The sequence below is a fragment of the Anser brachyrhynchus genome, assembly GCF_964034855.1.
Source record: "Anser brachyrhynchus genome assembly, chromosome: 15".
In the NCBI taxonomy this organism is placed as follows: Eukaryota; Metazoa; Chordata; class Aves; order Anseriformes; family Anatidae; genus Anser; species Anser brachyrhynchus.
Genome location: NC_137733.1, coordinates 17,503,071 through 17,572,000, shown reverse-complemented (window position 1 = coordinate 17,572,000; position 68,930 = coordinate 17,503,071). Strand labels below are relative to the sequence as shown.

At 54.7% G+C, this 68,930-nt stretch overlaps 3 protein-coding genes and 2 long non-coding RNA genes across 7 annotated transcripts in view; 2 read left to right on the top strand and 3 right to left on the bottom strand.

Annotated features, from left to right (window-relative positions):
- Positions 1-10,976: 10,976 nt before the first annotated feature.
- Positions 10,977-38,925, bottom strand: USP31 (ubiquitin specific peptidase 31). Its single transcript, XM_080556907.1, has 16 exons — positions 38,272-38,925; positions 29,624-29,761; positions 29,054-29,142; positions 27,835-27,927; positions 26,527-26,662; positions 25,842-25,986; positions 24,875-25,058; positions 24,608-24,719; positions 24,016-24,110; positions 23,442-23,519; positions 22,809-22,938; positions 21,382-21,501; positions 20,998-21,223; positions 20,015-20,173; positions 19,105-19,257; positions 10,977-18,535 (listed from the first exon to the last, which is right to left on the bottom strand). The coding sequence occupies exons 1-16, from the start codon at positions 38,863-38,865 to the stop codon at positions 16,995-16,997; spliced, it is 3,993 nt and encodes a 1,330-aa protein (XP_080413033.1). The 5' UTR covers positions 38,866-38,925; the 3' UTR covers positions 10,977-16,994.
- Positions 38,926-39,485: 560 nt separating this feature from the next.
- On the top strand, positions 39,486-51,647 carry SCNN1G (sodium channel epithelial 1 subunit gamma). Its single transcript, XM_080556911.1, has 13 exons — positions 39,486-39,629; positions 40,045-40,369; positions 41,234-41,528; positions 41,966-42,159; positions 43,201-43,304; positions 43,763-43,926; positions 46,539-46,637; positions 47,811-47,928; positions 48,367-48,445; positions 48,524-48,581; positions 48,850-48,908; positions 49,109-49,184; positions 49,544-51,647. The coding sequence occupies exons 1-13, from the start codon at positions 39,599-39,601 to the stop codon at positions 49,931-49,933; spliced, it is 1,992 nt and encodes a 663-aa protein (XP_080413037.1). The 5' UTR covers positions 39,486-39,598; the 3' UTR covers positions 49,934-51,647.
- LOC308178376 lies at positions 43,933-61,341 on the bottom strand. Of its 3 annotated transcripts, none has more exons than XR_013939710.1 (3): positions 52,552-61,341; positions 45,583-46,226; positions 43,933-44,491 (listed from the first exon to the last, which is right to left on the bottom strand). It is a non-coding gene; the product is annotated as an uncharacterized lncRNA (long non-coding RNA). The 3 variants fall into 3 exon arrangements; XR_013939711.1 differs by having other exon boundaries at positions 45,583-46,064; XR_013939712.1 differs by lacking the exon at positions 52,552-61,341 and having other exon boundaries at positions 45,583-45,823; positions 45,908-46,532.
- Positions 61,342-64,454: 3,113 nt separating this feature from the next.
- Positions 64,455-68,930, bottom strand: part of LOC308178374 — an 11,168-nt gene continuing 6,692 nt past the window's right edge. Inside the window, exons 2-3 of the long non-coding RNA XR_013939704.1 lie at positions 68,392-68,624; positions 64,455-66,648 (exon numbers count right to left, since the gene is read on the bottom strand). This is a non-coding gene — a long non-coding RNA (uncharacterized lncRNA). The remainder of the gene's footprint in view (positions 66,649-68,391; positions 68,625-68,930) is intronic.
- SCNN1B (sodium channel epithelial 1 subunit beta) overlaps positions 66,198-68,930 on the top strand; it is an 11,404-nt gene continuing 8,671 nt past the window's right edge. The window contains exons 1-3 of the mRNA XM_080556910.1: positions 66,198-66,510; positions 67,404-67,833; positions 68,514-68,707. Coding sequence (XP_080413036.1) covers positions 66,200-66,510; positions 67,404-67,833; positions 68,514-68,707 — 935 coding nt within the window. The 5' untranslated portion in view covers positions 66,198-66,199. The remainder of the gene's footprint in view (positions 66,511-67,403; positions 67,834-68,513; positions 68,708-68,930) is intronic.

Below are 68,930 nucleotides of genomic sequence, written 5' to 3'. Positions count from 1 at the left end.
CCCAGAAGGTGGTGCCAGCTGCTCCCTTGTCTCTTCAAATGATGCCGAAACAGGTCTGGGTCAGCACACAGCTGCCTGTGGGGTGGGGCAGGTGCAGCCACATCACGAGCGATCATGAGCACGACCTGCACCACAGGTGAGCATGAGCACGACCTGCACCACAGGTGAGCATGAGCACGACCTGCATCCCAGGTGAGCATGAGCACGACCTGCATCCCAGGTGAGCATGAGCACGACCTGCACCACAGGTGAGCATGAGCACGACCTGCACCACAGGTGAGCATGAGCACGACCTGCATCCCAGGCCCGGCGGCACAGGGCTCTGCCCCTCCAGCAAGACTCTCACCACAGAGCAGCAGGAGCAGCAACACCTGGGAGAGGTGTGTGGGGGGGTGGAATTAATCCCTGGGGGAAACGGAAAGTCCTAGTGTGCACAGATCTGTGATCTCCAGCAGGAAGCCTCGCCATCGCTGTGATGATTGCTTCAGTAATGAGCACTCCCGGCAGCAGCAGGGCTCTGCACAGCAGCTGGTGAAGGTGACGGTCATGCAGCAGAGGTCCCTGTAGGCCACCAAGTGCCATGTCAGCATCTGCCCCTCCCCGGGCTGGTACGGAAATGGCCTCTTGCCTTCTGCCCTCCTGATAGAGAAATGCAGCTCAATTAGAGCCCCTCGTGCTGTAAAAACATTGGAACATTAAATGTATTAGATAAAACTGCTTCTGCTATTAAAGCAGATCACGTCCTGGAAACCTACGCAGTAAGCTGTGCAATTTCACCCTGCGATATGACTGGATTAAGTAGTCCCCACAAAAGCCTCTTATTGTACAAAAAAGACCATTAGCAACCTATGCAATCAATAAAAAACACAGTCCCGTTGCTGTAAAACAAGAGAATTAGCCACAGAGCCGGCAGTAGCACCAGCTAGGCTTGGGCCCCACTTCACAAACTCACAGGGGAAGGGCTCGGCTGACACCAGCGGGGTTGTTACAGCCCCGCCGCAGCCCTGCGGGGCCAGCACACAGCAGCACGAGGTGGTCCACGTGCACCCGCGTCGCGCCAGGGCAGGGCAGGAGCGGGGCGAGCCGGAGCCCCGGCAGCGATCCCTCATCGCCCCGCTCCCGGGAGCGGTGCAGCTTTCTTCGCTGCAGGCTGGGCTGGGAGCTGTTACAGCCCTCACACGTGTCGGTGCCATCGCCCCGTGAGGCCGCGCTCGCCTGGAGGCCGAATGGTTCTCCCGGGAGCCCAGGGCTGGGTCTGCAGCAGGACGGCGCGGCGTTAGCACGCGGCGGAGCTGTCCCGGCAGGGGCTCTGCCAGGTCACTGCGGGTGCCTGGGCTGCCCCGTCAGGACCCAGCACGAGTGTGGGGAGCCACTGCGAGTCCCTGCTGTTTTCTGTTATCTTCCAAAGACATCGGTTCTTTTTTTCAGTGGATCAGTGCCAGGCAGAGCTGGGTGAAATGCATCAAAGCAAACCTCGCCAAAAAACATTCGGTGAGCACAGGAAGTGGTGTGGTGGCACAGACACTGTTCTGGTGAGCAGCTGCCCCCCTTCCCTCCTCTCTGCCACGCGGCTGAGTGCCCGAGCCGAGGCCCCGCACCCGGGAGCTGCCCTGGGGAAGCCGCAGAGCCCGGCTAGGGCTGCAGCCAGCACGAGACAGGGTGCTCCGGGCAGAACTGCTCCACTGGTGGTCAAGATTATCGGTAACTGGGATTAAAAGACCAAGTAAGAAAAGAATGGAATTGGAAATGGGCTTTCTGTAGTGAGGAGCGCTGCTCTTGCTGCTGTCCGAGGGCTGGCTGGGGCCTGGGGCACTGATGCCCACACTCGGTTCCATCCCTGGCAGGGGACACAGGACGAGGAGAGCCCCAGCTGACTGTGTGCAGAGCCCCAGATGCTGGTAACAAGTATTTAAGTATTAAACAACACCTTAAAGAAAACATGAGGCCAAGAGCTGAATCGTCACAGAAAATAATGTGCTGTGAAGAAGGGAATGAAAGGACAACTGGGAGAGTAGCTCTTCACGGGAGATGTGGCTCGGAGCAGCGATCGTGGAAACTCCCATTCTCTAGAAAGCACAAACCCACCGGGCTCCACCAGTGTTTGCACAGCAGTAATTTAATAGAAATCAATCATGCAAAACAGACACAGTATGAGTTTGGAGATTCATTTCCATATATTACACTATTCTTTGTTGTATTCCCGTCCTTCGTCTGAATGTCAGAGGCAGCTGGAGCCAGCGCTGGGCTGGCAGAACTGGCCGGTGCCTGAGCTGGCTGAGCCCCGGCAAGCAGGGGAGGTGCCACAGAGCCCAGAGCCTCAGAGGAGAGCCTGCGCTGCAGCAGGAAAAATCCCCCTGCAGCCACCCCGCATCCCTGGCCCTGCTGCCACGTAAAAGCTGCGCACCGGGTCACCCTGTCCTGGTTGCATTCACTTCCCCGTGTCTCTCTCGGCCCCTCTCAGCCCCCTCCTGCAGCAGGGGCAGCAGCCGCTCCCCCGGGGCCAGGCGCTGCACCACGCGGATGCAGAGGACGGCCCATGCCAGAGCAGCGCAATGCCGAGCTGTGCAAACCACCCGGCGGCTGGCTCCGGGTGTCCCTCACCCTGGCGTCAGGCCCGGGCAGCAGCACCTCGCCAGCCTCTGCCTTGCAGCAGGACCCTGCCGAACCCGCACGCAGGGTACGGGCAGTTGGGCCGCAAGCTGGCAGCTCCTGTTGCTCACAAAATGCTCAGCAGCGTACGGCAGCAGCAGGGAGGGTTCTGTCACTTGCGAGCAGCCGACGGGACCTCACGCAGCTCCTCGGCACCCACCGCACCTCCGCTCGGCAGCCCCGCGCAACCTCTGCTAATTGCTGTTCACGCACCCTAACAGCGCGCTCAAAGGAGGCAGCCGGAAAGGCGGTGGTCCAACATGAAAAACAGCCTCGGTAGTTTGATGTAATATTTATACGGTGCCTCGTCTCAGCACTTGATGTGGAGCGTGCGGCAGGCTGTCTCCTGATGTGCAGGTGGGGAAAACGCCTCCCCCGTCCCCAGCCCTGCGGTGGGTGCAGAGCCGGCGTCCCCGGCCCCATGGCACACCCGGCCCAGCCCTGGGGTGCTGCAGTCCCCAGAGCCCTGACAGCTCCCTCCGCTCCCCGGCCTCTGCTTGTGCAGTGCCTTAAAACCAGGCCGAGCCTCAGCTGACAATTTACGGCTCCTCCCGGGAGCCCTATTATATTACAGAGGCAGACGGTACGGTTAGGGCAGCTTCTCCCGGGAGTGCCCTGCGCTTTATGGAAACATGATTCAAAAATACTATCACTTCAGGGAAAAGGGAAATATATCTGGAAGAAACTTTATGGGACAAATTTCTAACAGGTTTAACATTTACCCAGTTTCATATTTTCTTTAGCCCTATTGGGAGAGCTTAATTTCCTGTGAAATTCAGGTTGCAAATGAGTTTGGCTGTTCAGCCAACCAGGAAAGTGGCTCAAATAAGTGATTTCATTCCAATTGATCAAGAATGCCAGCCTGCTAGGAACATCAAGCACTGAAGTCCTGATGGTCTGGTAAATGCTTGGGTTAATTCTGATTAAAATATTTAAAACCTTGCCGAGTACACAAGTATCCATACAAAACCAGCACGGAAAGGAAAACATTTACTAGCTGCTCAGGACAGGAGGTGTTTGCTTTGCTGACAGTTTCCCTAATTTAATTATCATCCTTTCAGCAAGTTCTTATCGCCATTTCCCAGGAGGTAAGCTTCTTTGGAAGATGTTTGTAGGGGCTCTGTTTTAGGTGCCTCCGATGTAATTCTGGTTCGCTGTCACTCGAATGCAGGACGGGGGAGCTGCACCGCTGGCCGGGAACGCGAGCAGGGGTCAGCCCGCCTGGGCAGGGGTCAGCCCGCTGGGCCACGTCTCCTCTGCGGTGCCTGGGCTGGGCTGCCAACCCTTTGGGGGCTGCAAACCTCGGGGCAGACCCGCAGCACGCGGGGCAGCGAGGCACTCCAGGTACAGCTGCTCGGGGCCGCGCAGCACGGGGCTGCCTCCTGGTGTGGCTGCATGCAGTGACACAGCGCAGGCCCAAGCTGCACTTGCCCTCGCGGCCAGCACCCAGCGCCGGGGCAATGGCTGCATGTGCTTCCCGCCCGCCCCGAGCTGCCTCTCGCAAGCCAGCTTGTGGCGCAGTGCGCAGGGCATCACCCTGCTAATTACACCTGCCAACAGCAATTCACGGCCCCGCAGCAAACACATGCAAATTCATGAGCGAGAAGGAAAAGTCCCCTGGATTTTTAAAACATTCGCTAACAGCAAGTGAGGGCAATACATTATTTAAAGGCTTCTAAGGAAAGAAAATAATTTCAGCTTAGTTAGCTTTTTAGGGCAGTGTGAGGAGGGAGCAGGGAGCTGAGCTGCGAGCAGCGGGGAGCTCACCCTGGGCACCGGGGGCTGCGGGGCGAGGGCAAGGCACTGGGGCTGGTGCGGCACCCCGGGCAGCGCAGGGCGCCCGGCACAGGCTGCAGCAGCTCCGGCCACAGCCAGCAGAGGACGAGGGGACACAGCACCAGGCGCGTGGCATCCCCAGGGCCGCCTCCACCCAGGAGTGCCGGGAGCGCTGCCACGTGTGCTGTGCCAGGCATAAGAGAGCCACCGTGATGGACGATGCCGAGGCTTAATGGGCACTGCGGTACAGGAGCGCGCTGACGAATGAGGTGTCACCGGGTTTAATCCAGAGTCATTAGCCATGCTGAAGACTTGCATATCATTTGTTAAACTAATGGATTGCTGGAGGTCATTTAGTAATAAGAAAGGAAGAGAAGGGTTATTAGTTTCTATCAGACATTAATTGGCCAGAATCGATTACTTATTTGGCATTTGCAGTGTATTAGGGGTGCTTCCCCCCCCAGGAGCCCCCGGCAGGCAGAGAAGGGCAGCCGGCATCGCCGGGGCGGGCGCCTGCACGGCGGCTCCCACAGCAGGTCTCCTGCCTCGGGCTGTGGGGCAGCCCCATCCCGGGGAGCCCCAGGCATGGCAGGAGCCCACCAAGCCCAGTGGCCCTCCGAGGGCACCGCTGCCAGGAGCACACCGGCCAGGAGAGGCTGGGGGGCTGCAGGCGCCGGCTGTGCCCCAGCGCAGAGCACGGCCGCAGGGGCAGCGTGTTCGTTCTCCCCCGTCCAACGGCCATGCTCCATCGCGCAGGGAAAGGCAGAAATGATTCTGGAGCGGCTCAGGTGATGCCACATTTATCTAACAAGCTTCCAAATGAAAACTAGCATTTGGACTTATTGCATTCTGGCTTAAAATTTGATTACATTTTTCTACAGCTGTAAATCTGCCTTCCTTTCTGCAACATTATTATTAAAGCCAGTATTGAATTGGTGGTGTGATACGTAAAATTTCAATCCTGGCTTTGACATTCCAGGAAGTTAAAAACCAATTACAGTGTGTGCTTTGCCTCGGGACAGAATGAATCATTGAACACAGCCACTTCACCAAGAGAAATTAAAGGTTGAAGCAGCAACACAGGGAAGGTATTAAGCTAAAAATCAAAGGTCAATTAAAGTAAAACTGTGACTATTTTATTTTAATATTTTGCTTACATTTTCATTCCTTTCTGGTGAACAAGGAGGCAAAATAAACCTGCACTTTTATTTATTTGCTGGGTGATAAATCTGCACCGAAGTTGGTCTCAGTAGCTAAGGGGAAACATTCAGGGATAAAACTCCCAGCCAGTAACCAGCACTAACCTCGCCCTAACAGAGCCCCCAGAACGACTTGTGAGCCCCCATCCCGCCCGTGTGAGCGTCGGCGCTGGGCTGCGAGGGCCCTGCCTGGGGACTCGGCGCTGCTGCTCCGCGGGCAGGGGCTGCAGAGCGAGGGGCGCGTGCGGGGCTGTGCAGCACGGGGACATCCCGCTGCCACCGTCACCCCGAGCCCACCAGGCCCCTCTCGCCCTGGCCTGTCCCGGTGCTCAGCAGCCCCACAGAGCAGCGCCAGGCCCCTTGGGCCGCGCTGCGCCACAGGAGGCCAGGCTGCGGTGTCACAGTTTGCAGAGTGTGGGAGAGGGCACAACAGCCCGCGCCGGGCTGTGCAGAGCTGCGCGTCCCGCACCGGGCCTGCTGTGGAGCCGGGAGGGCGCAGCACGCCTGGGCAGAGCCAGGTGCTGTGGCACTGGCACCGTGAGCTGCTGTGGCTCCGCGGGAGCAGGGGGACACCCACGGACCGTGACGAGCTGTGAGGAGCCCAGCCTGGGCGCGGGGCCGATGCGCAACAGGCGGCATCAGCCTCTCGCTTTCAGCTCGGCTTTTAATTGGGCACCAAAAGTGAATTTCCAGCCCAGAAGCCCCTGCCCGCTGTTTTCCAAAGAGAGGTGGCAGCAACGCCAGCTCCTCGGCCGCGGCCCTGCCAACGGGTGGCCGAGCAGGGGGCACACAAGGTGCTGGGGCCCGGGTGCCAGCGCTGGGCCGCTTGTAGCCAGCAGAGCCAAGGGGACCCGAGCTGCAGCGACAGCTTGGGCCATGGGCACCTCCCAGTGGCAACGAGGCACGCGTGTGCACACGCACTTGGAGCACACACACAGCCACTGCACACGCGTGCACGCATCCTGCGTCCCGGCCCGTTCCCCCAGCTCAGCATCGCCCCGCTGTCAGCGCTGCTGAGCGCAGCGGCACCGAACGCTGCCAGGGCGTGGAAGCCGCCGCTCGTCTGCCGGCACTTCGTGGGGCACAGTCAGTGGGCAGCAGCAGCCTGGGCCCCGTGCTGCCCCTCGGGAGCGGAGTGCCTCAGCCTGGGGACCCCCAGCGCCTGCCCGCTGCCACCCCCTGGCCAGGCATCCCCCCCAGGGCTCGCTGGCACCCGGCCGCTCCGGCAGCCCCCGCGGCGCAAACGGCCCCATTGTATGAGTTGCTCCATAAATAAATAAGCAAGCAGACTTCTCCCAAACTACTTGGAGCACAAACAGCCCTGGAGAGATGATATCAGAGACCATAAACTAATCTAGCAGCAGCCAGTGAATCAGCACCGCCCTCAGCTCTTAACCAAGCACTAAATAAGCTCTGGCTCAATATGCCGGTGCCTCCAAAGGCAGCACGAGAAGGGGCAGGAGCAGTGCCGGCACGACATAATGCCCAAACACGGGAGATATTTACCGACGTCATTACAGGAGAGAATGAAAATGCAGGTTATCTCCTGAACTGTGGCAGAAGCTGTTGACCCCTCCCGTTAAACAAAAGATAAGTTGTACTTTCCGTTTTCTGTTAGCAATATGTCATCGGCAGATGCCTTTTACTTGGGGACTTTAATAGATAATCCATACCCTTGAAGTGGAGTATATCATCTGCTCATTACCAATGATAAATCAGTTGCAAAATATTAAAATGCTTAAAGACTGTCATACGGTCTTCATGAATTGCTTTGCAACACACACACTTCTGCCTATTAAAGGGGAAAATGTATTCATCGTGGATCCAGGCAGAGCTATCAAATTCTGCTTTATTTACAGTCTGGAGTACAAAGCTATCAGAGACTCACAGCAGTGGAGAAAGAACCACCTTCCTGCCCTGCCATTACCAGCCTTTCTAGATAATCTGACCTCAGCTATGGAAACTCATTAAGGTCGTTAGGAAACACACCAGTTCTCCAGGGAGCCAGCTTCTTGTAGATTAAAAAAGGGAGCGAAAGAGCATGCGAGTGCTGCTAACTGTGCACTTTATTCACATCTATACAAGTGCGCTAACCTCAGGGAAAGAATAATCTAATATATTCTCAGACAATTTAAACTCATTTCAATAAAAAAAGAATTAGATGGAAGCAAATGGCAGGGAGAGCAGATGTTACGGTATTTGTGACACCCAGAAGAACAAGCTGATAGCGCTGTATTACACTGGGACAGCGCTTTCAGCCCTCAGACGTGCGCTGGGAGGGAAGGAACGGGAAGAGGTGGGATGAGGGGACGGGACGGGATGTGCCGGGGAGAGCTGGCCGGGAGCCGGGCGGGCAGCACAGAGGCACGAGCGTGCTGTGGGCAGTGGGACCGGGCTCCAGGCTGGGAACAGCCAGAGGCACAGCAGGATCCCGGGTCCCATGGGGCTGGGGCTGGCACTGCTCCACCTGGGCCACCCACCCCTCTGGGCTGCTAGCTACCCACGGGAATGAGCATGGGAGACACACGCCAGGGGTTCCTGCAAACGCACCGGCTTGTTTGGTAAATACCAGTGTTGTTATAAATATTCTATAAGCCCAAGAACTGCAGTGCATTAAAAAATGATAAGGTCCCCGCTTCTCAAGCAGCCACTGCTCCATGCTGGTGCCCTGGAAGAGGTATTTAAAATAGGATGTCAGCTAGGGCTGACAGAGGCATTTGTCGTGGGGCTGATGAATAGTTTGAGAAATATTCAATACCTTTAGGAAGGATCAATTCATCACAGGTTGGCTCAGGCTGAGTGGAAACACACAGCCATCCACATTGCATTCGTTTATTAAGAAATTCATGTCATTATGTTAGACATGCGCTTTCTTATTATTTTTTTCACTGGATGAATCTAACGTGGAAAAGGGACCGTGCGATGGGGAGATAAATTGCTCCAGCAGCCAACGACGTGTTCCATGCCCCATTTAAACGTCTCCAGGACAGCGAGGCAGGGCCAGGTTCAGCACGGCTAGGAGGGCTGGGGAGGGCCTCCAATTAGCACTTGCGCCCCAAGAACGGCTGAAGGATTTGCCCTGCGGCAGCGGCCCGTCTCCGCTCTCGGAAGCTCCCCATCAGGCCGGGGAGCTGAGCTGCAGCCACGTGGAGCCGCCAGCGGCCGGAGCCGGCAGGCCCGAGGCCCCCGCACGCCGCGGGGCACTGCGAGAGCGGTGGGAGCCCCCGGGGAAGGAAACGTGATGGGCGGCCTCGGGCTGCAGCAGCAGCGCGCGGTGCTGCGCGGCTGGGTCCCGGCGTGGGGCAGGACGCCGGCAGCCGGTGGCTCCGGGGATGCGGCGCAGGCGGGACGAGCCCCTGGTCACCAGCGCCAGGCTCCTGGCCAGCCTCGTGCCAAGGCTGCTGCCACCACCCCTCTGGGACCAGCAGCAGGGGCCCCTGCACAGGCAGCGGGACGGGGCCACCGCTGCGTCGGCCCCTGGAGGTGCAGCAAGGCCCAGAGCCATGGCCCAACGTGTCCCGCGGCACAGCACCACGCCATGGGCAGAGGCGAGCAGGAGGGCACTGCAGCTCCCAAACCTTATCGGTCCCATCTCTGTGTACGACAAAAACCAGCATATGGACTTCTCCCTGGCAGAAGAAAGAATGATTTTATCAGCAATGCAATTCTACAAGCCCTACGGATGCCCCGATTAACCATCAATAACCAGCCACGAACGTCCACGAGCCAGCCAAGGTTTCAGTAGCTCTCTCGATGCTTCCTATCAGCCTCACAGCTTTCAATTAGGTACATGTGTATTTATGAAATATTATGACAATTGAAAGCCTTTTAAGTGTTACAGTAAAAATCCCTATGTGCAAAACGACTGGGGTATCAGCACGGCCTTAACTGCTAAATCCATGCGGTAATCAGGTTAGGCTGCCAGCGAGAGGCTGGTGTCAGCGGTTTTTATTAAAAGCTGTGTTTTTGCTGTAAGAGGCACTGGGTTTATGTTACCATAAATTGTCAACAGTTGGTCAGATCCCCACAGAGAAAGGATCGATACCCAGCAGAGGGGAAAAAGTGCTGAGAAAGGAAAAGCGATACTCTAATTAGAACAAAATTTAGGGGTCCAGAGGTACTGATGACAGTGCCTAATACGTTATAATTTATTGACGGCCTCCAAAGATTAGGTTTTGTTCTGGCTCTCAGCAGCAGCTGGGTGTTAACGAAACACGGCAAACCCCAGGCCCCCGTCCCACGGCAGGGGCAGCCGCCCGCACGCTCCCCACCATGCCCCAGTGCCCCGCAGCCGGCACTGCCGGCAGCCCTCGCCGTGTCACAGCCCAGCACAGCGCGGCACGGCACAGCTCTGCACCCAGCAAGTGTTTTTTGGCCCCTCCGGTTTGCACAGGGACAGCAGGTAGGGCTGCAGGGAGAGCTGAGAGCGCTGTGGGCCGGGCACCAAGCTCAGGGCACAGCACTAAGCCCCGGCACCTCCGGGCACCAGAAACCTTCGCCTCCCCCCGCAGGGCCCCAGAGCTGGTTTAGCACAGCCATAGCCCCGGCCGAGGAGCCGAACACCTGGGGGCCCGTGCCCCACACCAGGACCGAGCCTCCCCTGCTGCCCTAGATTTAATAACCGCTCGAGTCCTAACCTGCCCTTGCTTCATCTCAGTGCACAAAGCACCTGCCATTGGATTCCTCATAAACAAGAAGGCAATAAAATTTAATCATTCGAAGATCAAAGTCCTCAAGTGTTTTCCAATTGTCCTCTCACCACCCTCCCAGCTAGATTAAGGGAACTGCAGTGGGCCCGCTATTTAATAAGTGGCTATAAAAACCCGTCTGGATTGGAGAAATATTGGCAAATATAATAAACAAAAATATATTAACTCTAATTCTGCAGAGCCTTTGGCTATATTAATCTCTCTTTAATGTAATCACCTATAAATAAGTGATGACCCTATGATTTAATATGACATCTGTCATCCCCATTTCCATACAAGATACGAAGTAATTATGCTCTCTAATAAGTAATAAAAGTCCAGGTCTCACCGTGCCCTGTGAGTGCCCAGCGTAACGCGAGGTCCCTCCACGCGACACCTGCAGCCGCCGCAGGGCCCTGTGCCGCGCCAGCTCACGTGGTGGGGCCGGGCACGCGGCTCCGAGCGCACGGCTCCCTTCTGCAGCCTCCTGCCGGGGCCGCGGTGCCGCCAGCCCCCGCTGCGGGTCAGAGCCGCGCGCTGGGAGCAGGCCTGGCACCGCCGTACCCCAAGCAGGGCGATGCAGCTCCGCGCCGAGCGCCCGGTGCCGCTGCGGGGATGTGGGCGGCGATGCTGACCTGAAAAAAGGCTCACTCAGCCGGGATGCCTAGTAATAAATTTATTGTATTTTATTACATATTCCCCTTTTTCCACTGAATTCCAATTCCTCATATTCAAACTCTTCTTTCTGAAAGAAAATGATTTTTAACATAAAAATATAAATTCTGCGTATTAAAAGTGCATACACCTTGAATAATAAAACATACAAATAAATAATAAAAGGCATTGACACAGTCTCATGCACTTGTCCTCAAATAATTTAAAATTTATGGTACAATGTTCAATCCCAAGTAAAGACAGCCTGCTCTCCAGATTACTGTACAGTTCAAAAACATTAAAATACAGAAGAGAATATCAAAGGTGTGGGCAAGCCCCACGTCCCAGTATCGGCGTACAGTGATGTGACATGCAGTTTTCAGAACTGTAGATATTCCAGTGTAAAATCTGACATTGTGTCCAGAAGAGAAACTACGTTTGTAACAGGACTTAAAATTCAATTTTAACCAATGGTGAGGCACAGTTGGTGAGCAAATCTGTACAAATTAATACTTGGAAGGCCACAAGAAAATAATGTAGCCACTTGTAGCCTGTATTCCCTTGTGTCACCCTACCCAAGGCAATGTAGCACCTAAAAATGTTTTCTTATTGCACTGCACAAATGCCATACAAACCTAACGCTAACTTTCTTGCAGCGTGTTTGTGCTGCAGGGCCTAGAGCAAAACAGTTTGTGTTTACACTTAGTTTTAATCTGTGTCTTTTAAAAAACACTATTTGCAGATAAATTGAGTGCTATCGCCTTTAAAAAAATAGAAGACTTCCTAAACCTTTAAACCTAATATAGATATCATACAAGTCTTCACATACCTTTATTTTTACAAAATAAAGCTCCTAATAGTAAATGCTTCGTGGTGCTTTTATTAAGGAAACCGCATAGTACTTTCATCTCACCACAGATTAAAACTAAATTTCAGTTCCCTCCACAGATAACATTAGATACCGCCAAATTATTTTGGATCAGAAGGCAATGACGAAGATAGAAAGAAAGATGACAGCAAAACCGTTCGGAATGTCACTTCCCAACCCTCCCTAGGCAGCTGAGCGGGAGCCCCGGGCACGGCTCGGGGCAGCACGGACCTGGGGGGGCTCGCCCGGGGCCCCCACGCCTGCGGCCGCGGCACAGAGACCTGCGGGGGTTTGGCCCTGCCCGGGGGGGCGGCTGCTGGAGGCTGCCCCCTGAGCACCGCCACAAGCCCCCAGTGAGCACTCGCCACGGGCACAGCCTCTTCTCGCAGCGCAGAGCGTGTCAGTACAGGTACACAAAGGGGCAGGCTACATACGGAACACTGATCGGGTTTTTCCTGTTTCTTTTTTTTTAAAAAAAAAAGAAAGAAAACAATACAATACAGAAAAACAGTTTGTTCTCATTTCAACATTTCAAATTCCCTTGACGTTATGCTACACTCCAGCCTTGTCAGTAATCCCAAATTCTGCAAAGAAAAGAATCAAAGATGTGCAAATAAAGCAGGAAACCAGGTACATGCTCCTATGTGCTGACACATAGCTGCACCAAGAAACAGAAGTACAGAGTCAAAGCAGTGCTCCGGCACCGAGGGAGCAGCTCTTGATACTGAAAGCACGGTCTATGGTTTGTATTAGATGCTTGCATAGTTAATAAGTGCATGCATTTGAGTACAGCAAGAGAACCGCCATGCAAAACTGCCTTTATTTCTTAGAAAAAATGGTTGATCATGCTCAAGTTTCAGCTTTGGAAAGCAAACAACTGCAGCTAAGAAGGATGAGGGCACTTGCAGTAAGTGTACTGTAATTAAGCTGCTAATTTTCTATCCTAAGCATTTTTTATTTTTTTTTTTTTAGCCATATCTGGTAAGTTGGAAAGGGTTACAATTTATACATCCAAAGTGAGACACGAGTTACTGAGAACTGCAGGCACCAAGTCGTCTATCAAACGTGATTAATACAAATAAAAGGTGCCTCTGCAATACACATCATTGAAAATGTGCTTATAAGTTGTACACTACTAAACACTATCCAAAAGACAAAGCCCAAAAAGGGTAAAAATAATTTCTGTAGGTGACCCCAGCAGGAATCTAGCACTGGAATGGGGGCGCTGCTCTCCTGGGCCCTGAGGGCTGGCCCCAGGCACAAGCCTCGGACCAGGGGCGTGATGAGGGGCACGGGCGGACCCGTGCAGGTGAATTCCACCCGACCTTGGCTAGAAGCACATCACGAAGCCTTCCAGGGGACTTCAAGCCCGCTTTCCCTCGGGTCCCGCGTGGCTGCTTGAGCGGGGACAGCGCGAGGCTGCCCTGCTGAGCGGGGCTTCGTGCCTCCAAGGCTGCCCTGCAAGCACCGTGCAGCCAGGTCAGGGGCTGGGGGCACGGGGCCGCGAGCCCCTGGGCGCCACCTGCCCCCGGGGCCGCAGGAGGTGGCAGGAGCCCACCTCCTCCACGGGCAGCAGGGCCGCTGCAGCCGAGCCCGGCTTTCAGGAAAGGGGTGGCCGGCTACTAGAGGCTGCCACGGAGCAGGCACAAGCCTGCGCCGTTCTACGGCCCCCTCGCGAAGGCTGTGCTGGCTGCAGGCCTGGGAGGATCCCTCCCTAGAGCACCCCTCGTGCAGGGCCACATCCACATCGGGACAGCATGGTGTACACAGACCGGAATTCCTCGGCAGGAAAGGGCTAAGAAACAAGTCCGCTTAAAGCGAGGGGAGAAGACTGATGTTTTTCCTCAAATCACTTTAAATAAGGCCTGCAGGAGCCCACATTCAGTTTTAGGAAGATTTACTCTACACCGCTGGTGAAGCCAGGGTTTTAACAGCGATCAGACCTGGATTTATGCCCATCACGAACACTGCTGTTCCTGGGCCTGCATCCTTTAGCCCTCCCCTATGCAAAGAAGTTCACAGACTGCTGGAAATCTGAGACCAGAAAGCAGAGGATGCGGAGTGGCAGCACGCAGCTACTTTCCAAACTGCTTTGTTACAGAATCGACACAGCCATGGGAGCAGGGACTGCAGTTTGCAGGTCCTTATAGGCATGCTTTCCACATGTTGCCCGACGTGTCTTATATTCAACAACAGCGCACCCTTGCAAATCAAAGCGTTTTGCTTGAGGACACCCAAGGTCAAGCCCTCCTGAGCCAGGAAACACGCCATGTGCTGGCAGCCCACCAGAGAAGAGCAGCACCTCTCATTCACTCTGCGACACCAGCTTAACGGGAAGAAAAGGGCGCTGCCGGGATCAGCTCCTCAGCCCACCCCATGCCTATCCATGGAGCAAGGCGTCTGTGCACCAGAGCTTCTGTTTTTCAGAGGGACAGGTAGAAAACCAAATTGGCAGCGTACACAGGGTGGACAGTGCTGGAGCTGGCAGCAGTTTCCATCAGAAATTACCGTAAGCACGAAGAGGAAGGGCTAGATAACTTATCTTGGGAATGCAGAGCTTTGACTGCTTTTAACCTCAGCTACGGGAACGCTTGGCACCAAGACCTCTCGTTCCCATTTTATCCTAACGGCAGCTCTAATGACCACTCTCATGCCCCAAATACAAACATACTGAACTGGCATTCAGCTGAAACGCCAGCTTGGACATGGCTTCAAGTTTCCTTCAGTACAGACATGCAATACATTAGCAAAAAACACCTCAGAAACCATACACCATCTTCCAGTTTGAACTTTTCCAGTGAATGATGGATGACATGAAAAGAAAGTGTCATTTGATAAAAATAGCCTTTCACAAACGTCCCATGGTGAAATGCACAGAAAACTCGGTTCTGTCTATTAAAATGATATCAAACCAAGTTAGCAACAGCTACCGGAATTACATTCTTGCTAGAAGAGTTGTTACAAGAGAAGAGTCAACACAGTGCAAGATCTTAATGCGGATCAAATCTTAAACAAGTACTTCAACATCGGCATTTCAGGGAGAAATTTAAGTACCAAAATGTGAAGCAAGTCTCCTGTGCTCTGCTGGATATAACAACAAATAATCCGAGAATAACCCAAGTTATACATTTAAGAAGCAAGCAATACCACCTTTGTTTCTTGTTGCTGCATTAAACGAGAAGGTGACAACAAAGCATGGGAGAAGAAACAGATCAAGAAAATGGTCACCTTCGGGCTTAAAAATATAGTCCAGGGCACAGAGTCCAACACGTTGTAAAAACATGCAGGCCACTGGCATTGCCTCTGGGACGCAGGAAGGCAGGTACTGCTGGGCTCAACCAGGAGAGGCCAAGGGCTGTGCTGCAGCCACAGAGCTCTGCAGCACCCCGGGTCAGCTCCGCACCTGCCGCCTGCGCACCAGGGCAGCAGCTGCCCCGAGACACACAACTCTCCAAAGCCCGCTGCAGAAGCAGTGAGCTGAGAACAAACCCAGGGAGCAGCAACGTGCCCGAGCAGCCTGGGGCAAGGCTTCTTACAGGGTCACCAGCACGGCAGCTAAGAGCGGAGGTGGAACAGGCTTGCTGCAAGCAACTGCTCGTCTGAGGGCACTGCTACGGTGATGGAGAGACGTACGAGCAGGGCTGTCTGCAGGCTGAGCCCGGAGGAGCTTCACCAGACGAGACTGGGTGGCAGGCAAAGACCTCACCAAAAGACAAGCGTGCACAGCACACTGCCCAGCTGCTGCATGCCATGAGCTGCACGACAGGCTGCTGCTGTACAGAAAGGATAAGCAGAGCATTAATAAAAAACTCATGAAATTAAAAAAAAAGATTACACCACGAGTATACAAAAGGACTTGAGGAATCCACCTTCAGAGATGAATCCTAAAGAGCTTGAGGAATCTCCCCTTGGAGAAGGGCATGTAAACAAGGACGCCGCTAGATGTAGTGCTTTAGCCCTAACAGAGACCAACAGCCAGACGAGGACGGGACCGCTGCGGTAAGAGACGCACGGCGGGCAGACCGCGGGGAACGCGAGGAGCACGCCGGGGAGGAGCAGGGCAGCAGTCCCGGCACGGCCCTGGGGTGCAGCCCCTCCAACCCTCGCGAGGAGGCTCGCTCAGAGAAGGCAGAGAAGACAGGACGACACGTGGCTTAGCTAAGTACTACGCCTATAAGTAACGGATGCTAAATCCACACCACTACAGTTAAGCATCTGAGCACATCAGAAAACGCTGCTGCTGAGGAGTTTGGGCAGGGGTCCTACCAGCACTGCTGCCACGCAGGCGCACACACAGCCATCTCCTAGGGCACCGCACCAACAAGCTGCCTCGCGCTTTCACAGGAACGGGCTGGCAACCAGCTGCTGCTTAGTGACTTCTTTTGTTGCTGAGTACAGTATTCCAGAAGAGAGAAAGCAATTTAAGAGAACAGGCTAGAGGTCGCCTTAGGTATGGAAAGAGGAAAACTCTTCACAGACAGAGCAACAAAAAATGCAGATAACATTTTATGGAAAAATCTTTCCGCTGTTGGAATGCAAATATGAAATCTATTACAAAGACACGCGTACACACAGACACACGGGTACCTTTCTGTCCATCCACTAATGCTAGTCCCTCCTATACTGGCTGAGTATATACCTGAGAAACAACATTAGTGTTGAGATATTGCCCTTAAGAAAGCTTGAAAATGGAAGGGAGTAGGGAGAGCGGGTCGAAAGAGCGCGTAAGCAGCGGGAGGCTCTCCTGTCCAGTTTCCTTCGCATCCTCCACAGCTCAGAACAAGGCCAGTGCAGACACAGCCTGCTCAGAACGAGACCAAAGGAACATCAGTTCACAGCTCTACGAAGCACGCTAGTGTCAGTACAACTGGGTTTCAGACTTCAGACCTGGAGTCTGAAGAAAGTTGTTGCATTTTCTATGAAGAGACTCCTGCACAAGTGCTATGGGACAGCTGCGTTCGGGTTCAACAATGACTCCAGATAGACTACTTGCATCGGTGCTGGCTGCCTGTGGCTATTTGGTTTGATGGCAGAATCAAAAGGCGCTTTAACAACTCGCAGTTAACTTCTCCTCAAAACATACATTAGGCACATGAACAAAAAACAAGAGCTCAGAATAAATTAGCTTCTCAGCAGAAAAGACACCTGGATTGCAGCATTTCACTGAGGTTCCAGAGAAGGCCGTACGGACACCTGCATGCTGGAAGGTAACTTTTTCAGTGGCTTGTCAGCAGCCTGCTTGCCACTGGAAGGAGGAGACTGGGCTCCGGGATCTAGCTGGGAAGACTTGGACTTGCGACTGGAGAGCAGAGAATGTTTGTTGGCTGGGGCATCTTTTGGGACGAGCTTTTCTTTTGCAGTAACATTGGCATTGGTTTGAGAGGCTGGTGGGACACCACCTTTCTCAGACTTGTCCTCCAGCACGTTTTTGCTGACCGACTTGGAACTGCCACCCGCTGCCTTTTTTGAGAGCATCGTGGTCTTTCCCAGGTCTGCTGACCTCCGGGTCTCCTTCTGCCTTAAGGCCGACTTGAAGAAGGACAATCCCTTCTCTTCTGATTTGCTGTCCCTCTTCAAACCAGAACGCATACCAACATTTGGAGACCGCAGGTTGGCCATGGAGGAACTCCTCACGTGCTTGCTGTCTACTGCCCTGCTGTCACTCCTAGAGTGGCTTATCCGCGGGGAGCTTGTTCGTGAACTGCTGGTAACGCTCGTTTTGTCCGAGCCCAGGCTTATCTTAGAGCCCTCCCTGCTGAGGCTTCGGTCTGAAGTCCGGCTCTTCCCAGCGGAAGAGCCCTTAGTCAATGAGCCTGATGTGGCTTTCTTGGCAGCTGTGGAGGAGGGAGAAGAACCTGACTTTTGCTTCTGTTGAGCTGATGGGATAGCCACCTCAACGGGCTTGGTGCTATGGTCCTTCCTAGCCTGAGTGGGAGCAGGAGACCCATGTCGCCCACTGGCCCTGGAGGAGTCAGTCTTACTCCTAGACCGCGAAACCTTCTGGGAACCCTTTGGGGGAGGAGAAGAGCGAGAGACTTTGGTCTCTTGGGTAGATAAGACTGTCCTTCCCTTCCTCAAGCTTTTGTCTGTTTCAGAAGCTCCCTTGGAGCTGTGAGCCTTCTTAGGGGTTCCATCTGCCTTCTCTGGAGCCAGTCCCGTCCCACTGGGGGCTTTCACCTCCTTGACTGGAGAGCTGTCCACAGAATCACTCTGATCAACAAAGGCAATTTGATTGTTGTTATCAAAAGGGTCCAAAGCAGGGTGATTCTTGTCTGGCTGCACAGAGCTTTTGCCAAGCCCATCTGAAAGGTCTGAGCTAGATGTCCTTACAACAGACTCTTCCCTGAACGCCCCTTCCATGACAGCCAGGGGGGCTCTGCGAGCCGCCCTGTGCTCTCGGCGGCTGCCATCGCAGGGTTCCAAGTAGCTGCTAGAAAGATTCCTCAAGCTGCCAAAGCAAGAGGTGGAGACTTTATCATCAGCAGCCTCCCCAATCTTCTCCAGGGTGGAAGCAGAGGTGTGTACAGGGGAATCTCCAGAGAAGCGCGATGGGGAGTTGGAGCGTAACTGCAGCTTTGCAGAGAGCGACCACGAGGGCCTGACACCGTTCTCACTCACTGCCAGTGGGCTGGTGACAGAAGATCGAGACGACAAGCTCTGACGCTGGACACTTCTCACAAAGGGCCGAGTTGAAAATCCTCCTAGAGAGAAAGCAACATCATCAGTATGAACGCCAAGCCTGCAGACAGTTTATGCCACCCATCCACAGATGCCATTGCCCTACAAGAGTCAGATGGTTCGCCTGCACCACAGGCACAATTCCTTGCATAAAAGTGAACAAGGAATTCAACAAAAAGTTTGCCTATCTTCTCAGCCCCATGGTGGGAGTTCCATGGGAAGAGATACAGCAGCGCAGCAGACAATTAGTACCTATACCAAGCAGTAGGAATACGTCAGCCTCCCTGAAAAGGTGCTGCAGTGAAACCCAGAGAAATAAAAACACAAAATACTTGACTGAGAGGTCTAGTAGATGGTATTTTCTTTCTTTGAAAGGCTCCATAAGGTTCCTGCCCATCATTTCACACCAGAGAAAAGCCCACCTGTGCTCCTACTGACACAGTGCCTGCCTCCCCCAGCTGCTAGAGAAACTGCCCATCCTAACTACTTAATTTACAGCTGTCCTGGTAGGGATCTTGTAACTGACAAGTTAGTGCCTGAGAAAATATTTTTTGACCCAGTTCCCCCCATGCACTGCATCGTTAATACACACCATCATCCTCACTCCTCTCCCCGGTCAGCTCCACCGATTCAGAGAGCGAAGCCAGAGACGTGCGCCGTGACGATGCTGCTGAAGCAATGCTGGGCTGCTTGCTACCAGGAAGACGGCTGACCCAGTGCTCGCAGAGCGAGGAGCTTGTGGAGCCTGCAAGGAATCAGGCAGAGACCTCAGACCAGCAGCACAAAGCTGCAGAACACATGATGCTCTGGGAAGGCCACAGAGCCAGGTAAGTACTGCACCAGCTTCAACAGACACTGAGTCTGGGGCTGTCTCACATAGCCACAGCATCCAGATAATGTAGAAATAAACCTCTATGTTGTAGAAATAAGCTTCTATACGTAGTTAGGGTCATAGGCAATAGAGACAATCACACCTGTCCCAGTATGCTGTGAATCAAAAGAATCAGTGCCTCAGTGCAACAGCACAGAGGTGGAAGACAGTCCTTGAGCTGCCACAAACACACCCTGCAAACCCTTTTATTTACAAAGACAAGTCATCGAGCCTGTACCTGCTCACAGCTCATCCCAGACTCACAACCAACATGTTCAGCTGCTGGCCGCTTACCTGAGACCAACTGCACTGGCAGGGGGAATGAACCAGCCCTACGGCTACGTCCTGGCTTTGGCAAGGGCAGCTCTGAACACGTGGCGCTGGAGGGGGCTCCCCCATCTCCACGGTTTCTTTGCCACAACTAGTCTGGGGTACATAAGGATGGGCAGCAGAAGCAGAATAGGTGGGAAGTTTCCCATGGTCTCCCCTGTGTAGCAGAGGACTCTGAGACAAGCTCACCGTGTGTTCTGGGACAGAGAGCTGGGGTGTAAGCAGAGGGGGGCAGAAAATTCTTCAGTTCCATGCAGGACAAGAACTACAGCCACTCCCTGACAAAGCCAACAAGGCTTACCTGCCACAGAGCTGTTAGCAGACCATGATGGGATTGCTGTGCGTCTCTGGTAGAAAAGAATATATGCTGTCTGCTTGCAGACTTCATTTTCAGAAAGCTGCTGAACATCGCTGTCATCAAAGCAGTACCACTGGCCATCAACCGAGTTTTTGCAATATGCTGAGAGAAACATTACCATTAGACTTTCCTCACTCCTACTATCAAGGTTCCTGTATGATAACCTGAACATGACTTTATCTGCTACGATAAACTCAGAGGAGAATGAAAGGAACAGATTTATTCACGCAACACATCCTCTTCCAGTCTGACTGGCAAGAAGGAAACCCGAGACAACCAGAACACAATGAACAGCTCACAGCTCAGGATTTTCTTTGTTCAGCATTGCTGCTCAGAACAGAACACTATTTGGGGTGGCCCCATTCACTCCACGTTCTGCTATTCGTGGAGGGTCTGCCTCCACCAGTGAGTCTCCTCCTGATGGAGTCCCCACAGGACAATGTAGCCCAGAGGTGTGCATCAGAGGGCAAAGCCAGACGCACATTTTCTGGGCTGAGTGAAAATGAACAGATACTAAGAACCACCAAACAACTTAGCTTACCTCTGGCTGCTCTGGGAGCTGCCAAAACAAATAGGAATTCAAAACCCGTGCTCTACACACAAGCAAGGTGCAAATATTTCTCACGTATAACAGACTCTGGCAACTACAGTGGTGAAAGAGCATTTTTGAAACACAAAAGGCTGGTGACATTACACTCAAGGTAAAAAACGGAGAAAGGAACATACAGTAGGACATTTGGGGTCAATACGCATTGTTTCATTTCTCAGAGTCATAAAAGTTCCCTGTCCAATATTACATAGCGAGCCCTTCTGAACTGAGTTGGGTCCTTTTGTTAAGAGCGAGGAAAAAACTACAGACAGAATAGGGATTAGAACTGTTTTCTTTCTGAAAGGATCTAACGGACGTAATATTGCAGAATACGTGCCTGTATAGTGTCCCCCTTGCATGGTGCCATGATGATTGCAGACTGCGTACAGGTCATAGATGTAGTCCTCAGGATCCCTCCCAAGACCATAAGGTCGCCTCCAGGGTGACCAGTGAGATGGCAGACTCCAGCTGCTCTGACTGCGTTTTACCACATGAGGAGTCATGTCCAAGCCACTCAGGGGGAATTTAACCATGTTTTGGAGTTTCATCCTTCGGTCTCCTTCCTGTGTAAATGGAGGATAGCATGAGCCGCAGCGGCAGCGAGGTCACCGCGCTTGGGAGAACTAAAACCCAGTAGAGATGCGTCAGACAGAACAGCTGCTGCTGAAGAGACGCTCTCATCAGGTCGCTCCCTGTCCAGCATCCCCACAGACATTCTTACCTGTCTAAACCTTTTGAGATGTATGATGAGAACATCAGGTAAGGTCCAGAGGCTCAGTGTGATGCTACCCTGCTGCAGCTGCTTGCAGTGTGGGCATCGCCATGCATCATCTGGGGCAAGCTACAAGGAAGAGGCAGGAGCGGGTATTAGTTTCCTGGTTCCAAGGCAGCTCTTCACCACCACTGCTCTGCTGCCCACGGCGCAGTGCAGGCACTGACACACGCACCTCATCTACCTCCAGCATTCACCAAGCTCATTAGAAACACAGGGCTCCCAGTGATGCCTTCCAAAACAGCAAACAAGGCAAGAGAAGGGTGCCTCACGGCAGAGGCACCTCCCACTGCAAGACAGAATTTAGCTAGTGCTGCTGTGAGGAGAAACTATTTCCATCTTTCAAACCCCCAGCCCCTTAGAAATGAAAAAAAAAGGAAAAAGCCAGCAGGCTTGGCAGCCTGAGTAAAAGTATCCTTACAAGAACACCAGCAGCAAAGAAGGAATCTGAACAGAAGGACTACAGATATACTTCAAGTTTCGTCTCCGACACCTCTTTCTCCCCATGTCCCGGTAGCACAGAGTTACAAACGGTGGAGCTTTTCACTCCCCACAAAGGAGAGGGTATCTTTTCGAAGCCACAAATGTGACAAGCGCTTCCATCCAGAGCCCCGTGCTCAGAAAATTCAGAAGCCAGAGCTGTAAGCTGTCAGACAACTTTTCTCTCACCTCTGAAAGAAGTGACAAGAGAGGCTCCAAAATTATTAAAGCTCAATCACAGGTCCACAGTCCACATCTGGGACCATCCCTTTTTACAGCAGATTAGAGACCTCTGGCAAAGAGACACAGATCACTCGCATGATGTTCCAGGCAAGGGCCAGATCAGACCCAACTCTAGCCTGCCCTGTGGCACATCATCGCTCCTGCCTCTTCCACCTCCTCGCACCAAGAACCGAGCTGGAGAAGTGCAGCCACGCTTCTGGAGCTCCTTGTCCCTGTGTGACTGCCCAGCAGGTCCCTGCTCAGCACAGGCTGCCTCAAGCCCACTGTTGCCCAGCTCAGGCCTGGGAGCACCCAAGTGCTCCACGACAGAGCAGCACATTCCCACAGAGATGCCACACTGTTCTGATCCTTCATCCTGTATGCCAGTAAAGGCATTGCTATTTCACAGGGGGAAACACAGGAACTTGCTCCTCTGATCTGCAAAATTAATATCGGGGACTGTAGGGGAAGCAGTACTGCCCACAGCTTTCTTCCCACCGCAGAAAAACTCTGCTAGCAGGACTGGTAACTAGTGCTGCGTTAACGAATTTATTCTCCTGCCTCAACACATCAGTGTCTGCAGAACACAGCTGCGCTGCTGAGCTTGGCATTCAAGCAGCACACGGACCAACCAGACCTTCAGAGTCATGGCTGCTATACCAGCATGTGCCTACCTGTTCCTCTTTGGTGTACAGTTGGAAACACTGAGATAAAGTGCAGGTCTGAGGTTGGTGATGAAGCTCTCTCTGCTGGCGGACGCTTTCAGAGTCTGGAATATACTCATCTTCCGTATTCACGAACAAGCTGCATCAGAGACACAACACATTTACCAGCACAGCCGCCTGCTCCCCACGCTGCTGCTGAGCCAACATAAAGCTAGAAGCAGAACTAGCAGCTCTTTCCTGGATTTGTCTCATTATCCATGAGCGAGAGCTGCCTGGCAAGACCCCACCAGAGCAACACAACAGAACACAGACGTGAGCAGCTTCAGCAGCACCCATCCCAGCCATCTCGGCAGCAGCTCACTGCCCACAGGTTGTCTCACACGAATATAGCTGCTGAGGGACGCAGCTACAGGTGAGACACCTGCTCTGTAACACAGAATGCCAGCTCCAGAGCAAAGGGCTCCAGGTCAGAGCACGTTCAGCGCGCACAGCCCCCGCCGGGTCCCGCAGGCAGGGGCCAGCACACGGGGAGCAGGCTGAGGTCTCACGCGTGCCGGGAGGTGCACAGCTCACAGTGCCGGGCTGGCTGCAAGCAAGGCTGTCACGGTGAATTCGCTTTAAGGCTTCCTGCTCCATACTTACTAATCTTTAGTTTCTTTGTCCCATTCTACGACTAACTTCACATGAGCAGTTCCCCCCTGTCCACATGACTTCAATGCCCTGGAGAAAGGAGCAGACAGAAGTTAGCCCATCCTGGAATCTGAAGCCTACGTTCTCTTTCATATGCACGTAACTTGTCTCCTTTAGTCCTTCACCTTCCCCCACTGCCACCCAGATCAAGTTTGGAAAGCAGAAAAGGAATTCATACAGCAAAAAAACTGGCAAAGAACTGCATTTACTTAAGTACTCGCTCTGTAAATAGATATATGTTTATTTACAGAAGAGGCACCTACAAAAGCTTCTAAAGAATAGCCACCAAAAAAAAAAAAAGATGAGGGGAGGGAGGGGAGAACACTTTTATTCTCTCCTGTTTGCAAGGAGGACAGGTTCCAGACGGCATGACACACCACTGAGCCATCCTGACAACTTCTTGAGGACACTCCGTCACTTCCCTGCTCCCAGGCCCAAGAAGCCCCCTGCACACATCCGTGCCAGGACCGTCCCTCTCCCTGCGGCTGCATCCCCAGCTCCCAAGCGGCCGGTCCCTCCCGCCTACCTTTCCACTGTTGGATGGCAGAGGGGCCGCTCCTCCTGAGGTAGCAGGTACGTTATGCCCACAACACTGACCACTCGCAAGCTGAACGGGCAAACCTGCAGCAAGACAGCAGAAGCCATCTGAATGGCTCAAATCCAAGTCACCTGCTCGCAGCATAGGCGAACAGTTTATCCTAGAACGTGTTTTACAAAAGACAAAGCCTCCCCTGCAGCGACCAGGCAAGATGCTGCTCTGCACCCCGCTGCTCAGAGGGAACTCCCATCAGACACAGACCCGTCAGTCACCAGGCAAACTTCGCAGCCTTCCTTAAGGCAAGCACCACTTCCAGTGCAGACAGCAGCACTGACTTCTCAAGTACCTTCCAGGGGTAAGGAAGGAAGAGAAGCATGTAATTCCTTCACCTGATCAGTCTACTCTTACCCGTAACGTTCAGCAAATAGCAGACGGAAGCCCATCAGACTTGGACACTACTGCACTAAGAAATATGGGAAGGCACCAGCGCAGCGCGCTCATTGCTTCAGGTAACCTGCCTTCCCATTTAGTTCATCACACGGCGCTGGAAGTCTCAAAGCACCCACATCGTTTGCCTCACCTGCAAGCAGGCTGCAGGCCGCAGGAAATACTGCATCTTCTCCAGAATTTCCTTCTGCAGAATATCCCAAGCAATTGTTTTTTCCAGATGCAACACAAAGGGCAAGCCAAACCTAGGGAAAGGAGTAGTATTTAAGGAAGTGATCAAAAGAGCGTGCGCACAAGCCGTCCCTCCCACACCTTGCATTTGCCCCACACGAAGAGTAAAGCCCAGGCCCACCAAGGAAGCAGCCAGAGCCGTAAGTCTGGCCGTGAAGCTGCCGGTCACCTTTTGCTCTGCTGTCCAGTGCACGCTCTGTTACACACCAGCAAGACAATCTTGTCATTTGCTGTTTGTCTAGTAGAAGACTGTTCCAGTTTTCCAGACTTCACTGTTCCTTGAGAGTAAGATATTGTTCGGGAGTGCTCAGTGCCATATTTCAAGTTATTCAGGTTATTGTTCACATGCAATCCTGAAAAATTAGGAGAACAGGATACTTTGTTACATTATTTACAATATATGTCTCCCTCAGGAAGCCTTCCTTGGGCCTTGAGGAGCAGGCCAGCATGGAAGTGAGACTGACCATTTTTATTAGCCTCGCACAAAGACTTCAGTGAGCAATTACTTTCCATGGTGCCTACTTCTTTACAGAAATAAATTTTATGTAATGCTCAACTAACTGATTTTTCACAGTAATTTGTGCAAATACTTATATCTTGTCTGACTGCATGAAAAGCTAAAGTGACAGACACCCTCCTTGTTACTTCCAATAATAAAATTTGCCTTTGATTACGCTCTGTCTAACCAGGGTGCAATTACTCCCTTCCTCTGAGAGGGAGACACAGAAAAGCTGAATTTCTTGAGCTTTAACAGAGAAAGTGTTTCCTCATTCTTCAGACTGTTTATTCATCACCGGCAATCTGATTTTAAATAACACAATTTCGGTGGCTTGGTCTGGCCCCTATCAGACCTTTAAAGCAAGCCTAACAACAGATTTCAGATGAAGCCAGCCTGGCCTGAAGAATGAGTGCCAGGAAGAGAAAGAAAGTCACGTACATCACTTCTTGATAGCCTCCCAGCTGAGGGAGCGAGGGAATTGAGTCTGCTGGAATGAGTCTGGACAAAGTCAGAGCTGAAATCAATACACCAGGGCATCGCCTACTTGTGGCACTTTCATTATCAAGTGCATCTGCTTACAAAACCAAGCCTTCCTCATCCAATCACCTGGGTGGGCACCAAGCAGTTATCCACTTACCTCTCTGACTAAGGATACCCTCGGGCCTAAATATCTCCGGGGTCTCAAAGGCAAAAATGCAGTCACTTTCATGAATCGTGTCCAGATCGTCAGTGTCGCAGAAGGAGCGATGAAACCCGTCGTAGTACATCTCCGTCAGCACGATCTAGAGCCAGCAGAAGCAAAGCAGAACCCCTGATGCCACCAGCCCTGGTCCTGCCGAGCTGCCCCATCCCTTGGCTGGGGCTGCCCGCTACGGGATGGCATTCCTCAAAGCACCCTGCTGCCAGCCGGCGCGAGGAGCCGGGAAAAGGGCGGCCGTGACCCTGGGGCTGGGGCGACAGCAGCATGAGAGGGTGTTTTGGTGGATCTGACAGCTTTCCTGGAACTCCTCCTATGGAGAAATTCCTGTGCCTGTTCCACAGTTGCCTGACGGTTCTCTCGCTGCCCACACGTGGGAATCGCAGGGCTATCGGGGGGAAGGACAGCGCAGACAGCTCCGCAGGTGGCTGTCCTCACGTCGCTAGCTTTCACGGGGTCAACGCGCAGGGAAAAGCGTGACTCAGATCGCCACCACCCTGCTCCCCATTCAGACAGGGACAGCTAACTGCAATTCCTGCACATCCAGCACCGCTCACACGGGATGAAAGCCTCAGCACTGCCCTCCTTCGGCACGAGGGGTCCCGGCAAGGAGAGCAGCCCTTACCTGCTCCGTGGGTATCTTGGTCTCCGAGGAGACCGCCTCCCGCAGCCTGGCCACGGTCCCGGCGATGGGCACGGCCACGCCGATGCGCATGCAGTGGGAGCACTTCCCCTGGTACACCACGGTGATGTAGAGCGGCCTGCGGGGAGCACAGAGGCGCTGCCTGGGGAGAGCTCCGGCCCCGGCAGCGGAGCCCACCCGAACCGGGGGCACCCGGGGTGCTGCGAGAGCTACGGGGCCCTGCTGACGGCCCGGAGCTGTGCTCAGCCTCGGCCACACGCACGTGTGTGATTTCTAGAGACTTTTCTTACTACATGGGCTGGTGTTGCTTGTTCCCACAAGCAGAAAGTGTTCTTGAAAAAAAAAAAAATAATAATAAATCCCAAAGTTAAAAATAAAACTCTCTACTGCAAGACAACCTAGTTTTCCAGCCAGTACGCTGTAATGCAGTCAGCCCAAGGCAGTACCCTGGAACATTCAAAGAGAGCTGCTGTGACCACGAGGACGGATCTCCAGGTTCTCTCTCTAAATGAGGTCCTGCCTCCACCAGCAGCAAAAGTAATACCTCCAACAGCGGGGCAGCTAGCCTACAAGAAACGCTTTCCCTGGAAAGCCCACTCAGCCTCCACTTAGTGGTGGAGCAGGAACTTCGAACCAAACCTGACATCTTCATATTCAGTACTTCCATTACTTTGTTCCTTTGCTTCTTGAACCCACACAAATTTCCTGCACACACAGCGTCAGGTGAAGGAGCTGCACAGCTCTCCTACCCACTACATAAATAAGCATCTCGTGATGTTTGCTCTGAACTTTTTACCTAGACTTTTTTCCCGTTTTTCTTTATTGGCAGCAGCTGTATTTCAACAGCAAAACATTTTGCAGGAGAGCTTTTAACTTCACTTTTTAAAATCAAAGTCATCAGAGACTTTTCCCACAAAAGTGAAAAATAAAAAATAAGTTTCATCCTCCCATTTTTAATTTCAGCATGCTATAAATTAAGCAAAATATTTTGGTTCCCTGAATCAAAGATAGCTTCTCTCTCCACAAGTTAATTCTCTAGGATTTTTTGGAAGGGTAGGGGTGGAGAAACAAGTAAAAGGCTTGTTTCTCTGAAACATTCTGAAACAAGTAAGAGGCTCAATTTTCCAATTTACCTGCAAATTGAAGATTTAAGTACCATATAGGCCCATGTATTTTTTACGAGACTTTTAAAACAGAGATTTTGCTGACATCTCTTTTCCTTCTATACCAAATTACACAACCCTGACAACATTGGAAACAGCCAACACTAACCAAGACATAATTACATACCGTGTGTGAGGCAAGGGGATTGGCAGAGAGATGCAGAGAAAAGGGTCAAAGGTGTTGCTCTGCTTCTGGCAATGAGGGCACGTCAGAGAGGACCTGTTACGACACCAGTAAGAGGACAGTTATACATCATTTCATCAGGAATGGATGAATGATCACATCACAAATTACTGCCCCTGCGTGTCAGCTTGGCTGCCCCCACACTCTTATTCCGCCATACGAAGTGGCTCTGCACAGAGGTGCAACAGACACAGCCGCGGTAAGTGAGGGGCTCTGGATGTCTAGATCCTTTCAAAGTAATTAGTCTCAAAGTTCATTACATGGCATGCCAGGAAAAGACTTTGCTTGAGACGCTGAATTTGGCTTTTAATAAGCAGCACTGCAAGATAAATAATTCACCAATAGCAGCTCCGATGTGAAAGACCTGGAAGGGTTTTCTCTTTGAAGAGAGGGGAAGCGACGGGAAATAGATGGGGACAGTCAGTACTGCAGGAACATAGATCTCTTATTCAGAAGGGAAAAACCCCAAACAACACGTCTCTCATTCAGAATAAACTTGCACCTTATGCCGGCTTTGCACCAGGGCTTAAGGCTTCTCCTTTACAAAAGAAACCCTAGCCAACACCGGGGCAAACACCCGGTAATTGAAGTGCCCATAGCAGCACAGATACAAGCTATCGAGGAACACTGGAAATGAGGCTGTTTTCCTGCAGTAGTTCTCAAGTTAGAAAGCTCATTTCCCAGAAGCCTGAGAAACTCACAGGAAATACCCTGAAGGGACAAGGAAGGATTCAACTCAGGGTTCCCAAGCACCAGATAAGAACTCTGCAAGATGCCTGGGACCTGCAGCTCCCCAGCAGCCTCCAGGCATCTCCAGGTCCTGCTACAGGCTCTTGCCTCCAAGCAGGCAGGGTAAGCCTGGCAGCACCGAGCTGTCCTGGGCCTTTGCACCCTTAAGCACTGGCTTGCTTTCAGGAAGGGGCAGGGCAGTTGAAGAGGTGGTGCATACTGTAGATTTTCGAATAATATACCAAATTTGAGGCAGTCAAACTCTCTCTCCCCTCTGGTGCAAGATCTTAGTTCAAAATTTGTTCAGGAAAATTCAGAAGTAGCAGTTAACATGACACCAGCCTCAACTGTACTGTGAGCTAGTGGCAGGGCAGAATTACACTGGGGTCACCAGTACATGCAATAATGCCTCAAAAGTTACAACATATCATACCTGTACTGGGCTTGAAAGAGCTCCTGCACGAAAGTACTACTGATGGGAAAGGCTGGTCCCTCAAGCAGCACATCATCCTCCAGTGGTGGCTAAAAGAAAAGAATAAAGCCCAGAAGCATAGCCAAGCGTGTAGGTGGGCACCAGATGGCTCCAGTACTCCTAGCCAAATCTGTGCGCTCCTTGACCAGGAACACCAGCACAGTGCCACACAGTTTTTAAGCAACGAGTGCTCCCTGCCCAGGTAGGTGGTTACGTGGGAACGCGGCACAGCCGAGGACGGGCAGGGATCTCGCCCCAGATGAGGCACCTGGCAGCTCCCCTGCAAGGCCTCCCAGCCTTTGGAAAGCAGCACGCGGCCGTTCACAAAGGGCTGCACCAGGGAGCCCTTGCCAGGGGCTACCGAAACATCTAGTTACATTCACAGGCCAGAAACGAACTATTCTAACCCAAGCTTTTGTTCCATTTGAATACTGGAGTTAAGGAGCCAATAGGCAGATTTATTTTAAAAAGAAAGATTGTATGCAAAGCGATAGCTGCTCTCCCACGCTGGCACACAGCAAAATTCCTTACCTTGAGGGGAGGCATGCCGCTGTATTTCACTGCGTTGTTCAGATCTTCGTGGACTCTGTCTAGAAGCCAGAGCAGAAACTCCTGTGCATCGTGCTGGGCGTTCCCACGGTACTGCATAGCGTTCTTGGACACGATGTTCTGCGGAGAAACAGAGATGGCACGTGGTAAAGACGACTCGTACTACTCTGGATACACTTGAGCCTGGGGAATGCGTGTAATTTACACTTGAATTTCCAGAAAAGCCATCTCAGGAGGACACCAGCACACCCAAGGGATTTGATCCAACCTGTTTTTCTTCTGGACACGAATGGGAGGGTCTTGAAGTTCACCAGCAACACAAACCTGCACTTCCACAGGCTTACCCTTGTCCTGCAGCTCTGCGGACACCTGTCATGACAGTGACATTTGCACCGAGCCCCTCGCTGGGCCACGCGTGCCACCTTCCTCAGGAAGGCACCAGCTGCAGCGCGTCTTTCCCCAAAGCAACCAACATCAGGAGGTGCCTGTTGTCTGCGCCCCAGCTCTCTGATCTCGCTTCCACCCTTCCCGCGGCGCTGGGGCAGCCAGCTCTGCACAGCGGGCACCCGGCGCAGCCCCGCGGGACAGGAACCAGGCACCGACGCCTGCGTTCAGCACCCGGGCACGAATGCTCTCTGCAGTAACGCCGTGTGGCGCACGGTGGGCTGCTCCTGGTCAGTTACTAGCCAAGCAGCAGGCACCACTGCGGAAAAGAACCAGCTTTTTCTGCTTGGTCAAGGAGGCAGCAGGCTGCAGCCCACGTCTGTTTGCTCAGGGGGCAGGCAGGACACTCAGCTAACGCACGGTTACGGTCAGACACCCCCACGCTCAGTCCGCAGATAGCCGGCCTCTTTGCGAGAGCCGGGCTCAGCCACCACCATCACAACGCCCCCACGGGTCCCGCAGCAGCTGCCTGTGCCCGCGGGAGGCAGGCGGCGCTGCCACGGGCCTGGCCCGGCTGGGCAAGGCAGAGCCTCAGCGAGGGGCAGGGCAGCGGCAGGGCGAGGAGGCTGGGAGGCAGCAGAGCTGCGCCGCAGCAGCACCGGGCGCGCTGCACGCCCGCGTTACCAGGCCTCCGCCGCTTCCCTAGGCAGACTCGGCAACGGATCCCAGAAACGAGGCTGGGCTGCTCGCTTTATCCCTGTAGAAATGGGGTCACCAGGCGGGAGGGGCAAAGAGAGAGACGGGAAAGGACCAATAGGCATATATTGTCTGTCCTCTGTAATCTGGCCACCTGCCTCAAGGCAGCAAAATAACAGAAAACAGAAATAATCTGCTCGCATTACATATGTGCAAGCCTTCTGGCAGCAGATTTTCCACCCTCGCAGGCACAGGGACCAGCACCCTCCCAACTAAACCACGCGAACACAGTCTGAGACCAGCAAACAGCCCACAGTGAATGCCCACCTCTGCCACAGAGAGCGGCGGCCCAGCACCCCTGCTTGGTGCTCGACTAACACGAGCTCGGGGTGCTGCCGCAAGCCAGTTCAGAGGGGGAAAGAAGCCTGCAGAGGTTAAAGGAGAACAAAGCCTTCTGCACCCCAAGTTCCAGTTAAGCAAAACAAGATCTATGGGGGGAGGACAACACATAATCTAAAAGAAAGGACCTTAATCCTCTTCACGTGCTGGCCTTATTTATACCTCTTGCTGTCCATCAGCGGAAAGCTTGGCGACTTATTTGTGTTGCACCACTTTATAATATTAAACACTAAACCATGAAAATACAGTTAGTGTCCCTGCAGATCCTGGTCTGATGCCTGAGCACCAGACATTCACCCACCAAAAAATACCAGGACAAGATTGCAAAGACCTAGAGAAACCTAGCTGGGCTGCGCTGGCAGTAACTAGTTACCACCGCACTGGAGTAACACCGGGAGGCGCAGCCTCGCGGCTCTGCCGGCCGATGGCTCACCAGCCCGTACCGCGGGTGCGCTCGGCATCTACAATATCCAAGACGCGCTTTGCGAGGAAGGCAAGTGGATCAGCCCACAGCACCCAAGGGTACAGGGAAGAATTCAGGGCAACCGCATAAACTTCCCTTGCGAGCATCATCCTTGTTCAATGTAAAACTTCCGAAAATTAAATTTAGCTTTGAAACCCTACATAAGTTTCCGAACAGAAAATCAGCCAATCAGCCAAAATCTGCCAAGCCCCACGTCGGGCACCATGGATCACGCTCCCCGCGGTGAGGTGACCACAGGGGGACGAGGAAGAGGTGCTCGAGCAGGCCAGCCAGCACAGCTTCTGCTCTTGCCCCTTCCCCGCGCCGCGATGTAAAGGCACAGCACCACCAGGCCAGAGGGGAGGCCCCCACCTGATGTGCCAAGAGCCGGCTGCCGTACCTGGCCTGGTTTGTTTTAGGGAAGTCAGCTAACGGGTGCTCCCGCTGCGCCCCGAGCCCTCGTCTAGACGGAGCTGAAGATAAAAGGGTCCTCGGCGTTGCCGGAAGGAAGCGAATCTGGTATTTCAAGTCAAAAGTGAGGCGTGGGGGGGCTTTCTCTGTGGAAGCAGACGTAACCAAGGAGCTCGGGAATCCCGGCAAGGATTTCTCACCACCCTCCTCCCGCTGCCAGCAGCACACCGCTCGCCCAGACCCCACGGGCCGCTGCTGACGCCTGGCCCCCCAGCGAGCCGCGGGACTCCCACCCCGGCAGCACCGGGTCTCCTCGCCTCGCAGCCTGCGCGCGCCAGGGATAAGGAGCTGCCTGCGGAGACGGATCACACGGCGCTGGAAGCGATTCAGGAAGCACTACAAAATATCAGATGCAATTTCCTCACAAGAGGCTACGCTACCAAAACACTCCAGCAATAGCAGCGTGTTCCCAGCGTTACTCACGCTTCCTGCCGTCGCTGCGACAAGTGGCCTTGTTATTATTGTCATTATTGTCACCGCTGCTCTGTGGAACGCTGCGTGCCTCCCCCCCGGCGCACCGCACGGCGCTGCGGCAGCAAAGCCGGCAGAGAGGAGCGCGGTGCGGGCAGCCACAGACACGCGGCAGGGCACAGAAGTGCTACGGAACGCGAGGTGGCTGGGAGGAAGGAGCCGACCCAAACAACCGAACCGTTTGAGAAAGCCACCAGCAAGTGCCCAGCGAGCCGGGGGCTCAGGCGCCGCGTGCAGCCCGCTCTGCCCCCCCGCACCCCGGGGGCTGCAGCACGCCAGGAGCGCGCACGGTGTCGGGGCTCCCTTCCCACCGCACCGGGCAGAGCACCTCAGTGCAGCCCCACGGCAGGCGGGGGGACCAGACCTGCCCTTCCCACGGGCACAGCGGCGCAGGCACCCTGAATGGAGGCAGCACTGCTGGGAGAGATAAGCGGGGGAAAAAAATCATAATTTCCTATTGATCGCATGCACGTATCTGACCCCCTAATGCAAGCACCCTACAACCAAACAAGTCCCTGTCCGTCCATAAAGCAGATTTACGGCAAAGATGCATTATCATTTTTATCAGCCCACTGAAAGTTTAATCATCTATTGCTCTAAATAGATGCAATAAATAAAGCCAAACATAGCTGAACTCCTGGCCTCTCCTTTGCTGCTGTTATTCTTCCAGCTAACAAAGACAACCAAAGGAAAAATGTCAGTCTGCTGTTTTCCAGCGTGCTCCTGGTAGGAAGCAGCTGTGGAGAGGTTTTTGTGCGTGAACGGATGGAACCAGCTCATTACAGCCCTGAAACAATGACACATGTGAGCAGGAAAGAGAGCCTATTATTCACCTTTCATCGAACATCATAAAGTTAGGCTCAGGCAGAGATTTGGTGGTTTTGTTTTTTGGTTTAATCCCACAGTCAGCTTTGTGTCTGGGCAGCTTGTACAGCAGACACCTCACGAAGAGCGTTCATCCAGCCGAGTCCCCGCGCTCTCACGCAGCGACTTCCCCTCTCCAAGGCGAGACACCCGCCCCGGGGGAAGCAAACCCGGCAGTCAGCACAGCTCAGGCACAGCTCAGGCCCCGCGTCCATCCCAGCCCCAGGGACGGGGCCGAGGCCAGCGGCACCCCGCAGCCGGGCCGAAGCACCGCTCGCACCGCGCCACAGGCAGCACGCCCCTCCTGCTCTGCCCCGCGACCCGCTGCCGGCAGCGGCGGGGGCTCCGGCGCCCAGCACAGCTAGCGGCCACCGCCGGCTGCACGCGGCACAGGGGGGGAAACCCGGGGACACGGGGCAAGGGCAGCGGGCACGGAGCAGGAGCAAGGGCCGTGGCCGGAGGGACAGATGGGCGATGCCTGCAGGAGAACAGGGCACGGCCGGGAGAGAGGAAAGGGAAGGAAACATCAGGGGGAAGAGCAATAAAAATACAATGGAAAGCAAAAAGGCAAGAGCACCACAGCACGTGCAGGTAGCATCCTGCTAACTGGCACAGCACCGGGCCTTTGTGCTCAGTTCTGCCAGAAAGCTGTCCTAAAAGCCGTGCTGAGTCCCGAGTCTGAAGGGACGAGGCAAACAACCGGAGAGAAGACCATTTGCCAGGACGGCCAAGTGCACGCAGGTCAAGCCTTGAGAAACACTCCGAGAGCGAGCTTTCAGACCTTGGTGTCAGACAAATCTGGCTTCTCCTGACACAGCGAAGAGCAGCCACACTCGGGAAGGCCACTGCCTCCCCTTAACACACCTCAGCTGGACGAGGTTGAAATTTGGAGAAGGCAGCAGGCCTAGCAAGCCAGCTCAGCGCCGGCCTGCAGCACGAGAGGAGAGCGGTGCTGGTCGCGGCCACGCTGCGCCCCCCGCCGCGCCTCCCAGCCAGGCAGCAACACCGCGCACGTCGATGCTTCGCAATTCAGAGGAGTGTGTTGGTTTGTTTTGTTTTTTAAGAATTCACAGAGAAGCGATCAACACAGCTGATGGTTGCTTGTCCCAATTTCAGCATTTACACCACGAGCTCTTCTGAAACACGAGCACTGTGAAACTCAGCTACACACCGCTACTATTAAATATTAGCGGTAACACAGACTTAAGAAAAAAACAAAAACTTGAAACAGCAATATTAACTCGACACAATCTCTGCTCTAGTAACAGCGATTCGTTTTGGGTCCAAATCTAATTCTCATAATCCAACTCAATCAAGCCCTTATGACTTTAATGCATTTGCTGAATGCACAGGTCATAAAAGCAAGGCAGACTTCATCTCGCAGGACAAAGAGAAATCAGTATAGTTCACGCATCCAAAGGGTCTTGTTAAACACCGAGACACTCCAGCGTGCAGCTAGCCTAGCTAGGAAGAAAGCCTCCAAACAAAAAATAACTTCACCGTCCACAGATCAGAACTCCAAGAAAGACAAAGGGAGAGGATTCGGGTAAGCGTTTAGGGTTTTTAAAACCCAGTTAGTTTAAATAAAACTCCTGCCCAGTTAAGACCCCATCAGCACCTCCGAGCGCCGCAGGCTGGCTCCCCATCACAAAGGGGGCTCTGTCCGCACAGCTGAGCTCCCAGGAACTTTGTGGGGAGACAGGGACAGCTCCCTGCAAAAAAACAAGCCCGAAGCACAGCTACTGCTGACACAATGGATGTTTGCTGCTATTGTCACACCATCACAAAGGGGAAAGAGGAAGCACGAGCTGCAATATTGGCCCTGGTTATGAAAGCAGCAGCTCTGTTTAGGCAGGAAAATAAAAACGACTGAGCTGTCGGGGGAAAGCGATCGCTGACAAACCGTGGAAGAGCAGGGGGCCGATCGGGGAGCCTGCCAAAGCGGCGCCCGGCTCTGCCGTGCCGCCCGACGGAAGGTGCGCGGTGCCCCCACGCTGCCAGCCCACGGCTGCTGCTGGGAGCCAGCACCTGCACCCGCCGGCTCCTTCCCTCTCCTGCCTCCACCCCACAGCCCTCAGACCCTGTGCCCCCGCCCGGCCCCCCTCCCAGGGCCTGCTGGGGACGAGGAGAGCCCCCCGTGCCCCGCCAGGCAGCAGGAGCGGTGCGCGCAGCTCCACTTGGGGCGCGGGCAGACGGCTTCCAGAGGCTCCCTTCCTGCCCCGTCCGAGGCACAGCCTTGCAAATCACCTGCAGAGCGCCCTGTGCCGATCTGATCTGCGCGTTAGGAAGGAAAAAAATACCATTAAAAAAATCAAAACAGCTGCAGACACCTCAAAGGTGAGAAACAAAAAATCAGACTTCAGAAATGCTCCAAATGACACGGCAGAGAGAAACGTGAGGTTTGAGATGCAGAAGCTGGCAGAGCGCCTCGCGCTCCGGGTAGGTCTGCCCGAAGACGGGGCGCCAGCTGCCAGCGAGCACTCCACCTCTCTGCAAGGCGATCTCTTGGCCCCGCAACTACACAAACCACTTGTTTTAATTGCATTGTCCTTGTTTCTAGCAGCAGGACTTCGTGATTCATGAGTCTGTAGGATGGATATTTTCTCAAAGACTGACCTAAAAAAGGAGAAATGCTTTGAATACTACCAAGAAAAAATGAGCTGAGGGTAAAAAGCATCTAGAGACTCGCGCCCTCCAAGGTCCCTGTCCGTAAGGACACAGAGAGGCCTTCTCTTAGAAAAGTGCCCCAAGAAAAAAGCCTACGGATGTAAGAATGAGCAAGAGGATAAGCGTTATCCTATACCCTAAAACATGCTTAGCACCTGCAGGTAAGTATTTAGGAATCAAGGACTGCCTTTACGCGATTATACTCAGCACCAAAAGAGGAAAACAAAAAGAAAAAAAGAAACACCACAAACTGACTTCTTAGCACGCTGGGTAAGGGGCTTTTCAAGTACCAAATAAATATTACTGTCACTAACTACTACTATTAGAGTGAAAGTACAAAACGACTGTCCTGAAAACAGTTTTCACCATTTAAAAACAAATAAACAAAGTTTCCAAAGTGAAAACACCAATCTTCACCTTTCTCCAATACAAGCCTCTTGTTTATACATTTAAATTAACTGTGCAAGTCTGCTGCTGAAGAAATTTTTAATTAAGAACATGGAATTTAATAGCAGGTTCAGGCTACCTGACTGTCTTCAGAGGCATTAATTTACTATTGAAAGTAATTGACCCCTGTGCAGAAACAGCCAGGCACTCGACACGATGATCAAGTCACCTCGAGTAGGACACAGGCCTGTTGATACTGCACGGCTCTGAGCAAGACCTGCTTGCACAAGATCCCCCCCAGCAAGACGCTTTTTAAAGCCTCCCAGGGCCTGGCAGGTAGAAGACTGATGGGCTCCAGCTACACCAACAAGGAGTAGAAAAGCACTCACTTACCGTTAGTGACGGCGGCCAACAGGCAAAGAAAGTTCCACTAGAAAAAAAACAAAGCTTGGAACATGGCCTTAATTTAATCTACGTATCTGTTTCCCTTCCTCTTTCTGCCTCTCTTATCTGAGCACCTCTACCTTGGGCTTGCACAGAGAGCGTTTCTCAGCCTAAGAGCTGGTCTGCTTTCCCCTTTATCAGCTGTGCTGCCAAAAGATAGCTTTGCCTTCAAGCTTTTTTATTCTTATTACTCAGGAGGAACCCACATTTTTTGCCGGTGTCAGGAAGGCTCCGGGGGGGGAGATCACGGCAGGGCAGGCCCCCGGCAGCCACGGGGCTGGCGGCCGCCCTCCAGCTGCCCCGTGAGCGAGCGGTGCCGGCTGCGAGGCTCCGCACATGGCCCTTGCCCCGTGCCCATCGCAGCACCCACGCGCCTCCTCTTCCCTACAGCCAACGGCCGTGCCAGGGAGCCCCTCACGGTGAAGCTAACAATCCTGCGCGGCTTCCAGAAGCAAGGCAGGCCCGGAGCGTTTTCCCAGCAGTTGGGTCTCCCAGAGGCATTCCAGGGTGCGGTTAAACTACAGGCGCACAGACCGCTCTGCAGGCCGGGAGGAGGGGTCCCTGCTCTGCCCGCGCCGGGCACCGCACGGTTTCGGTGTGCAGGGCGCTCGGGCGTGACGGGCGAGCGCGGGGGTCAGGGCCTCGGCCCCGCAGGCGGCAGCACCCGCTCCTCCTGCGGCCGCCCTGTTCCACACGGCCGGTGCTCCCGGCCCCGCCACAGGAGTTAGCTGCAACTTCTAGCGCGGCACGACGGAGGTATGAAACAGCAAAACGGGCACCTCTGCCAGTAAATTAACAGCAGAGCCATTAGCCGGCTTCCAACGCCGTCAGCGGGGAGCGCGCTGGCAGCACCCTGCCCAGTGCTCCCGCTGCGGGTGAGGAGCCGAGCGCTGGCCGCCCCGACCGGCCGCGGGGACACGCGGTGCTGCCACTTACCTGGCACCCGCACATGGGGCCGGGCTCTCTGCTGCTCCTCAGGGGTGCCCGCACGCACCCCACGTCCGCACCCTGTGCGCGCCCGGGTGGGCTGCAGCGCCCCGAGCGCCCCGCGGCACCGACACGGGCACAGGGGGACGCCGACCCACGCGCTGCGGGAAAGGCGCACGGGGCCCCGAACGCGGTGATGGAGCGGGACGCCGCCACGCAGCCCCGCCAGCGAGGGGCACCGGGCGGGCTGGCAGCTCCGCGGGCACGGCGCCGGGAGGCGACGCCCTCACACCCCGCGGCCACGCGGCGCCCGCCCGGCGAGGCCCCGCCGCTGCTGGAGGCCCCGGGCGCAGCTCTCCGGGCCCGCGGCGGGCACGACCGACAGCGAGCGGAGCCGCGGCCGGGCCGGGCCGGGGCCCTACCGGGGCCGTGGCGGGGCGCCCCCGGCGGGGCTCACCTTGAAGTCGCGGCTGTGCTGCGGGGTGTATTCCAGCGTCCAGAGCGCCCGCACGAGCTGCGCCAGCTGCTCCGTCACCTCGCCGGGCGCGGGCGGCGGCGGGCCGGCCTCGGCGGGGCCGCGGAACTGCTCCAGCGCCAGGAACTCGGCGAAGAGCTCGGTGTTGCTGAGGCACTGCAGGATGGCGTTCATGAAGCAGGTGTTGCCGTGGTTGCGCAGCCCCGCCACGCCGGGCACCGCCTCGGGGCCGCCGGCGGGCGGCGGGGGCGGCTCGGGGCTGCGCGGCGGGCCCGGCGGGAGGCAGCTGCCCAGGCCGCCGGCCGCCTGCGGCGGGGGCAGGCGCGGGGCCTGCGGGCCGCGGGGCTCGGGCTCGCTGCTGTAGTGCGACAGCGTGGAGAGGGTCTTCAGCACGCGGCTCATGAACCCGCCGAGCGAGCGCCCCGGCGCCGCGGACGGGGCGGCGGAGGCGGGCGCCGGGGCCGGGGCCGGGGCCGCGCCGCCGCCCGCCGCCGCCCGGCCGCGGAAGAGCCGCTTGCTGAAGGAGCGCTTCTCCTTGGCGCTGCCCGCCGGCCCGGGGCCGCCCACCCGCGACATGGCCGGGCGGCGCAGCGCGCATCCCCCCGCCGCGCTCAGCCCGCCGCCCGCCGCATGCCGCCCGCCCCGGGCCGCAGCCGCCTCACGGCGCCGCCATGCAGCGGGCGGGGCGGGCCGCGCCCCACGTGACCGCGCCGCCATCGCCGCGCCGGGCAGACGCCGGCCGCGCCGCCATCTTGGCTGAGGGCACGGCCGCACCTCCCACCCCTCGGGGCACCGCCCCCCCCCGCGGCGGCACCGGGCCCGGCCGCCCCCCGACGGGCGGCACACCACCCCCCGCCCCCCCGGCGGGCAGCCCCCGTCACACGGCCACCGCCACGCTCCGGCAGTGCCGGCGGGCGGTGGGGGGCGAGCGGGCGGCGGGCGTAGCGCGGGGACATGGTGCGGGGAGACGGGACGGGGACAGGGGACGGGGACAGGGGTCGGCCTCATCCCGCGCCCGCCCGGTGGCAGCGCGAGCCGGGGCCGCCGTTCGCGCCCCGTGACAGCAGCGCCCGTGGGCGCCCCCCGCCGCCCCCGGGCCGCCGCCTCGTTCGCAGCCCCCCGACGGCCGCCCGCTCCCGTCCCGCCCCGTCCCGGCCGGCTGGCGGCGCTCCGTGCCCGCCGAGGGCGCGGCGGGGCGGGCAGGGCAGGGCAGGGCCGGGGCGGGCCCCGCGGGGGCGGGCGGCGGGGTAGGTGCCGGGGCGGGCGCCCGCCGAGCCATCAGCGGCGGCGCCGGGGCCGGGAGAGCAGCATGGCCCCGTCGGGCCCGGACGGCGGCCGAGGTGAGCGGCGCGGGGGGGCGCGGGGGGCGCGGGGCTGGGTCCGGCCGCCCCCACGGGCTGCCGCGGTCGGTGCGGCTCCCCGGAACGGCGCCCCGCTGCCCGGAGCGCGGCCGGGCGGGGGGACGGGGCTGGCGGCGCCTTGCGGCCGCGGGCTGCGGGGGCCCGGGACCCGCGCGGGGCCGTCCCGTCCCGTCCCGTCCCGTCCCGTCCCGTCCCGTCCCGTCCCGTCCCGTCCCGTCCCGACCCTTCCGAGGGCAGAAACCGGCACAAGCGTGGCTGGCGGCGGGCGAGGAGCGGGCACCGTCCCCCCCCTCCCGCCCCGCGGCTCCGCGCCCGTGTCAGCGGCACCGGGGCTCCGGGGCACGTCGGGCCGGGGCCGGGGCCCGCCGCGCTCAGGCCCGCGGTGTCCCTGCAGGCAGCGCCATGGCCCCCGGGAAGAAGATCACGGCCAGGATCAAGAGGACGCTGCCGGTGCGGGGCCCGCAGGCGCCCACGCTGAGCGAGCTGATGCGCTGGTACTGCCTCAACACCAACACGCACGGCTGCCGGCGCATCGTCGTGTCCCGGGGACGCCTGCGCAGGTTCATCTGGATCCTGCTCACGCTGAGCGCCGTGGGGCTGATCCTCTGGCAGTGCGCCGAGCTGCTCTTGAACTACTACAGCGCCTCGGTGTCCGTCACGGTCCAGTTCCAGAAGCTGCCCTTCCCCGCCGTCACCATCTGCAACATCAACCCCTACAAGTAAGGCCGTGCTCGCCGCGAGGCCGGCGGGTCCCGGGGCCGGCCCTGCTGCGGCCCCCGGGCGGCTCACGGCCCCGCACTGCCCCGCAGCCAGCCCCGGCCGCGGGCACGTCGGGCCGCACGGCACCGCTGCTCCTCAGCAGCCCTCCTTCCCTCCTCCCTCCCTCCCTGCCAGCCCGTGCTCGCCTCGCGGCACGTCAGCTCAGGCACCCGCTCTGCGCTAGCGCTCCTCAGACACTTGTGGATTGCAATCACACCCTCCACTTACTGCCTGCTCAGCTGCAGCACTGGATTTAGCTTTCTGCTGGAGACGGTCCCTGGCGGGTCTGTGGTTCTCGTCAAATTTCCTTCTCCCTAGGACTGCCGTTCCAGGATTACAAACAGTGACATCTCCCGAAGAGTGGAGAGGGAGCAGCTGTCACTCCTCTGTTACCTCTTTCTTTTCCTATGGGATGCCTTGGCTTTTTCTCAACAATATCTCTTTCCTGCCAAATTACGCTTTATGCTGAGGTCCGTTCTGCTGCCAGCTATCCGCCCCAGTCCCTCCTTGCCGTCCAGCTCTCTGGCTGCCTCTTGGCACAGCTGCAGAAGTCGCATTTCCACATGCACTGCCTCCTCGGGCTTGCTGGCAAAACCTCCCCGGAGCCCGGGAGCCTGCTCAGTCTGCTCCTTTCCCTGGTCCCTTCCCTGACACCTCTCGGCCTCTCCCCACACCGATTTAAATGAGTGGGGTCAGAAGAGACGGACGCGGGTCTGTGACAACCCTCCTGAGCACTGAGATGCGCAGCGCAGCGGGCAGCGTGCTGCAGTTAGGAGGGGAGGTGCGGTGAATGACACAATTTTCTCCCATTTTCTCTAACGCAGGTACAGTTCGATGAAAGACTACTTATCAGAGTTGGACAAAGAGACAAAAAAAGCGCTGGAGACTTTCTACGGGTTCTCAGAGGGCAAGTCCAAGGTGCGCCGTTCGGCGGGTGACTGGAACGAGACGGAGAGCCACTTCTCCAGACAGATCCCTCTGCTGAAGTTTGAGGACTTCTCCAAGACGGCCACTGACCTCCGCAGCGGCCGGAAGAGGAAAATTGAGGGCAGCGTCTTTCACAAGGACTCCTCCATCGTGAACTCCGGCGATTCAAATGATATCATCGGCTTCCAGCTGGTGAGCGTCACTCTTCCTTGTCCAGCAACTTGCTGGTGGGGGCAACGAGGGGGTGTTAGGGTGGGTATCCCACCGGCCGGTTTTATTGCTCGCTTAGCGGCGCGATAGTGAATAAAGCTCTGCCCACCCCTTTGCCCGTTCTGCCGTGCCTCCGCTGCTGCCTGCAGATCCATCTCCAGCTCTCTGGAAGAGAAACGCCTTCCTGAGGTCTAGCCAAAATAGACTTAGTGCCACCCGTGACCTTTCTTTTTGGCCTGAAACGTTTGACCGTATCATTTAGCCCCGAATGAAAGGTTTTTGGTGCCCCTTTGTCCTCTTGCTTCCACTAGAACTTCAAATGTAATTATTACAGTGGGAAAGAAATGATACCGCACCGACTTTATAGGACACATCATTTCTTTCTATCTGAAATGCTTTTTCCCCTTTGTAATTATCAGTGCGATGCAAACAACAGCAGCGAGTGTGCACTTTATACATTCAGTTCTGGTGTTAATGCTATCCAAGAGTGGTACAAACTGCATTACATGAACATCATGGCTCAGATTCCCTTGGAGACTAAAGAAGAATTGAGTTATTCTGCTGATGACCTTCTATTGACGTGTTTCTTTGATGGCCTATCTTGTGACAAAAGGTCAGTGCACAGAAAATACCTGCCAGCTTAACAGTTTATTTCCAAGTATATAATACATAGGAATTTAATATTTGGAGTTTGCTGAATTCCAGCAAGAACCAGCTCTATTTTTAAATGAAAGCAAACATACATGTCTTAATGAACTTCAAGTATGGTCTTTAATTTCATTTGTCTCAGTGTTCTGCTGTCCACATTTCAGATAAACTTATGTTTTTTGACAGAATTGGATCTACCTGCTTATGATTGCTGCAGTGCAATTCTTGTGTGTCTTGGTAGTAGGGGAGTCATCCCTTAATACCGGGGATAACGGCAGAGCTCCCAGGTGCAGCCACCGGGATGAAGTTGCACTTGTACATGGCTTTAGCGATTTTCCCACTGCCACGTACAAAGCAAGCTGCATTGTAACTCTCACCTTAGGGGGTATAGCTGAGTCTTTTCTGGAAGCATTTTGTTTGTGTCTGTAATCATAAAATATTTTATTGGAATTAAGATATTTGCTTGAGTGGGAGGGGAGGTTCTCAGGAAAGACATGAATGTGCTTGAACTGCAAGGGTGTTTCCTTAGCCTCTCCCACATGGCAGTGGCTGTGACATCTTTTCTGAAAAATGAAGATTCATGCTCCTTTACACACTTGATTGTTGAATGAGAAAGGACTCTGCCCCCCTCACTGCCACCTCCCTGCTAGTTCAGAAAATCTGCTCCCCCCACCCTCTCAGCCCCCACTCCCACACTAAAACCTCTGAAATTTTTCATTTCCTGGTGCTGTTAAACCAGATCATATTTCCATGCAGTTTCAAGATATTAAGGGAAAAAAGAAAAAAAAGAAAAAAAAAGGAAAAAAAAGGAAAAAAAAAACAAAAAAAAACTTCAGGAAAATAAAGTGCTTGCACCAAAAAAAAAAAAAAAAGGAAAAAAAAAAAGAAAAATCCAGTCCTGCTATGTTACTGGCAAAAAAAAAAAAAGTAGTCCAAACCTGCTGAGTTTCTGCCAGAGACAGTTAAAACTGCAGAGGGCAATGCAACAATATTTGGTTTCTTTCAGGCACTTCACTCGTTTCCATCATCCCCTGCATGGCAATTGCTATACTTTCAACAGTGGAGAAAATGGGACGATCCTGAGCACCTCCACCGGAGGCAGTGAGTACGGTAAGGAAACTTTGCTTGCGGAGGAACTATTAGATAACGAGCGGTTCAGTGAACTGGATCCTGCTGGAGAGTGATTGATGTGTTGGCTCTAGATGTGCAGTCTGATTGGGGAAGTGCCTGTTTGAACTAGTGCAAACTGTTGCCAGAGAATACAAAGATAATATCATTGCATCACTAATGTTTTCCATCTGAAATTACTGCTTCCCAGTTATATAACTTTTTAAAGTAAGTTTCAGCTGCCTTCTAAGGAGACATCATTTGTTTGTTGTACTCGGGGCTGCAGAGGGACACCACTTGCTCTAAGTGTCTCAGTCTAGCACGGCAGAGGCATCGCTTGATTGTTACAATTCCACTTAAGGCCAGATAGCGTTGAGTAAACTGTGTTGCCCTCCCTGACGAGAAAAAATTGGCTCTGGCTTCTGGTGTAACACTGCTCCTACCCTGTCTCTGTTCTTCAGGATTGCAGGTTGTTCTGTACATAGACGAAGCAGACTACAACCCTTTCCTGGTGACGTCAACGGGAGCCAAGATCATTGTCCATGACCAAGACGAATATCCCTTTATTGAGGACATCGGCACAGAAATCGAAACTGCAGCGGCCACCTCCATAGGGATGCACTTTGTGAGTGACAGCAATCTTGTTTCCAGGCACACGGCATCATTTCTATGAAACAGGTGTAAATGCGAACCCATGCGATGTTTGAACACAGCCAGCAGCTGGGAAGGCAGCTAATACCTCATTTGTACAGCTGAAGCACCCCTAGGAAAATCCTGTGATAGCACTATTCTGAACAAAGTTTTCCTTTCTGTGGGTGTAAAATCTGTTCTTTATAAACCAAGCAGCTACTGGGGACCTTGTTTGTTCTCCCTTTTCTCCGATCCCTTGGCTTTCCAGAATTTGTGTTGTTTTCACAGCAAAATCCACAGCCACAGAGATGGGCTATCAAATGCATGGCCATCAAATGGCTATCAAATTTCCCCAATTAGCGTAGTGCAAACCAGGCGTTTGACCCAAGGGGCTTCTTTCTGTGGTGGAGAAGTGAAAGCAGTGCCATCAGGCAAGCCAGACTTCCCTTTCATCTGGATGGGCTGTTAAGTGAGCGCTTTAGTTCTGCCTTTTCTTCACTGATGGCTGGTTCAAATGCATCAGGGATCCTGCTTATCTGTCCCGCCTGGGTGTGCCAGATCTAGATAGTCCACGCATTAGAAAAGACATTAAATACAAGGCTGACTGCTTTAAAATGTGCAAATAGCTAACTATCTTCCAGCTGTCTGGAAAACTGGGGCACCAACTGCTTGGTCTAACCGGCAGGGATAAATGCTGCCTAAAAAACAAATAGAAAATTCTCATCAGAATGAGAATGGTGGGAAGGAGGCAAACCCTCACAAAGCTGTATTTCTTCTGTAACTCTTACACCACACAGGAGAAAGTCACTGCAGATGGAATATCAATATTTAATGCAAGAGTTCCTTGGCACAGTAGATTTGAACAGTTGCATATAGTATAAAAAACAAGACTGAATACATCCTGGTGGCTATGTTTAAAAGATTTGGCATGAGGAAGTGTTCTGATTGCATCCTAATGTATCAGCTGAAACAGAAGCTCGACTCAGTTTCTGGACCCAAAACAAAATGCCTGTATCTGGTAATCACTGTACTGCCAGTGAAGCAAGACTCCAGAGAGCCTGCTGGGGGGGTTGTGGTTATCAGGACAGGGCTGCGCAGCCGAGGTGCTGGATCAGTCCCTGTTCCTGCATCCAGACGTGGGAAGGAGGACACAGGGATGTGTCACACACAACCACTCTACTCTGTAGGCTTGAGCGGGGCAAGTTTTCCAAATGCAAATGTCAGTGTCTAGGTTCCTAATCACTCCTGTACTTATGCTGTATACCAGGACTTCCCACACACCCCCACCCCCAAAAAATATTCCAAGATGCTTGGAATGCAAACAGGGCATTGTTTGGTAGGAGTTTCAGTACTTTAGTTAAATATTTAGTTTGGAAATTATTTCAGTACCTAAATGAACAAGTATGCTTTCATAGGGGTATAAACTGTGACAAAAAAATAATAATCTATACGAAGGATTGATCATCTGCCAGGGAGTATACTCTCCAAGGCAAGTATCAGATTGTCTGCAGAAGTTAAAAGAATAATTATCAAAAGCTGGTTTAATTTGTTTTTTTCAGAAGTTGCCCATCTGTAATACTGAAATCACAAATTTCTGTGTTCCCCCAAAGAGAGGTTTGAGCATATTTCTAGAAGAGCCAACAAGTCATACCTTTTATTGTCAAATCCATGACTGGAGACTTGGCGTTTCTGTAGTGCAGACAGAAATGGTGATGCTTGCTATCAGGCTTGATCTCAGTAACCTGTTGGTCTACAGTCAGTACCTTACAGGTAGGCAGGCATTGATCAATCTTTTGAAGGACCAGCCGCTAATTTAAACTCTGTACAGAAAGATAAGTGAACGGATTCTTAAATATGTGACATTTCTTGTCGCATTTGGGCTACCTTCTTTGCTATAAAAGTAGATAATTATGTCAAAAAGATAGCAAGAGTTTGGGGCTGAGGGAGGTACAGCTGCAGGAAGCAGACAGCCTAACCTGAGCCAGGTCTTGTGAATCTGAGGGCTCCCAAATTCACGTGCAGGCACAGCACTTGGCATTTCAGAGCTCTTTTCTCTCAGCATAGATTGCAGAACAGGAAAAGCTGTTAGCATTCAACAGAGTGTAAGGGTCAAAGCAGTTCGTGGAAACAGTCCTGAAGGAGATACAAACATTTTGAGTGATTTTGGAGAGGTGCTGTTGAGCACTAGTGGAGCCCGAAGTGCTGTTTTACCCACAGAACAGGAGCAGCCAGCGCAGCAGCAGCTCAGGGCAGCGCAGCTCTCCTCAGGATAAATGGTACATGGTCACTAAGACTCTGCAGTGAGAGAAACCATACTGATGAGTGACTCTGCTGTGGAAAATCCTCACTGTTACAGTTATACTATCTCAGTATTCCTGCAGAGGCGGTATATGGAGCCACTAGATGAAGCTAGAACAGCACTTTGGGAAATGAACAGCACAAACCAGAAAACCTTCATTTTGACAAATTATTTGAGATGGCAAAGGGTAAATGTGCCGTTCAAACCCACCCCATCATTGAAAGTTTTACAATCACAATGAGCTGCCACTAGATTCTTTGGTTTCTCTGATGTCCCCAAACCAAAATTTGCTCTTTTCTGGTTCCCAGACTCGGTCCCGCAAGCTGAGCAAGCCCTACAGTGACTGTACAGAGACTGGTGCTGACATACCAGTAGAAAATCTCTATAACAAGAGCTACTCCCTCCAGGTAAAGTGCTATTGCATTTGTTTTTATCAATTGCTTGAAAACTACCTTCATAAAAAGCTCTACAAAATTCTGTAGTTCAGGGTCTAAGATTGTTAACAGCCCAGGCATAGGGTCACTGCTTTTAATCACTGATGCAAGATACCACAGCACTTTTTAGAATCCGAGATTTATTCCTAAGTGGTTGATGTTTGAAGTTCCCTTAGGCACCATGTTAGATAAAGAAAGAACATTAGCTCATTAGGCAATTTTCAAGCAATGTGAGACTGGAAAATATTGGCCAAGTAAATGTTGCAGCTTAGTAACCCTTGAAGCCAGAAATTGTGACCTTTAGGACTCCAGGAATAACAGATACCATCTAATCAGTATCCAGATAGCAGGATGTTTGTTTACAGAGTAAGTTTCCACTAATTTTCCTTGGTTTCTGTAATTGGGTCCTCTTGGAGGGTGTCAGTTGTTCTGATACTCTCCACTTGAAGAATCACAATTATATTATTAGCTGCTGCTTTCTGCAAATCCTTTTCCTCGGCTGGAATTTATTTTATGGGTATTAAACCCAAAATCTGCTGTGATGTATTGCCTAGCAGGATCACACAGACATTGTCTGAGGTTTTAATAACAGTACTTCAAGAAAACTCAGGGCTCAGGAAGGCTGGGACTGGGAACAAAAAATGACTAGGAATTGTGAAAGAAAAGCTCAGTTCCTGCTTGCTCCAACTGATTCAGCATTTTAGTAGAAAATACTGACTACTGCCCTTTTAATCTTTACAAATTCTAATCTCCAAATGTGAACCAACACAAAACAGTCAAAGTTGTGAACATTTTCACTAGCAAGTCACTTCCCCCATCTTGTTGAATCGTGGACCAGGTGCCACAGCAGACCAAAAGCCTCCATGGAGGTTTTGGTGGAAAAAGCAACAACAAGCCTGTGAGGAAAGGGGGAGCATGCACACCATCCTCCCCCTCATAACGGACTATGTTCCTATTCCTTGCACTACCGTCTAAACCCTCCACAGCACTTTCTGCCTGTGTTTGTGTTCACTGGGGTTCCCATTTTGTTGCTGCTGCCACGAGCAGGGGAAGTTTTGGGGAGCCAGGGGCAAGTGCTGCACAAGCACGGGGCAGAAGGCAGCAGCCTGCATTTCCGAGCCACCAGTTCTTGGTTTGTCTCCCCAGATTTGCCTGCACTCCTGCTTCCAGAAGGCCATGGTGGAGTCCTGCGGCTGCGCCCAGTACACGCAGCCGTTACCCGCCGGGGCAGAGTACTGCAACTACAAGAAAAACCCCAACTGGAGTAAGTGCTGGGACACCCCCACGCTGCGTGGCCACAAACCCCTCGGCACAGCGTGGCCCTGCCTGCACCTGGCACCCACGCAGCGGGTGGGAAAAGGGATCTGTAGCCCACGCAGCACTCACACCGCAGAGCACGGGAGCTGCCTCTCGTTTGGATTGTGTCTGACAGTTTTCCTTATTGCTTGTCATTCATGCACACCACAGGAGTGCCGAGTGGAGGGCTTGACTGTGTGAGGCAATCGTGCGTGCTTATAGCAAGTGACAACTACTACTCAGAACATTTTGCAATATTTGTAGGGGAAATCTTGCTGTCCCCATCACAGAGGCGATGGCCGCAGGGGCCACCTACACCCGCTTAGCCTCACTCCAGCATAGGCAGCAAAAGATCATTGCTTTTCTCTCCAGCTTCTCAAATAGTTCCCGTGTTCCCTTCTTGCAGTGTACTGCTACTACAGACTACATGAGAAGTTCGTGAAGGAGCAGCTGGGCTGCCAGCAAATCTGCAAAGATGCCTGCAGGTAAGCCCTGCCCCAGGGCAGAGGTAAGACTGCGTGGGGGCGTTCGGCTCACAGCTAACAGCCTGCCTTTCCCCGCAGCTTCAAGGAGTGGGCGCTCACCACCAGCATCGCCCAGTGGCCGTCCGTCGTGTCAGAGGTCAGTTCCCAGTTCTGCTTAGCCATGACTGCAGAAGGAGGTGCTAAACAAACCCCAAAGTTCAGTACAGCAGCAGAGGGGCCAGGGATACTTGTTAGCCGTTAAACTAAAGCTTGGGATGTGTCCTCCTGGGGACAGCTGGCCCGTCACACGCATTTGGTTTGGGAGCCCAAGCTGGTTCCAGGAGCTGTGGAGCCTGAGCTCCCTTTCCAGGGTATTTCTACACAAGCCCACACAGCTACAGTATTATTTTCTATAATTTTTCCAGGATTGGATGCTTCGAGTTCTCTCTTGGGACAAAGGGCAAAAAATCAACAAGCTGAACAAGTAAGTTTCCATTTATACGTTTCTATCTTGCACCTCAAGCTCAGATATGATCTTAGCAGCCCTAATGATGGCAATTGGGGAAAAAGCTCCCTTAGAGCGGCCCAGCCCTACTGGTCCAACTGGTTATTTGCATAGTTTTTCAGTATGTTTCATGTTATTGTTTTACTAAACCCTCAGCCACCTTCTGTTTCTCCTCTCAGGACAGACCTCGCAAACCTCATGGTGTTTTACAAAGACCTGAACGAGAGATTCATTTCGGAGAATCCCACGAACACGGTAAGCGCGCAGCAGGAAGACAGCTCTTCCTCCTGCCCAGCTTTCCTCCGGCCACGGGAGGGTCCCATCCAGGCAGAGGCAGGAAACCCGGCACAGGCGGTGCAGCCTGGGGCACCCAGTCCTGCCCTTTCACAGCCCTTCTGCCCGGCACCTTTTCGAGACACCCAGCCCCGAATCCCACGGGCTACCCCAAACACATGCAGAGCTCACCAGCCTCCCACCGCAGCAGAGCGGGCAGGAGGGGACCACGCAGGCGGCAGGGGAAGGGCTCGCGGCATTCTGTGCCAAACCCTGGGCGCAGCATCCCTGTGGGCACACACCCACAGGAGCTGCTGACCTCGTGCTCTCTTCTCTTCCAGCTCGTCATTCTTCTCTCCAACTTCGGCGGCCAGCTGGGCCTTTGGATGAGCTGCTCGGTTGTCTGCGTCATTGAGATCGTCGAGGTCTTCTTCATCGATTCGCTTTCCATCGTAATGCGGCGCCAGTGGCAAAAGGCGAAGAAGTGGTGGAACGACCGGAAAAGGGAAGGGTCGGGGAAGCCTCCTCAGGTCGGCGATGTGGAGAGGCAGGGCCACGACAACCCCGTCTGCATCGATGAGGACCTGCCCACCTTCAACACCGCCCTCCGCCTGCCCCTGCCCCAGGAGAGCCACCTGCCCAGGACTCCCCCCCCAAACTACAGCACTTTGCGGCTAGAGACCGCCTTCACGGAGCAGCTGCCCGACACACTGGAGGCTGGGCAACACTGACACTTATTTATCCGCTCATCCAGGTGCCAAAGTCAGAGGTGGGTGCTGGACCCAGGTGTCTGGGGTGAAAGGCACGCACCCAAGTGAGCACTGAAGGGCTCTTGGGTCAGACCCTTATTCAAGGATTGAACTTGCAGTCTAAGATTCTCTGAGCAAAGCTCAGACACAAAAGCCAAGGGCTCAGAAACATTAGGAACTTCAAACAACACTAATTACCAAGGTAATTATTGCAGGAGATGGCTGGAGCAGGATGTAGCACTGAGCTGGGATGTCTTGCCAAACAGAGGTGCGTATTTGCAACCAACTACATGCACCCCATTATTTGTGGGCAGGAATTACTCCACAGCAGAAGATTGATGCCACATTGACTATCAACACTAATTGCTCTCTGCTGTGTGGCTTGATTTATGGGAAAAACCCAGGGCTTTCAGGAATGCAGCATGACATTTTCAGGAAGGGTAAGGACAGAGGCTTGGGAAGAACACAGAATGGATACAAGAAAAGCTCTCCAGCTGAATTTTGATTAGGAGCCTGAGTCCAAGGGTGGTTTGAAAAGCTTGTTATTCTGGGATGAAGAGTTAGTATAGTCACAGATGTGCTTGTAAAGCAAGTTATTCACAGCTTGAGTCGGAGAACCTAAGTCATCCCAAAATAGTCATCGGAAAAGGGCATGAAGTCTAATTCAGCTTAGAGTAGTGAACTGCAATTCTATTCTGCAAGCTTGTTTCATTTAATGCTGCTTGAGCTGCCTTTAAAGGTAGCCTTGGAGTAGCTCGTTAAGCTCAGCCACTGATTACTTCCCAGCAGCCTCAAAGGGAGCCGGCTTCTCTTCCTGCCCAACCCCAGGCAAGGACTTTTTCTTCCTACAGCCGCTGGTTCACTGCCCCAGCGCTGCCCACGGTGGTGCTGCCCAGGGAGGGGACAGAGCAGGGCTGGTGCTGCCCAGGCTCCACGCACCGCCCCGACAGGAGGTGGGCACAGGGCGCCTCTGCCCCCCTGCTGTGTCCCCAGCCCCACGCACACCCCACGCCCTGCTTCCTGTGCGCCGGACCCTCCCCGCACTGCCACCGTGCTGGGCAGAGCCAGCGCCGGGCTTTGTCTGCGCCATTTGTTCAAGGCTGCTGCCCCTGCCCCTCCTGCAGGCGAGACCTCAACAGAGGTCCCTGCCTTACCTCCACGAGCAGGGGCACCTGGGCCCAGCTCCGCGACCTGCCAGCCAGGTGACAGCAACGCCAGCTTTGTCTGAGCACGAAGCAGAGCTGCAGCTTTCCTTCCCAAGCCTGTAGCTGTCTTCCAGCAGGCTCACGCCCTGCGGCTTGCTGCCGCAGGGCTGGCCAGGCAGCTCAGGGCCCCGCGTGGGCCCTCCAGGGGTACCCAGCAGCGACAGCATCCTTCCCACAGCCCCGGGTCCTGCACCTGGCCGTGCCTACTGCAGCCTCTCCGTAGCCGACTAGAGCACACTGTGTAGATGTTGAGGAGCAACAGATCCTGCACTGGGTTGGCTGCTTGGGGGTTTCATAGTGAATGTGCACATGCGCGTGCATGTGTCAATGTGCAAAGGAAGTCCCCCTCTTGCTTTCTCTCTCTAGATGAATTTATTTTATATAGGAAAGTGAGAATCCAGAAAGGTTCTTTAACGTGCAATAAAATATATTTTAATTGGATTATTTAAATAGCTGTTAAACTGAAAAAATAAAGATATATTTTTGAGTAAGTGCTTGTTCCTATTTTTATCCCCACCTCACCTATTCTTAAAGCAGCAATGTGTGAGTTGTTTCCATGCACGCAGCCCAAGAGATGGCAGGCACTTTCCCGTGCCTGCCCCAGGGCTGCTGTGCAGCAAACTCCCCAGAAGTACATGGCCTAAAGGAGTCCTGTTTCCCTAAATCTAAGTGCTCCCTTGGCAGCACAACCCGAGGAAAGGCCAGGTCAAAGTGCCTGGTGTCACCTGTGGTTTCAGTACGCATCTGCAGCCCACGTGGCAGAGAGGAGCTGCAGGTTTGACCTGCGGGTTTGACTGCAGGCACACGCATTGTGCCTGGTGCTTCCCTTCAAACAACAAGCTCTTGGGCAGCCCTGGGAGACCATCAGGGAGAAAAGAACAGACTTCACCCTGCCCCAAAGCCCCTTCTCTAACAGGCGAGGATGAGGCACTCAGAGCAGCCAGCTGCTTGCCCCGACCGCCCTTACAGCTCGCGGGGTCCCACCAGCAGCAGTGCTCCTTACACCCAAACTTCGCTGGGTCCCACCGGCAGCAGTGCTCCTTACACCCACACTGGCTGTTTGCAACAGCGTGGAACAGACCTCAGGGGAGAGCTGGGACAGCCCGCAAGGGCCAAATGCACACCACGTCTGTAACACAAGGGGAAGCGGCACTGAGCTGCTGCGACTACAGCAGCAGAAGGCAGAGCAAATCTAAGCTAGACAGCATCTTACAGAAAGCCTCCTTCCAGGTTGTTTCTCCTTTACACGGGAGCTGGTTTGGCTCAGGAACACCCGACATAACTTCTTACACATGCAAAGAGCTCCTGGAATCAATTCTGACTCCAACTCTTACAGATTGTGGCCTCATGAAGATCAAAAGTTGGGAAAAAGCAAAACCAACAAAAAAAATCTACCTGATAAACGCTTCAGAGCAGGAGACACCACGGTTCTTACGTTCCTCGTTAGAACCTGCACACGCAGCAGTGCTCGGCAGGCAGCAGCTCTGCACAGCTCACGCTGACACAGGCAGCCCCGGGCAGGGGAGGTGACAGCACAGCTCGCTGCTGGCACAGCTCTGCCCCGTGCCCTTCCCACCAGAGCCCACCCACACAGGGACTCCTGCTCCCACCAGGCCACCCAAACCACTACCCCCAGCTGAGCCCCCAGAGCTCAATTAAATCAGCTGGCACTGATGAAGCAATCCGCTGCCCCAAGAAGGAAACCCCCTGCACCTGCTGCCCCTTGCACCACCCCGTGCCCGGCGTCCCGCAGGCATCTGGGGGCTTGGGGACAGGGCAGGGCCCGGCAGCAGGGCCTGCAGCCATGGGACACAACACATTGTCGATGTCCCGGTTGGGAGCAAGGGCATCGCTTGGTGTTGAGGCATTTATCAAGGGCGGACAGGAGCCATTCTCAGGCTGCTGGCACTATGCAGCCGAAAGAGGAGCCCAGCCCTGCCTGACGAGGCGCTCAGGTCCCAGCAAAGCCTGCAGCCCAGCCCAGCAGGAAGCCACCACGTCCCGCTCCGTAGCTGGGGGGTCCCTGCAGCCCACCTCCCTCTGTGGGGCCGTGCCCAGCACCTGGCGCCCCGCGGGACGCAGCAGGGCCACGGCCATGTGCCCGCTCCCTCGGCACCTGCGTGCAATGGCCACGGCCATGCCCCCGCCACGCCACGGCTGCTGCTCCCACGGGTGGGCCACGAGGCGCGGCTGGGGGGATACGGCCCGGGGCAGGAACCGTGCCCTTGGTGCGGCTGCAGGCACGCTTCATGTCGCTGGCAGTCAGATGTCACGTGCCGCTTCCACACACTGCCACAGACTGGTTCCCACATCTTTCCCACAGCTACTTGGGAATTCATAAGAGAAAATAAATAAAAAAAGCCTTGCAGTGCAGTGAAGTATTTGTTATAGCAAAACCCGACAGATGGCACTTCCACCAGTGACACCTCCAGAAAGTTTTTTAAAGAAAAGCCTCTTAAAACAGGGTGGTACCAACCCTACAAGAAATCAGGTGTAGTAAGGAGGCAAACAGTACACCTGGTAACTGCGGTACTCATAGGGGAAAACACAACCTGGTCGGGAGCAAAGCTGCTGAGGCATCACCGCCCCCGCGACCTTGCCGCGAGCCCCGGGGGCAGCTGGGTGCTGAGCTGCCCCCGGGGGCTGCGGAACCACAGGTTTTCTGCAGGTGACTTCGGCGCTTGCTTCTCAGGGAAGGTGCAGCGCTTTGCCCTTCATAGGAAGAACCCTCGGGAGGCAGGGAGCCTTCGCAGTAGCTCCAGAAATGGATTACTTAATCGTGAATTAAATATTGAACTTTATTGAACTCCTGAGTCATGTTAAACACCAGAAAGGTCCGTGGAATGGTAGGAGAATTGGGTCTGACACCTGCTGAACATCATAAATTCAAAGCTATTGAGCAGCTTGGCTCGAAGTCTATGGGAACAGCGTGCAGTGAAGTTGGCGGCTCAATCTCCCCGCACCAGGGGACCCGGGGGTGCCCAGCCAGCGTGGGACGGGCACGGAGGGTGCCCCGCCACCGCCACGCAGCCCCGTGCACCCTGGCTGGGGCAGGACAAGGGTCCCAGCGCCCCAAGCCCACGGCCTCTCAGAGCTGCGAGGCAGCGGGGAGCCACCAGCAGCAGGCCAACAGACGGCCAAGTCCCACACAGCGCGGGGGCCGGGCACCCACGCACGGAGCTGCCCCCCACGGCAGGCGGCAGGGCGCAGGCCCGGCGAGGCGCCCCAACAGGCCCGCAGCAGGCCAGGAGCGGCCGTGAGTCACCGGGAACGGCTCCGCAGGCCTGGACGGGCCGCTCCTGGGGAGCTGCAGCAGGCGAGGCTCCCCGAGGCTCCCCGAGCTCCTGCACGGCGCGGAGCAGCGCTCGCGCGTTAGAGGAGAAAGTTGTGGGCAGGAGAGGAGCCGCCGGAGTGGGAGGCGGCAGCTGAGGAGAAAGCAAATGGTGCTGTGCAGAGGTCTGCCGGGCCAGGAGTGCGCGGTGACTGTCCCGGCAAGCTCATGCCACTCGTGGCCGGACCAGGCACCGCTGCCCCAGCCCCACGGGTGCCACCTGCTGCAGCCAGCTCAGGGGGTCCCAATGTCCCCGCCACGCCGGGGGACCTCTGCCCAAAGCTGCTCCCAACAGGGGAGCACCGACAGGGTTAAGGTTGCCCATGCCTCCCCTTCCGTGCGGTAACATCTCAGTGGTCCACAAGCAGGTTTGGAAGCTGAATGCCTCGTTAATGTAAATGGGGCTGGGCTGGGGAAAGGCATCTCCAGCACATGCCTATGGAAAACCCTTTCAGGCTCCAGCCTCCACTGGTGCCTTGGGATAAAGAGGAGTCCTAGGGAGGCTGGGACACATTGCAGGAGCAGTGGTATGTGCGACCTTACCTTGCATTTCTAGGGCAAAGAACTGGACTTTCAAGAGTACTTTTCCTTTGTGCCCTGAAGCCAGGATGCAACCAAAGCCCCTGGCTGTAAGAAAATCAGTTCTGCCTCACCAGCCCCGACAGCAGCTGCCACTACTTCCCAGGAAGCTTGCATTAAAGCAAGAGACACTTTAGACACACAGAACTGACTTCCCTCTGCTTGCAGACATGGTCTGGGGCTCTCTGGCCTCAGCTACACCCAGACTTAAACCTGCTTGGACGCTGCAAGGGGCCAGGGCATTGGGGCACGGAGACTTGGGGCAGGCAGGAGCTCAGTTGTACGAAATCATTGCTGCAGCACCTAAGTGTCAGTGCCCGTTGCAGCAGACACCACGACAACGAATGCAATGCGGGCAGCAGGCAATGCCCCGCGCACTCCCAGCCCCTGCCGAACACCAGCTTTCTCATCAGCCAGACCCGCTCGGGGCAGGAGTGCTTTCAGGTTGAGCTCCAGGAGGATTACCGATGAGCTGGAGCATCCCAAGCAAGCAGACCCAAGCGGTGACAGCGTGAGAGCGGTGCCAGGCAGGTGTGAGTAAGGCGTTAAGCAGCGACTGCAGCAGCTGCCTCCGGAGTGAGACGCTTTGAGGGCAGCTCTGGCACTAATCCTGACGCCGGCATCTCCCCGCGAACAGGACGGACCGGGCAGGCATGCGGGCACGGACGTGTCCTCCCTCCTCCGCCAGCCTCACCAGGCAAAGCTGTTGCCAGCACCAAAGCAGAGAGCGCTGATCACTGACAAGCACTGGGGAAGAGTGAGAGTTTGTCAGAGCGTAGCTGATGCCTGAGGAGAGGAGGGGGGAACGGCATCCCAGCCCCGCCATGAGCTGGGCTTCACCCACGTGCAGAGGCAGCCCCAGAGTGGACATTATAGGCATGTTGGTAAAGACCCGTTAAAGTGCAAGACTTGGAGAGGTTCGTGAGGAAATGCAGAATTTCTGAAGAGCTCCCTTCCAATTAGGACAGGCCGCAGCCTGCCCTGTTTAACGGCCACTTCATTATCAGGGTTGTGTCCCTTTCCCTGGCGTGGGGAGCCCCGTGAAATGCTGTGTGTTAGCAAAGCAAGCCTCCAGCCCATCAGTTCTCATGGCTCCCTTGGTTTCTGGCTACAAAAGCATCTCATCTCCCTTTTTATGTCTTACTGTTTTTTTAGTACGTGAGTACAAAGAAAACACAAAGGACACCACAGCAACATGGGACCTAATTTTACGGGCGCTTTTCCTCCACACTTCTAAATGAAATCACCAGGCAGGCACTCGGCACAGTGAGAAACCAGACCCGCACGGTTTAAGAGAAAACACAAAGTCATGAATGAAAAAAAGAGAGAGAAAGAGAAATTCAGGATGAATCAGGAGTTTCTCTCTCCTGCCAGTACCTGCTGTGGCACAGCTCCCTAATTCCCTTTCCGCGTGCAGAACACATCCTTCACACAGCATTAAGATTTGCATTTTTTTCAGTATGTGCACTGCTCATCCTGACGATGAAAAGTGCATCTATGTGGTGCCAGCGTAGACAACAGCCACCACGCGGTGCTTGGAACCATAAAGGACACAGCCTTGTTAACCCACTCTCCCCACGGCAACCCACAGCCGAGCCCCCAGAAAGCTCCTTGGTGAAGGCCAGGGGCGCTGGCTAACAGACGGCTGAGCACAGAGGCAGGGCATCGTGCCTGGACGCACCGGGCCCACGCTAAGGCAGCACCCAGCTGAGCTGGGGACGTGGGACACGGGACGTGGGACACAGGGCACGTCCATGCCCCCTGCCACGGCAGGGCAGGGCCTGCCGTCCCGCCTGGCGCTCAGGGCACCCGCGGCGCGGGCGCGTGGGCGGCGTGGGCACGGTTGGCTGTCCGGCACCGTGCCGTGCCGTGCCGTGCGCGGCGCACCGCGGAATGCAGCGCGGCGAGTTCCTCGCAGCAGGCTGCAGTGCAGGCTGTAATGCTGCTAATGCGGCGCTTCCCCTGCCTCACGCTGAGATCACGCTTCGGGCTCCGGGGCTGACCCGGGAGTCGCTCCTGCTCCCTGGCCCGGTTGCAACACAGCCTGATCTATAGACACAAAAACATATCCAGCTCCAGGACCACAGACGATATGTTCCTGGCATTTTCTTCTCTCCTGTATCGCCACCCGTGCTTTGGCGCATTCTTGCCAGATTCCCATACCCGCTCTGCCTCTCAACATCCCTCCTGAAGCAGCCGGGGGCTCAGGTCCCTCAGCAGGGCTGACCCCCCAACGGTTTCGGGGCGCAGCCGCTGTGCCGTGCCCCACACTGCCCAGGACCCCGCTTTCGCTCTGCCAAGGCTGCTGCGGGCAGCGCTTCCAAAGCAGCGGCAAAGCTGGGCGCGGAAGGACGCAGCTCACGAAGGAGGCCCCTGCCCGAGCCGGCTGACGCAGAGCTGAGGAGGCGCGGGGCTGTGTCACTGCCGGCCTTCCTTCCTCCTGCTAACCTGAAATCAAAACTCCAGGATTTCCAAACAGCTGAGTGAGACTGGCCCCATGCAGCACGCTGATACGTCACCGTTTCTCTGGCTCTTTCTACTCATTTTTTGCCTCAGATATGCTTCTAGAGAAGGAAAAGCATATGCATTTATATGTTTATATATGTACTTATTCACTTGAAATTAAAAACATGCTGCAGTCCCCGCAGAAGATGCGATTGTCGTGAAACATGGCTAAATCTATTTGCTAGTCAGAGTCACCATGAATCACGGTGTTTTCATAATGTTATATTGCTACAGTTCTTCCTCTGTTACATTTTAAGACCTTCTCACCCAAGTTTACATAATCAATCCTGAAAGGTACAACATGTTCCTTGAGATAAACACAACGAGTAATCATCCCTTGGTCTTGTTCTTGTTATAAAAGTTCATTGGTCACAAAATATTTTACATTTCTCCCCCAGAGCATGGGAAAAGGCCCATAAAGCACCAGCCGGGGACCTCTGCAGAGCTTCCTCCTCTGCCACCAGCTCCGCCGATGCTTTATCAGCTGCGCACCAGCAGCGCTGCGCTCCCAGGACCCAGCACACCGAACGCACCCTGGGCTATTGCCTACCCCAGGAAGCTGGAGTAAAGGCAGGGTGGTTATTTTTTCCACTAAAGTTTATGGCAGAAAAAGCAAATTAATTCAATTAGTTCCCTGTCACATTACTGAGCACAGAGCGTATCTGGGAGCAACCTCACCTGTGGCAAATCCCTGCCTGAGCACCGAGCCCTTGTGCTGTGCACCCTGCTAGTTTTAAGGACACAGAGGTGTGCAGCCATGGGGTTAAATTATTAATAGATATTAATAGATGGGCTGAAGTAAGTTGGGGGCCTGAAATAGGTTTTGTCCTCTCTTTCCCGTTCTGAAGCAAACAGGGCAGTTGGAGCTCCCTGAATTGGAGGGAGTGCATGGAGCCCACACCCCAGCAGTGCATGTCCCCGCAGGGACCCCAGCAATCCACCACCCCATCACCCCGCTGCCCATTGCCCCACCACCCCAGCGCCCATTGCCCCACCACCCCACCATCACCCCCACCGCTCCCAGCCCCTCGGCGCCAGGCAGCGGCCGCCAGCGCAGCGCAGCGGCTGTGGGAACGGCCCCATGGGGACGGCTTCCCTCCTGCCTCCCGCTGTAAAACACACCGGTCTTCACTTTACTGCCTGATCTTTGTAACGCAAACAGAGATTAGTTAAAAGGTTTTATACGTGGTGATTACCCATGTAACTTGGCTGGTTAGATGTTCAGTATCCTTTGAGTGTGACTTCACCGGTTAAAACTAAATTACTCAGTATATTATTTTGTTTAGTAATGGCGTGTTTCTGAAAGTGCACCTGATAAACCAAACAATTAAAGTGCTGAATTAGCCTGGTTGCACCCTCTTTAGGAACAGGCGATGCCATTTCACTAGACAGTGCAGAACAGCAGCGTGTTCCTGCTGCCCGGGCCGCAGCTCCTCATCACAAGCAGCAGGTGAATCGAGGCGACGCGGAGCCGTGCGCTCCTTCCGTTCCTGGTAGCGGGAGGGCTCCCTGCACACACCCGTTGTCCAGCTGGAAGCCTCACTGCAGAAGTGACTGGAACTGAGCACGTACATCTCGCAGTTAAATGGCAACCTAATTAGCTGCTGAGCGGTGCACACGTTCAGCCCTGGGTAGGACTGCGGCCAGCGCCGCACTGCCTCCTCGGGCCAGGACAGCTCCGGAGGGGGGGCAGCGCGGCGTGGGGCTCCAGCAGAGGCCGGGTAGATAAACACACAATAAAAAAACCATAGCACCTCTCCCTCTCCATTTCTGGGTCTCAGAGAGCTTTTCCGCTCACCAAATGCTGCCGCGGAAGGGCAGCTCCCTGAGCGCAGCACAGGGCCCTCGGCGTGATGGCCCCGGCGGCAGCGGTGGCACCACGGCACCGGGGCTGCACGCCCGGCGCTGGCAGCGGGCACCGCATGGCGCGCACCCACCCTGCTGAGGGGCATCATTGGGCCAGAAGAAGCGCGGGTTTACATAAATGAAGGAACCCGTTATGAAAAGCTGTACGGGCTGTCCAGTGACCTGAGTGTAACTGCTGCGTGATTTCTTCCCTGTGGAATTGTCCCAGGATCTCTGAGTTGGGCTCCGGCACAAACACCTCCACTTATTTATCTTACTTTTTTAATCTTTATTTACATCTTTAGTTACAGCTATCCTAGAAGCCTTTTCAGCCTTCTTTGTATCAACTTCAGTCACCGCTAAAATATTTTCATTTTACCAGGTAAATTTAGGACCAGCTGATGTTTTAGACACATTACAGATTAGATCGATGGTGCCATTTTCTGTGCCAATTTGTCCCGTGTATCTAATTTCTCAGCTGTATTTAACCGCTGTCAATAGTGCATCACGCTAACATAACACACAATGCCCTGCGTGTAGAAGAGCTCACCACAGTGTTTTTCAGCTGTATTTTTAGCAGGAGGTTTTTGCTTATGAAATAAACTTTCTCATGAAGCACGTAGAGAGACAACGCAAAGTCAAGCAAAATCCAAGGTCATTTGGCTTCATTGGCTTCACAGCTGATTTTTCAGCCTACTGAACAAATGGAGCCTGCTCTATTTTCAGCATTAGAGCTGCCAGTGTTGTTAATAGACATTGTTCTCCAGGGAAATAAGTAGCAATAGGAGGGCAATTATTTTGACAGGACAGAGGTTAGAAACTGGGTAAGTCCTGGTATTCACCATGAAACCTGTTCATTCTAGCTTCACTTGAAAATACTGTTTTAAACACAATCCCGCATTCCACTTTGACATAATGGTAGGAGGTACGCTGGTGCAATTTAGAAGTAAAAATCCCTTTTGTTCCCAAACAACAAAACACAGGGACATTTGGGAAAGTCTGACCAAGTCTTGATTGAACAAGAATCTGTGATTACTTTTCCTAGCAATCGTTACGTTTTACAATGCTGAGCCACTGTGCAGCGATTTATGGTTCCAAGGAGTTTTGTACACGTTTACTGTTGCGCTGTGAGGAGTTAACGACGCCCACAATCCCTCAAGATGCTCAGGGTTTTACCTCTACATCATGTTTGTGAGGGACGGTTGGGTTCAGGGGTTGCACCTCGCTGGCACGGCGTATACTGGCCCCGGTGTGGGAAAACACAGAAAATACACGTATGTGAGGCTACACGTGTCTCTCCAACACCCCCAAAGGACTAATTGTGTGATCAGCAGGAACCGGCGTGTAACGCGCGTGAGGATGAGATTAAGACATAAAAAGCAAATGCGCAGCTAAAGCTGAAAAGGGCCGACAACCCGTCCGGCAGCGTGCTCGCGGGGGTACGCAGCCTCGTCCCAGCGCTCACGTTCCACCTCAGGTAAACCAAAGAGCTTCTTACTCATCTGCTTTGCGAGATGTCCTTCAATTTTGTTGGCATTTTATGGAAGCAGAGATCATTTATCCTAGCGAGAGATCATCGCCTTTTGGGAGCAGCCTGCCGGGGCCGGGGCAGCCTTCCCCGCTCTGTTTAAGCATCAACACTGTCTGCAGCCCGTGCTTCAAAGGCCGGCGGTGTACAAAACACTTGCAGGGAAACATGCCCAGCAGCGGTCTCGACAGTAAACACAGCTGCTAAAGGAGAGCTCAGCGTGCCCGCAGAGAAAGGCGGTGAGCTCCTTTCGAAGAGGATGAGCCCGTCCCAAACGCCGCTGCAGCCCGCCTGCCCTTACGGGCCCCGGGCCAACGGCAGCGGCGCCCCGGGGGAGCCGCGCGGATCCCGGCGCCCCCCGGCCGCTGCACGCCCCCGCCTCGCTCCCGGCCCGGGGCGGCGCGGGGGAAGGCGGCGGCCCCCGGAGCCAGGCGCCCCCGGGGCGGGCAGAGCCGGAGCCGCCCCGCGCGGGGCCCGCGGCCGGGGGGGCGCGGGGACGGGGCCGGGCCGGGCCCGAGGCGGCCGGGGGGCCGCGGGGGGCGGCGGCGGCGGCGGCGGCGGCGCGGGGCCCCGGAGGGCTCCGGCGGGGCGGGCGGGGCCGGGGCGGGGCGCGGCGGCGGCGGAAGGGCCCGGCCCGGGCCGGCCTCAGGGCGCAGCGCCCGCGGACCGCGCGGCCGGCGGGCACCGGCAGGTACGGGCGGGGGCCGGGGGCCGGGGGCCGGGGGCCGGGGGCCGGGGGTTGGGAGCTGCTGCCCCCGCTGCTGCCGCTGCCGCTGCCCAGCGTGGACGCGGCGCCCCGGCCCGACGGCTGCGGGTGGCGGTGCCGCGGCGGGTGCTGTCGGGGCCGGCGGCGCGGGGCGGCCCCGGGAGAGGCGAAGCCGCCGTCGGGGCGCGGGGCCCGGGCACGACGCGATGGCAGCGCGGGGGGGGGCACCGAGGCTCCCGGTCCTGCGGCGCCCCGGGACGGCCGAGCCCGACGGGACCGCGCGGGGCGGGGGCGCTCGGAGCGAGGCTGCCCGGGGCGTTCGGTGCCGTGGCAGGGCCGGGCTGTCCGCCGGGTGCTCCTGCCTCTTGCATAAAGGGTGTGGTTTGCCGTCCCGACGGGGTAACGTCGCTCACAGAGGGAGAGCTCGGTACGGTTCTTTGCCGATGTTTCTGAGGAGTGCAGGGCTGCCGTGCTCGTGGTGCCTCGCGGTGAGGAACTCGCGGGGACGGCCCCGAAGCCTTCCGACCTCTTCTTGCTTTGGCAGCATCGGCGCAGGTTATCGTGCCGGTCGGGTGTTCTGGACGCACCTACTGTGCAGTCAGGTGTAGTTGTTCTTATTTAACCTCTGTTTACACAGGGCCTTCATACCTTAATCTCCCTGATAAGAGGCATGGAAGCAGACCGCAACTTTCTGCATGTTTCACTGTCCATTTCCTTTGTTCTGGGAAAGGTGCCACCCGCCCCGCGCTGCTGCCTCCCGGGGTGCCGACAGAGGATGCTCCCTGTCCGGGACGCTGCCTGTTGCAGAATCGGAGAGCTGCGTTTGGGGAGGAGCCGCCGAGGGGTTTTGCTCCTCCGCGTTCAAGGATCCGTGCTGATCATTGCACAAGCAGCAGGTGTAACTCTCAGCAACGTGAGCTTAGCTGCGAGTGGGGAGTAGGGCTTCTCAGTGCCCTAGGAGACAGCAACATTATGGGAAATCCAGGCTTTGCAGCAGGGAAAGAAGGGATGGAGCATCTGACATACAGTGCAGAAAGTCAGGCAGATGCTTTCTGAGCTTCCAGTGCTGTACGCGTGCCTGGCAAGCACCAGGCAGCACCGGCAGGCGTTTGAGCCGGCGGCTGCGTGTGGCATCGCGCGGAGCCAACAAAGCAAAGCGCCCGCTGGGCACTCTGTGGCCCCTGCCTTGGGGGGGCTTTCATCGCATGGTGACACCTCGCTGCTCCGCTGTTCCTTTTATCTGCCATCCTGTAAACTTGTGGTATGATAAAAAACTTCCCTCTAAGCTGCAAAAGTACCATTAGCTAGCATAACCATCTTCTCTAGGAAAACAAGGCTGGTTGTTTTACTGCCGTCTTTTCATCTGGCTCTAGAGGAGATGGCATACGAGCAGCTGATGATCAAAGAGTTATGACTATTGTGTGTCTCGGTAGCGAAAGTACAGAATAATTGCAGTATCGGGCTGGTACTGCTGGGGTGGTTTTACAGCCCAGGTATCACCTGCAGTCTCCAGGAGTGTGCCGAGTTTTGCTTATGTCTTTATTTCCTGTAAGTGGTAACTGCCCCAGGAAAACTCTGGAGGAGATTAAACACAGTCAACACGATAATTTCGTAATGTGGAAGTCTGATCTCACCGGTAAGGTGGAGGAGTTTCACCCGGGATGATGCTAGGAGTAAGGCCGGACTCGTGGCCCTTGGGGGAAGGTGAGGACACCCGCGCAGCGCAGAGCACGGCGCTCTCGGGCCCGCGCAGGCTGCCTTCGGGACAGCCTCGGTCAGCACGCAGCTGCGGTGCCGCCGGGAGAAGGGCTCGGGGCGGCCGTGCACCGCAGAGGGCTCGTGTCCCTGGGAGCAGGCCCTGGAAGTGCTCCCAGGGGCGCCGGGCTCACGGACAGGTGCCAGCGGCAGAGCTGCGGTGCCTCGGTCACCGGGCACGCCGCGAGGCGCAGCCCTGCCGAGCCCCGGGGGGCCGCGGAGCAGCCGCAGCGCGCGGTTACAGGTGGCTGAGGGGAACACGAAGTCTGCTCCTATCGGCGTGTTAGAGGGGAAGCCTGCAAATCAGCAGTGCGACGATAAAAAACGCAAACGAGGAAAAGGAGCAGGGCAGCCCGACGGGTGTGTGTTCCCCTGCCCTGACCGGGGCCTTGGGAGGGGAACGGTTCTCCTGGGAGGGAACCCCTGCAGCAGCTGGGAGCTGCCGTGTTTCTGGGGTCCCTGAGCTTGCACACAGCATAAATACCGGGGCTGGGGGGCAGCAGCAGGGACAGGGCTTTGTGAGCATTAGCTCAGCACCCGCAGCTTCGGGGGAGGCACCTCAGCGCCGTGGGCTCCGCGCGCCTCCGCGGCCCCCGCCCTGCTGCAGCCCTGCCACCTTCCTCGGAGGGGGTTGTGCGAGGGGGTCACAATTACCGGAACCAGGCCAGCAGCTTTGACATTGAGGAAAAAATGGTTTGAATCAGTTTACAACGTATCTAAAAACTATTTCAATTTCATTTTCCACAGTACGGCCTGAGTGTAACTTAAAAATGAGAAAACGCTGCCCTTCAGCACAGTGTTTTTATGATTGCTGAGCTGAAGACATAAAGCAAACTGCGAGGTTTTCTGATCTTTGCTTAAAACTGATTTGAACGTGGTCTTCTTTTCCTATGACAGTATTTTCCCACTGCTATTGCTAGCAAGAAAAGGACACTCTTAAAGTGGTTAAATGGAAATAAATTCAAGATGGAGAATAAATGTGTGAATGAATCCTGCAGAACCGAACAAAGATAAAGGCAGGTTCAAAACTGGCCATTGAGCAACTTTAGTCAGACACGAAACTTTTATTCTGCATGCGCTCCTCAAACCGCACGTACACATCTCAACACTGTTATCAGGAAAAAATTGGTAAGATTCAGGCTTAGGAAACAATATTAAAAATAATAACTTCTGGTGTTCTCAGCTTGATGTGCAGCTGATGGAGCTGTGCAGCGAGCGCCTGGGATCCTCTCTAGCAGGTTTCAGAAGGCAGCAGAAAGCCCAGGCTCCCCGCGCAGCCAGTGCAGTGTGTCAGCAGGAAAGCAAACAGATTGCAGGGCATGCAGCCAGTCAGGTCCAGCAGGGCTGGATTTTGCCCAGCAAAGTGTAGGTGTGTTTTAAATTTTAATCTAATCTAAATCTTTTATTGGATTTCTTAAAAGGTGGAAAATATTTACTAGTTTGCTTTGCTGGTCTCTCTGCCTTTAAGTGTATTTTGACTGTATTGTTTATAAATCAGACCTGTCTTGGTGCCTGTGACTTGAGCTCGGTACTGAGTACTGCTCGTTACTGAAATATTGCTATATTATTTCACTACTACTTCTTCTAGGATGCTGTGATATACACAGCATTTATCTTGAATTCTATTCCCCTACAACTGAAGTCTGAAGAATTTTCTAAGTAGCTGACTCTGTTTCGTTTTGAAATCCTGCCTCAGGATATTAAGATTTAGTAACACAAATTCTCGCCTTAAAAATAGCAGCACAAAATGTTCTATTTACTCACAACATGAATGTAAAATATGCAGCATCTCTCACATGAGCCATAGAAACATACCGATACTATCTTAAAGACAAAGGAATTTGGTGGGAAAAAAACATCTATTGTTCTTCCTCTGGCGGGCAACATGTACTTAACAGCATTCTTGGTCTGGGAAAGACACTGCAGTTTCTAAGTCCTGTCCCCCTTTGGCATTCTGGCACACTGGAATACTTTTTCGTCACCCATTTTAAGAAAAACTCTTAAGCCCAGCGTTAGCCGGAGCACTACGCGCGGTTAGCCTGAATGCAACACGAAAGCAGGACGTGTTTCTCCATGTGTGAGCGCTTGGTCCACCCAGCCCTGACAAAGCCTTCAGATGCTGTTGGGCTGCAGCAGCAACAGCGCTTGTGGCTTTTTACAGTGACCTGGGTGATGCTTGGAGGCAAAACACCGCCCCTCCTCCCAGGGAAACCCATTACAGACTAACTTGAAATGACAGAGGCTTGGGGAGTCGAAGCCATTTTCGCACAGGGCTGCCCGTCCGTCCGCCCCAACAGGAGGGGCCCCGCCGAGGACAGCTGATGGTGGTGGTGGGAGGAAGGCCAGGGCCAGGGCAGCTCCTGCTGCTGTCCCGGCACCGTGTGCCCACCTGGGTACAGCACAGCCATCCTCCCCAGGGATGGGAAGGACGTGAACAGAGCCAGGGCTCTGTACCCTACCGCCAGGCACAGAAACCTCACGCAGGCCCCAGCAGCTTACCTCCCGTGGGGCTGAGAGGCACCACAAAAAGGGACACGGCCGCATCCACCACTTTTGGAACTGCAAAGCAGAGGTCCCCCCCTTACACCCTCTCAAGAATCTGGGGCTGTTTCTCTGTCACAGCCTGACGTGAGGAGCTCCGGCTCCACGTTTCTCTGGGGCTACAAACCAGGGCCGTTGTCACGTAACTCTGCCGTTCTGCCCTGCTGGCAGCACCGCTGGGCTTGGCCTGCTGCGAAGCCCTGCTTCTCCAGGCAGCTGGCCTGATCTCTCTTTCCTGCTTGCAGACACCAGGATGAATGTGAAGAAGTATTTTGTCCGGGCCCTGCACCGCCTCCAGAAGGGCCCTGGCTACACCTACAAGGAGCTGCTGGTCTGGTACTGCGACAACACCAACACGCACGGCCCCAAGCGCATCATCAAGGAGGGGCCGAAGAAGAAAGTCATCTGGTTTTTCTTAACGTTGCTCTTCGCGTCTCTGGTCTTCTGGCAGTGGGGTATCCTCATTAACACGTACCTCTCCTACAACGTCACGTCGTCGCTCTCTATCGGCTTCAAGACTATGAAGTTCCCTGCAGTCACGGTCTGCAACGCCAACCCCTTCAAGTAAGTTTTCCTTTGCCTGATTTATGGAGTTGCACATGAACACAGGCAGTTACAGCACAAGATAGACGGGTCTGTTCCTGTCCCAGGTATCACATTAGGAGCAGCAGTGAAAATTACCCTTTGACTCACCAAGTGGCACTAAAAAACAAACAAATGAGAACAATATAAAAACAAATGGCTCAGCTCCAAAGAAGGGGTTGTGTGCCTGCGAGTTTGTCTGTTTCTCATTACTGTATCAGTTAATCTAATAATGGTTATTGCCTTCCTGTAAACTTTCCCTGGCTCAGAGAAAACTTGAAGTTCAACTAACTTGTCACAATCAAAATCAGTCTCGTGATCTCTCCCCACAATTCCTTTCTTTTTCCTCGCCATGAACATACCTCTTATCGCATACACTCCAGCCATTAAGAGCTAGTTAAACAGTGCTATCTGCTGTGAGCTACAGTAACATAATTATAATTTCAAAGGAGCAACTGATCTTTGCTAGAGTTGCTTCAAATTTATATCCACGCAGTAGTGTAGCGCAAGGTGAGATGCTCTCGACTGAGGCACGGGGATTTGCTGTTTTTTCTCTCTGCTTGCTAGAGTTGTTTTGTGTAAACTGCAGTGAATTGCTGAAATACACCAAACGCAGTCCTGTGCCGACAGGCTGTGAGTGCAGCAGCTTTGCCAGCGAAGGACTCTGTTTATCTCCAGATGATTTTACACCCAGCTGCTGGGAGACGCGGCGCCCAGCTGGCTGCGCTGTGCAGAGCCTCGCGCTGCCGTGCAGTACCTCTCCTACATCTCCCCGCAGCTGCGGGCCCCACACGGGCCTGGCGCAGCGGCGTGACGGATCCTTGCCACCTCCCGAGCGCCCTTACGCCAGCTGGTGTGCGCCTGTCGCCCTGCAGGTACTCGGAGGTGAAGCATTTGCTGAAAGAGCTGGACAAGCTGATCGAGGCGGCTCTGGAGAGGATCCTGCAGCCCACGCATGGGGACACCATCACACCCCTGCTGCTGAACGGCAGCGACAATGCCTCCGAGGGGCTGGATCTGGCACTCTGGAACCAGATTCCACTGGTGCTCATTGATGAGCACGACAAGGACAACCCTGTCATCGTGGAGATCTTTGAGACCAACAGGACCGCTCCAGGGAACGGGACCTCTCCAGGGAACGGGACCGCTCTAGAGAATGGGATCTCTCCAGGGAACGGGACGGCTCCAGGGAACGGGACTGCTGCAGGGAATGAGACTGCCCCAGGGAACGGGACCACTGCTGCTCCTCCTGCCCCGTCCAACACCACATCCGAAGAGAAGAAGTACAAGCTGGCAGTGAAGCTGGTAAGAGGCGGTGCGGTGGTGACAGCATCTCCGCCACGGGGAGGGCAGGGCGCAGCCGCAGCGGGTGCGGGCAGGGCACTGCCTGTCCCCTGCGCCACGCAGCAGCCCCCAGCCAGGGGCTGCCCGCTGCCCCAGGGCAGGGCAAAGGCGGGGGCTCTGCCTGCCGCCTCCACGCCTTCCTCTGCTCCTGCACCCAAAGCGCTGGGGAGAGGCTGCGGCCACTTCCCCTGCCCAGCGCCCGCTGCAGGGGCACGGTGGGGGCACGCGGTGGCCTTGCTTCCCCCTGTCCTCTTCTCCCATGGCCTCAATCCTGGCAGGCAGTGTTACAGGCCAAGACCTTGGAAGCTGAGGCACCTGCAGCCTTCAGGAATTGAGCAAAACATGATTTTCTGTAAGCACGGTGAGGTAACCTCTGGGACTGATGGAGAATCTGTCCAGCTGGGAAGCGTCCCTGGGAAAGGGACCCCGATCTAGTGGGTGGCACCTAGCTGGAACTAGATGGTCTTTAAGGCCCCGTCCAACCTAAGCCAGTCTCTGTGGTATCATTCTCTGACCCACCTGTTGAGCACGTTCAGATGTGGCCGCCGTTTCCTCAGCTCCTGCCTGGCCACAGCTTTGGCTCCCACAGGAACAGCGGACAGGGGTGGCACGGGGTAGGAGCTGACTGTGTGTGTCTCCAGTGCAGCCACCAGGGCTCCAACAACTGCACCTACAGGAACTTCACCAGTGCAGCGCAGGCGGTGACGGAGTGGTACATCCTGCAGTCCACCAGCATCCTCTCCAAAGTCCCACTGCAAGAAAGAATCAGGATGGGCTACCAGGCAGAAGACATGATCCTGGCGTGTCTCTACGGGGCTGAACCCTGCAACTACAAGTAGGTACACACTGAGCCCTTCCTGGCACATCAGGGGTGGTGCAGGATGCCGAAGGCAAGACAGCTCTTTTATTGTTGTTTTCTGTTTTTTAAAGTATATCTGGGTCCTTAAGGCTAACAGCATTTCCCAGATGGTTTCTGGGTGTGATCCTGGCTGAAACAGGGTATTTGGGGATAGTGGCTTGGGTTTTAGTTTGGATGGGCCATTTTGCTCATGATGTAT

Bases quoted from the DNA above. Each gene is read 5' to 3' on its own strand.
- USP31 (XM_080556907.1), bottom strand. From the start codon at position 38,865: ATGTCGCGGGTGGGCGGCCCCGGGCCGGCGGGCAGCGCCAAGGAGAAG. The intron at 29,143-29,623 runs GTAAGGAATTTT...CTTTTCTTTTAG, and splicing joins GCGGCATGCCTCCCCTCAAG to CCACCACTGGAGGATGATGT. The intron at 21,224-21,381 runs GTAAGAATGTCT...CCATTTACACAG, and splicing joins ATCTCAAAAGGTTTAGACAG to GAAGGAGACCGAAGGATGAA.
- SCNN1G (XM_080556911.1), top strand. From the start codon at position 39,599: ATGGCCCCGTCGGGCCCGGACGGCGGCCGAG. The intron at 48,446-48,523 runs GTAAGCCCTGCC...CTTTCCCCGCAG, and splicing joins ATCTGCAAAGATGCCTGCAG to CTTCAAGGAGTGGGCGCTCA. The intron at 48,909-49,108 runs GTAAGTTTCCAT...TTCTCCTCTCAG, and splicing joins AAAATCAACAAGCTGAACAA to GACAGACCTCGCAAACCTCA.